Source organism: Zonotrichia leucophrys, chromosome 3, assembly GCF_028769735.1.
Source record: "Zonotrichia leucophrys gambelii isolate GWCS_2022_RI chromosome 3, RI_Zleu_2.0, whole genome shotgun sequence".
Classification (NCBI taxonomy): Eukaryota; Metazoa; Chordata; class Aves; order Passeriformes; family Passerellidae; genus Zonotrichia; species Zonotrichia leucophrys.
In genome coordinates, this window is record NC_088172.1 from 30,879,069 (window position 1) to 30,951,157 (window position 72,089).

At 39.9% G+C, this 72,089-nt stretch overlaps 1 protein-coding gene and 1 long non-coding RNA gene across 6 annotated transcripts; one reads left to right on the forward strand and one right to left on the reverse strand.

The window, feature by feature from the left end:
• Nucleotides 1-14,596: 14,596 nt before the first annotated feature.
• On the forward strand, nucleotides 14,597-20,620 carry MYCN (MYCN proto-oncogene, bHLH transcription factor). 5 transcript variants are annotated; one of them, XM_064707741.1, is made up of 4 exons: nucleotides 14,804-15,636; nucleotides 16,190-16,286; nucleotides 17,152-17,957; nucleotides 19,106-20,620. In XM_064707741.1, exons 3-4 carry the CDS (start codon nucleotides 17,258-17,260, stop codon nucleotides 19,705-19,707), a joined length of 1,302 nt encoding a protein of 433 aa, XP_064563811.1. In that variant the 5' UTR covers nucleotides 14,804-15,636; nucleotides 16,190-16,286; nucleotides 17,152-17,257; the 3' UTR covers nucleotides 19,708-20,620. The 5 variants fall into 5 exon arrangements, with proteins under 5 accessions (XP_064563814.1, XP_064563811.1, XP_064563816.1 ...); XM_064707744.1 differs by lacking the exons at nucleotides 14,804-15,636; nucleotides 16,190-16,286 and adding an exon at nucleotides 14,597-14,791; XM_064707746.1 differs by having other exon boundaries at nucleotides 14,804-16,286; nucleotides 19,109-20,620.
• Nucleotides 20,621-28,018: 7,398 nt separating this feature from the next.
• LOC135446381 (uncharacterized) lies at nucleotides 28,019-35,819 on the reverse strand. The gene is made up of 3 exons (XR_010439777.1): nucleotides 35,767-35,819; nucleotides 34,960-35,051; nucleotides 28,019-28,279 (listed from the first exon to the last, which is right to left on the reverse strand). It is a non-coding gene; the product is annotated as an uncharacterized LOC135446381 (long non-coding RNA).
• Nucleotides 35,820-72,089: the final 36,270 nt, after the last annotated feature.

Here is a 72,089-nt window from a genome sequence, read left to right on the forward strand (position 1 = left end):
CTTCAAACTATTCAAGCGGTAGTTAATGTTGCATAAACTCACATGGTCATTCTAGAAATGAAACAACCACAGACATTCTTCAGAGGAATCTCACTGGCATCCTTTCACATTTGCACTCCTCTGCTTGAGATTGCTCACCTAAGCATGTTGTTCTGCCAAAATGCACCAATGGTGCACATTCTTTCAATATTTGAAGTGATGGCTCTTCACCAGAAAACATGCTGGATAAGACCAATTAGCCAACCACCAAATAACTACTACTTCTTTGAATGGCAGTAATTTTTAGAAATTCCATCTGATACTAACATCACATTCCACTACTGCATTTTACAGACACATTGAAGTTTAGGACAGTGCTGGAGAGTCACCTGAACAGAGTGAAAGTGAGACACAGAAGGAATGAGTAACTTGGTCAAGGCTACACAACAAAGCTTTGGCAAAATTTACAGGAAAGGCCAAATATTCTAATATAAGGTTTAAACATTAGAGCATGAACTTAAACTGACTCTCATAAAAATTAAAAAAAAACCCAAAAAACAAAAAACAAACCCACAACCCCAACAAACAAAAAACTCAAAAAACTTTCAGACACAATAATTAAAGAAAAAAACCTCTTTTTAGAATAAAGATAAGTGTTTTCTTTTCCAGCGACAGAACCCAGAATCCTTTTAACTAATTTGTTGAGGAAATATGCCACAGTGGAATTTAGTATGACTGATTAAACTATGTTAATACATTTTCCAGCTTTGGGTCCCCAGGCCCATTGCCCCATCTATGACCTTTCTAACTCAGGAACTATTTTACTTGTTCTACAAACAAGCATCCATCCATGCCAAAGGATATCATGGTTGAACAGAAATTATTTGAAGTGCAAGCACAAAACAAAGAGCACATGACATTCTGTATTTGTGTGGATTTGCTGAATATACTATATATGTGTGATGGTATTTCTGCCACTACATAAAGGCTGATGGTGTAAAGTGAGTTTTAAAAGATTGAGCCCTCTCATTTTGAACAAGTACAACCTGTACATGAATCCCACACACATAACAATCCAAATACTTTTTTCTAGTAAGGTGTTCCCATGCAAAGTTGCTGTGTAGGGGAAAACAGCACTTGGGAAACTCATTTACCTTTATAACTCACTGGTATGGAAGACTCAGTGTGTTACTTCTCACTGCTGCTTCTCCTCATATATATCTCACTACCACAATACCACACACACAAAACCCAGGTAATGCCCACACATTCTGCTTGGTAGTGAATTCATTACTCTCCTTGGAACTAATGGTCTGCTCAAGATCTGTTTGTTGGAGGGTGACAGGCTGAATATCTGATCCTGACAGTATCAGCAATCCTCCAAGCCACACCTTGCTTCTTCAGGCTGACAGTTGTAAGCTCCAATTTAGTGTACAGCACAGAAATAGCAGCAATGGACTGGAAAATTAGTCTATGCATCTGCACCATGAATCTTTTACCAGATTTAAGCCTTAGCTACCAACCCAGAAAAACACTAAGCAATAAGATAGCTAAACTTGTAAATGAGAGCAGGACAAAGCAACCTTTGGATATGCATGTGATGATACAATTCTTCTTGAAAAAATAATCTAATTCCAATGGAAGTCTGCCCAATCTCCCTCAACTTTATTATTACTAATATAGTGTATTATTACTAATAATATACACCAAGATGTATTTTTCTTTTCAGTGTCCTATTAGCTCATCCCTTTGTCATCCCTTGCTCACTTCGTCCTGCCTTTCATTCACAAAAATTGTGTGAAGCTGTAGCACCACAGCAAGAAGGCTGCAAGCTGCCTTTGGTACCCAACAAAACTAAGGAAATGGAACTGTCTCATCGCCATCTCTCGAACCCCTGTGGGAGCAGTTGTGTCAATTACTAAAACTTAGAGGAAATTATTCCCATTCTTACTTGTTTTAGGGTCCCTTTAAGTCTAGAGCAGAGTGAGCTGACTCAGTGTAAATAAGGTTCATTAAGTTTCATGTTGATGATGTCTGGACAGTGTTAATGCAAGGAAGGTTTTACTTGCCCTTTCACTTCTATTTCTACTGCAGCACCTTCTGTTTCCTTCCTGAGACTAAGGCAATTTTTACCTATTTATGGGCAAACAGTGCAACCTTAACCTAGACTGGGAAGCAAGGAGTATGAAATAGCTGCTGTCCCATCCTTTCTCATTATAATTGCTAAAGGTAAATTATTTTGAAGGACAGAAAATCTGCTTTTTTTTTCCCCATCACAATATTTTACATTACATCACACAAACTGTTCTGAAAAAAAAGTGTAGAATTTCTACTGTGAAGTGTCTGTGGTAACAAGAGAGGATTTTCGTTTAAAATGTAAATGCTGGTAGTATCAACATCTGGAGGACTGCAGCCTTAGGCACCATTACAAGAAGCAAGAGATTTGGACAGGATATATTCAATCTTGCTTTAATGGTATGATGCTCTGCCAAGATAATCTTCTAAGCTTTGACATATTTTATGTTGAAAAATATCATCAGGTGCAAAGGAAATTCCTCTTCACTAAGGAGAGTTTTGTAGCAGTGTATCTGATGACATAATTACTATGTGACTACATATTTCATCAGCAACTTTCCTGACCTGAATAAACAAGCAACAAACATTCTTTTGATGACAACCTCATACACCAGTGGAATTAAATAACAACAAAAGTAAAGGACTCAGATTCTCACTAATGGCTTTGCAAGAAAATTATTTTCCATCGGCATGCTGAACTTTAAATCCATTGCTCCTAATTAAAGCAAGTCAGCCACTGAAAAGCCTCTTACTCCAAGCCTCTCTGCCTTCAGCCTTCCTAAGATTCTCAAGACCTCACAACATTCCAAAGTCTTCAGTTTTGCCACGCCTCACTTCCCACTTTGATTTAAAAAAAAACAGTTGTGGCCTCTTGCTGTGACTGCCATGATGTTGTGTGGCACCTTCCTCCAAAGTTGTCATTATGCACATTCCTATGGACTGTTCAAAACTTGCTGACACTGTTTAGGATTGTCTGTCCATCTTTGTCCTCTTGGTTCATCTGCAGCTTTGAAATGACTCCAGAAAACAGCTATATGTGAGGATGTACTCCCTTTTTACCCTGCATGAGGATCTAATGGCAGAAATAAAAAGGTCATGTCTGGGAAAAGTGAAATTATAATATAGCTTTAAATGTTTGTCTTATGAGCCTTTAATCACCAAGCAGACATTTCTATGAAGGGAGAAAAGGAGGATGCGAAATTCAGGTAGAATTACAGGGAGCATACAGCTCACCCAATGCCAAAATCTCCAAAGGCAACACATAATCACACGGGTGACCCAGGTACTGCTGGATTCAGCTCTGCAGTGCCTAACTACTAGACATCCTCAAATTAGGATGTATGCTGCTGAGCACTTCTACTTAGGGGCAAACATCTACTTCCAAAGAGACCTGAAACCATTTTTCTTAGAGCTTTGGAGCTCTCTGTCCCAGATAGTTTATAGTACAGGAGATACTTAAGTAAATAATACTGTGATGATTGTGAAGAAGGTTCTTAGCTGCTTGAAGTCCGTAGAAGTTTACCAAAATCAACCAGTAAAAGTTAACTACAAACATGTGAATTAAAATTTTAGAATCATGTTGAAGTAGCAATATTTATAATAAATCCATCAGAAACATCAACAAATCCCAATTTTCTTTCTTGGACTAAAGAAATTTAGTGCAAGAATTTTAATTGGACATTTCACTGATAAGCAAGTCCCCCCACCCCCCAGTCTCAGCAGCAGCTGTTCTTGGGATGTCATTCCAAAACCTGCTTTTCAACAACTCAGACACTCTCTTGGGTCATCTTTGCCTCCATAAACCACATGCACAACAGATGTAAAAAGTCATACCTTTTCTATCTAATTCAGTTGTACTTTTTCTCTGTAGCATTAACATACCACAAGTATTTCCCAGAAGTATTTGTCATTATAGCACAGGGCTCAGTTCATTCACTAAAGGAAAGGTTTGCAGAGCTCCTGGAAGTGGCCAGCTTCAGATAACGAGACCATTGGATTAAATATAGGTTTAGACTTCTTTTTTTAATCTTTCCCTTTATCTCTATCCAAATCCTCACTCCCTTTTGGCTGCTGTCACTACAGCACTTCAGATTCTGGCACAGAACTAGTAAAGGAGGTATTTCAAGAGATGGTAAATCAAGTTATTCAATGCTTTCCCTGGCTTCCTTTCTCAGAGGTTAAATATGTTTTCAAACCAGTAAAAGAAGCAAACGTTCTTTCAAGTCTCACATCTCACAAGGCAAGACAAGCAGAAGGGGGTTTTCCAATAGTAACTGCTAATGACATGCAAGCCTCAGAAGAGCTTTTTTTCCTTCCCTGAGCCACAGGATATGCACAAAGGCTTACTCATTATCTTTTCATGTCATCTCCAAAATGACAGATACTGGGCTATCAGCATAATGGGACATGGAACGTACACATACATCATGTTTCATTATTCACCTTTACTTTTAACTCAGATTCCTAAGCCAGCTCCAGGAAAAAATGCCAGCACTTACGTGCGTATGAGAACTCTCTTTATGTTAATTTCATGAGAACAAGCTTGCACAAATAACACAGTCTAAATATGTAGTTACACTCTGAATATAATAATAGCCCAGTTCCAAAGAGGATAAAACATATATTTTTGTAAATATATTGAAAAGCCTTGTACTCATATTACAACCATCAAGCAAATATCTGCAATGACACAACTCACAGACCAAGTAGAAATGCCACTGCATTTCAGAAGGAGCTGCAGAAACTGAGTAGTCATTTTTATAGCCTTGTTAAGCAGTGACACATCTCTCTCTATAATTATCCTGACCTCAGTTCAAAACCAAAAGCAATACAATCAAGATAATATAGCAAAATATGCATGCAACCATCCCGATAGCTGACCAAGCCAGACTAAGCTGTTTGTCAAAACACTGATCACCACTCCAGCATTTCACTGTGCATGCCAAGGGTACCCTTCACTTTCCACAGCAGTTGCTGACCAACACTCAGCACTTACTGTCAAACATGACAATACTCCACGAGAAGCAGCTTCAACTGCTGTTTATATGATTCATGAACTACTTTTGAAGGTTAATGCAAGATATGTGTGGGAAGGAAAGGGAAAAAAGTAGTATCATCACTACAAATATCAGGTTACTAGTACAAATTAGTCTTAAGGAAAGCTAATGAAAGCGGTGCTTTAGCCAGACAAAAGCAACCACAACCAATACAGACCAGCAGGAGATACCTCTACAGTAGGACATAAGATTAAATTATATAATGAGCATTATTCATATGGCATTATTCATCTCACCCTCAAGCAGACATCTAAAGAAAGTCAAGTGGATTATGGCAAGTGTTCTCCACTGACTCGAAAAGCAGCCTGTAATGACTACCATAGATGTACATCTTTGCACTGCAGCCATCCCTTAAGGTGAAATGAATTCCTCTGTCTCATTCCAACATTCATCTTTACTTTCTACATCACAGAGCAATTCCACCTTCACTGAAGAGTATTGTTCCCCCATCACATTAGTAGAAACATACTACAAAACAAAAATCTAGTCATTTTTCACTGGCTTAGTTACCAACATGCAATTTTCCTGAAGTTCTCAAAACACTTCACAGAGGTACCAACCACCACTACCCCCTTTTACAAGAGAGGAAAAATGAAAGTTAACATGAAAATTGACATGAGCTTGAGTATGATCTGCTACAGCTCTAAAGGTTAAACTAAAACTAGAATCAAAATTGCAAGACACACTCTTTCATCTTATCTTAGTATTATGATCATCTACCATGGATCCAACTCTACTGCATGCTGTTCAACACTCATAGGCTTGAAAGGTGATTATAAATATTAATATGAGAAATAAAATAGACAGTGAATGACATTAAATATGTCTTTTAACAGCTTAACACAAATACTCTCCCTGTTTACACATGGTGTATCCACACAGCACGTTCAAACATAATGCAGTTGCCCGGCTGGTTAAGTGTCAAAATGATAAAAAATGTTTCAAAATTATGCTGAGCCCAGGTGATTAGCCTTGCGAAGGGGGAAAACTTACTGTCCTGAGCAGTGGGTCAAGCAAATACAGTTTATATACCTTTGGTACTTGAGCTATCAACAATGAAATGTGCTTCACAGATTTATCACCCTAGCTCAGCCTAGGTGAACTGGGGATGGTCTTCATGCTCTGCTGCCCCAGGTAGACCTATCCTAAATCCTCTGTAGAAGCAGATAACTAATATAATACTGACATCATCCTTTAAAAAAAATTAGACAAGGATTCAACTTTTTTTTTTAATTTCTGGAAAGGAGAAACAGTTTTAAAATTTACTATAGAGTAAGTTGGAGTATAAAACCAGACCTGTGCATGCATGCACACACACACACACACACACACACATGTGTACATCAACACATACACAGACATGCTTCTGCATAAATACAGCACTCTTCTCCCACTGATGTTTACCTATACTCACTTTGCTGTACTTCTTGTAAGAACATTAAACTACCAAAGTGTGGTCTTTTTTAATTGCTTAGAAACAAAACATTTCAGTAGTATTTTTTCCAGAGGAGTCAAAAACTGAGTCCTCAACACCATGACACACTGCAAGGATGATGCCTTCCAACCTTGTATCTGTCCTGCTGGCCTGCCAAGAACAAGTCTTCACCAGCAGTCTGAAACCCTGGCACACAAATGTGATTTTCTGCACTGATTAATGCTGATCTAGCTGCCTGCACCCTGAATACAAGTCAAAGGAGCAGGAATGCCAGCACAATGCTAGTATGTTTGAGACAATGATCTGCCAAAATGTAACGTATTTAGCACTTTGGAAGTGATGCAATGAAAACTGTTCTTAGAAGACTTGGGTAATTTTGCAATAAAAACAAAACATCACAAGTTTTCACAATTATTTTCATCCTTTAATATAAATTTCATCAATTTTGAAATAATGTACTTTTCTGTATTCCTCTGCTAATGTGGCCCATCTATTCTAAACTTTGATACTAGGCAGAATTACATTTGCGGATATCAAAAACATTTCAGTTCTGTTCAATAGAAATTGTTTTCAGCAGTGAAATTATGTCACTGGAAAACAAATATCTTCATTACCAGAAAGCCTCAACACCGTAATAGTTCATAAATATTAGATTACACATGAGAAAACATTTAACATGTGATGTCTGATCACATGAACATAGCTTTGCACTACCAAAGCAGGATTACAGTTTTGGTTGTTTCAGTTAACATTAAAACAAGGAAGTCTCTCCTATGCAATGATCAAAAGAGAAATTAAATCCGAAAGATATAACAGTGAAAACAGCACTAAATATATGTTTTTCAGTTTTCTCAGCTGTAAGTCAAACACTAATGCTTTTAAACTCTTTTAATTAATGGGTGCTAGGACATTCTGACTTTGCTTCTTCTGCACTGACATTCCAAATTACCTAAATCGAAAGTATGTTACAAAATTATTAAATTACTTAAAAGTGAAGGCAAAACAAGTGAGCAGTTTTAAAGGATGTTTAAAATGATGCTTTATAATATCATTCAACCAAAATTCCATGTAACCTTTTCTTCTCTCAGTCTTGCAGCTACCCTTCTTTGGGGTAGTTACAGAACTAACATTGCTGTGCTGTCTTCTGTCTTGCATTCTTTTTTTCAGCTTCACCTTAGTTTGCCACATACAGTCTGTAACCTGTCAAACCATTTTACAAAATTATGTACAATGATCAGAACAAGACACTTCTTTCAGCCTCCTATTGATCATGGCTCCCTTCAAAACAATTTTCTGACTTACAAACTGTGCTTCATACAAAATCCTCTTGCATTTGCCTGGAAAACATATAAATTTATCAAACATATGAATAGATCACAGAAGTTGATGAAACTAATGCAAATCTGGCTCTGTTGAGTCTGGTTTCTAATCTCTAACAATCATTTGTTTCACCTCTATCAAGGCTGGGGTATCCATGATTTGTCAAGGAAACAGCACGAAAGTTTCACAGATGCCCATGGAAATTAGCTAAAGTGAATAAAGGACATAGCCAGCTCTCTCTTGGGAGATTATGAAAGACATACAGAAAAGGAGGAAATGTGTGCTTGCAGCCACAGATACATCAAGAATTTCTGACATAAATAAACAAAACTTTGACCTGCTGGTTTACTAAAGTGGGGATGGTAATAATAATAAAACCATCAAAACTCCATAAAGGCCTTTAATGTGTCTCTGAAGATATTTTCATTACTGCAATAAGTGCAAAGTGTTTCCTTTGCTGTTAACAGTTTTTACAGCAAAGCTTTGAAGAACGTCCCATAGGTTATCAGTAACGGCCCTATATGTTGCATATAAAATAGAAACCAACTAAACAATCCAGAAAACTACTTTTAAGTTGTGGCCCAGGACTAAAGCTGGAATCACAAAGGACAGATCTGTCACAGGTTTCATCTGGCAGAGTCCCAGTGGAAGAAAGCCATCTCAATTGACACCAGCTGAGAGTATAGTTTGATGCATCCCCTCATTCACTCTTAAGTCCATATTTTCCTTTTTTTCCCCTTTTATGTTCTAGTCACCAACACCATTCTGGCCAGTCACTAATAGTCCTTAAAGGCTAATCTCCCTGTTAGCTTGCATTTGAAAATGAATCTCAGATGTAGGAAATTAAAGCCTTCCTCTCAAACATAAAGCATATTCCAATTGAAAACTAAAGAATTCACATTTCAAGCCACTCTCCAAGGATGTCTTTCTCTATTGGTAACATTTGGAGATGTTTGAAAGGAGCTAATAAGGACAGGTTTATGTGACTGGTTATAATTTTACCTTCCCAACTGCACATTTCACATTTGTCTCAGTGAATTATGTGGTAAAATATCTCATTATAATGAATAGTTTAAAAAGCTTTGCAATCAGAGAAACATTTTGAGCTAAAGTTTCAAAACCAGTCAGGAAAGTGAGCTTGCATAAAAATGCCCAATTGCCTAAAACTGGTCAAAAAAAGATAAAATATTTAAGCACATATAAATATAAAATTTTGCAATGCTTCAAACAATTAAATTATTGAATATGTGATACAAAGCAGAGAGATAAGAGAGATACAGGTAGAAAAGAAACTTGGTAAGAATGAGGAACAAACTATACAAGTAGCCATTTTACAAGCTGTGTGAACAACCTCAAAGATCTTACAGTGTTTACTGAACAACTTTTCCTGCTGTGGCACGAAGAAGATTTTAGCTTAATTAAGCTTTTCAGAGAATTAAACTCATTGAGAACAACAAGTCTTCCTGATGAAGACTGGCTTTTCCACAGACCACTGTGAAGACGAAATCTTACTTGAAGCTTTGAGACCTCACCAGGCCTCTTCCCACCTGCCTATTACCTGCAGCAGGTAGAAGCAGGAACTGCTGAGAAGACGAGAAGAAGAGAAGAGAAGAGAAGAGAAGAGAAGAGAAGAGAAGAGAAGAGAAGAGAAGAGAAGAGAAGAGAAGAGAAGAGAAGAGAAGAGAAGAGAAGAGAAGAGAAGAGAAGAGAAGAGAAGAGAAGAGAAGAGAAGAGAAGAGAAGAGAAGAGAAGAGAAGAGAAGAGAAGAGAAGAGAAGAGAAGAGAAGAGAAGAGAAGAGAAGAGAAGAGAAGAGAAGAGAAGAGAAGAGGAGAAGTAGCAAACTGCCCATCAGTATAGCTCTCTCTATGCCTATAAACTGCAGAATATGAGTCTCCCAGGCTTTACTAAATTAATTTTCCAGTGGCTTTCCAGTTCTTCCGTGGCTTTAACAGGCAGTAGAGTGAATATTGACTGAAGAGACTCAAACCCTTGACTTCCAAAGAAAAACTGAAGACCTGTGATAAGATTATTTATAAAGACATCTAATCCTGCAGGAGGTCTGACATATTTGCTGTGGCTGAAGAACACAGTAAAAATCTACATCACTGATACCCTCAGAATTATTGGTAGATGACAATCAACTGTTTATTTGCAGCATGGTAGGACAGATCAGATCAGGGTCTTGGTGTGCTGATATTCACCATAATTAAAAAAAAAAAAAAGAGTGGCAAAGCAGCGACTGTAATGCACTACTTTTGTTAATTTTTTTCAGAAATTCAATTATTCTACCAAAACCCAAGTTTATCATTGCACTGGGCTAGAGTATGCCTAGTCTGACATTACCAAATTTGTAGATGACACCAAGTTGGGTGGGAGTGTTGATCTGCTGGAGGGCAGAAAGGTTCTGGGAGAAAGGGACCTGGACAGGCTGGATCAATGGGTTAAGACACACGGCATGAGGTTCAAACACGCCAAGTGCTGGGTCCTGCCCTTGGGTCACAACAACCCCAGCAGTGCTACAGGCTGGGGAAGAGTGGCTGGAAAGTGGCCAAGAGCAAGAGGATCTGGAGGTGTTGGTCAACAGCAGCTGAGCACAAGCCAGAGTGTGCCCGGGTGGCCAAGAAGGCCAGTGGCATCCTGGCCTGTACCAGAACAGTGTGGCCAGCATGGCACACTATTAGCCTGGAGAAAAGGAGACAGAGAAGATCTCGTGGCTCTCTACAACTGCCTGAAGGGAGTATGTAGCCAACCCCTTCTCCCAGCCAACCGGGGATAAGAAGGTATAATCTTAAGCTGTGCCAGGGAAGGTTGGACATCAGGAAGAAATTCTTCCTGGAAAGGATGACTGAATATTGTAATGGACTGCCCAGGAGGTGGCAGAGCCATTATCCCTAGAGGTGTTTAAGGAAAGACTGGATGTGGCACTCAGTGCCATGGTCTGGCTGGAGTGGTGGTGTTGGGTCACAGGTTGGACTTGACGACCTCAGAAGTCTCCTCCAACCTACCTGATTCTGTGATTCTAGATAAACAGCCTAGTTATGAAACATGTCACTTAGTGGTCTTACCTGCAACTTTTTGAAGTTATTTTTGTTTTGCTTTGCTTTAGAACACAACAGTAAGATAACCAATGCTTAGATGTTTATCTAGCCATATATAGGATTTGAAAATCTGTTGCAAGCAGGATGTTTTCCTGAGAAACTACTATAAGCTTCTGTCAAATATATTAAAAAAAAAAAAAAAAAAAAAAAAACCAAAAACCAAAAAAAACCATTTCTAGGCCTTCTGGTTTTAATGAAAATCTTCCAAAGCTCCCTGAGCAGCCCAATGCTCCCTGAGGAGCTAGAAAGGAAAGGAAGCTGAGGGAGAAGCTTGTACACCAACACTGGTCTGTCTGACCAATCGTTTTTAAAGAACCCAACTATACATAAAAGGCACAGAAGGTAAAAAAACCTCTTTTCACCACCTTTTGAAAGATGGTTTCTCATATATCCAGGAACACTTAAAGGTGGAGCATTAAGCCACTTTACCACTAGATAAATCCAGTATCTCCACTGTTTTCAGCTGCCACAGTACTATTCTATTATCAGACTACTTTTTATGAATCATATGGCTTCAAAATAAGTTCCAATTAAAGAGAATTAGTCCTCTGATTACTAGGTACTCCATAAAGTGCTTCTGGATACACAGGTGAGATTGGCTACAGACGTCTGTGGTGACTGTAAGTGAAATAACTCACATTTTTCAATATTTTGGTCATGTCAAACATTATATAAGCACAAGGTATTGTAGCTAGTAATTGAGATTAGTAATTGGTAATTTTTATGTCACAAGAACATCTGTATTCTTTGCAGACCTTTGTGACATCCACAGGGCTTTGTGACTTTGCACTATCTTCTCATCTTACTGGATAATGCTGATGCACTCTGCAAGAACTTAGGAGAAAGCAACTGCTACCTCAGACTGTTACAATCAGCTTACGAGGAAATCTGCTTCAGCTTCCATAAGTGACACTGGGCAAGTCCCTAAGCCTGTCTCACCTGGATGTGGGTAAATCAGCAAGAGAAATCGTTTCAATTACACACCGGCAGCAGCTACACAGCAGGGAGCAGCACAACTCCCTAGCAAATTATTGAACGTATGCAGGAATAAATCTGCTGCTCTAAATCTGGCAGCTTTTGTAACTGTTAATGCTTACCTCCAAATACTTAATCCACCTGAAAATTTTACTACTGCTATTTAACAGGAAGTGTATTAGGTCTTTTTTAAGAAAAAAAAAATAAAATCTATGAGTGTTCATACCTACATTCTTTCTAGTCCTACTGAGAGTTTCACATGTAGCTTCTGCTGGCTAATACAGAACATGGATAAATTGTCCCAATGCTGTCACACTTTTGCCAAGTGCACTCAGAACACTGGGGTATTGACCACTTTCCCCATTTCCTGATTAACAAGATAGTTTATAAAATCTTTTATGGTGTGACACAGAGAAAGAGCATACATACATTACCTCTGAAAAGAAAGCAGAAATGCACTGAAGTTTGAGCACCTCTGAGGAAGACAACTGCACACATATCAAGTAACAGTGTAATTTCTATTATCTCCTCAATAGTCGCAGGCTGTGAGGATGAATGAGAGGTGTGTGTGGCCAGAGAAACTTGCCTCACGCAGCATTTCTTAATGAATCAATGACACCAAATGGGAAGATGTACAATAGCCCTCAGCATAACTTTCCTGTGTATTATGCCAGGCATGCACCTCCCATCTCTCAGCACAGGGCTTTCCCAGGGTTCTTGCTAGGCCATGCTGTAGACCACTGGATCCACTTAGATTCTTACCACTGTACAAGTAAAAAAAAAATCCTTTAAACTTTTATATACTTTTTGTCTTTTCCAGATTACAAGTTCTTACAATGCTTCAACATACTTGCTACACAACTGGTTTTTATTGGGACCCACTTCTACCACCAGCACATCTTAATCCCCAAGTTCTTCCAGTGAAACAACATAATAATAAATTGACTACTAGTAAATTATTTCAGATTTTCATTTGCCTTGAGGCTTCTTGATATATGCCATTTCAGGGACAGAATACATCAGAGAAAGAAATGCAAGCGTTGATAAAAGAGCCCAAGGTAAGTGTCAGTCAAAATACCACAAGGATTTGTGCAGTCCTTTCAAAGTTTTCCACTTCTTTCTCAACTGCAGAAGACAAAGCAGTAGATCTGGGGTTTTAACAAGTCTTTTTACCCAAACAGAGTTACTCCTCATACACAGTAATGTTTCTCAGTATACTGTTTTCCATTTCCTGTTTGTGGGGGGTTTTGTTGCTTGTTGGTTTGATGTTTTTTGGTAATGAAAGTTACTTTAAAAGACTGCTTTTATTAATGCTCTCATTCAGGGTGCTACAAAAGATATCACACACCACAACAGCACTTCCCTAGAAGCTGATGGTTTTAATCCCATGTACATACATATGGAAAAATAAAAAAAGAGAAAACTTAAAAAGGCTGTTGAGGAAATCTAGATGAAAATTGTAATGACTTAACACTAGGTAAAGTAGCAGCCCACATCCTTTCTGGATGGGCATAACAATATTTGCATAGATAAAAACCTTATAGTCAAGATAGAAAACAAAAATAATTAAAGGAGAAAATCATATATAATTGCTCAAATGCACAAAGGCCATTGACTGATGAGAATTTTTAAATTTTTCACATATTCTGTGACCTGCATGCTAACTGTTCATGCCTCCTCACAAGCTTCAACCTGTTTAAGGTTACTAAGATGTGAGGGGCAAAAAAATCCCTACCACCCCCACTTTTTTTTGGCCAGCCAAATAATCCAAATAGAAATTCATAAATCTTTGTGCTTTCATAAGACTTTACATCTTCAAAGTACCGAGCGCACATTTGCTAATCAATGAATTCCCCTGTCTCGAATCTGAAGTGCCTTGGAGGAATGGGGGGCCAAACCACCACAGTTCAGGCAAACCTGGCCCCGAATACTTCACCAGCTTGATGCCTCAGGGGCTGGCAGCGGCCTGGGCAGCAGCAGGTCAGGCGCTGCTCTGCTTTATAGCGCCCGCTGCAGCCAAGCTGTGACTCAGAGCAGGGGATCTAAAGGTGACCTTCAGCACCCCCGCCTGAACCCTGAGCGCTCGGAAGCTGCGGCGCACAGGGTTCACCTTCCAGGTACCTTTTTGCTCTCCGCCAGACCAGCCGAAGGCTCCTGAGATCAGACTTGGTGAGGGAACGCGGGCAGGGACGCGCAGGGCCGGCCAGCAGCTCAGTGAGCAGGTGCCACCCTCGGGGAGCCAGCCCGGCCCGGGCCCGGAGCCGCCTGCTGGGCCTGGGACTCCGCGGCACCCGACGGCTCGCAAGGCCGCCTCGGGGCATCGAATGGCGGCTGCAGCCTCCAGGTTTTGGCCAGTGAAGGGTGACATGGATTCGAGGAGTGATCACCACATGGGATAGGCAGGACTTCCTGCGCAAAATTGCCTGAGGGGACCAAGCGAAGGGACACACTGTACATCCCTGCCTCACGCAGGGTTTACTTCGCTATTTCGCGAGCAGCCTCTCCCTCCTCAGCCGCTTCCATCGACGCCCAGCTCTCTCTCCCACCACCATGCCCACCGTGTTTGAACAGCCCGGGCTCGCCCCCACCGAGGCGGGACGGGGAGGCGGCCCCGCCGCCACCGCACACAAAGCGGCCGCCCGCCGCCACCGGCCTGCAGCGAGCGACGCCCCAGTCCCCGCCTCAACCTGCAGCCTATGAGCAAGGAGGCACCGCCCCGAGCGGCGGCGGGATTGCGATCGTACCCGCGCCCGCCGCCGCGCACCGCCGAGGAGAGCGCCGCGCTCCCGTCCCGTCCCGGCGCGTCCCGTCCCGTGCCGCGGCCCCGCGCCGGGAAGGAGGCGAGAGAGCGGTGGGTGCTGCCGCCGGGCAATGCGCGGGGGCGCCGGGAGCGCCGCCGCTGCGCCGCGCGGCCGCAAGGTGTCGCCGTTGGCAGCGGAACGGGGGCGCGGCGGGCGCGGTGCCGGTGCCGGCGCGGAGCGGGGAGAGCGGGGCCACCCGCACGGGGCCCTGCCGGCAGCGCGGCGGCGTGAGAGCCCCACTGGCTGCGGGGACGCGATAGCTACCGAGCGTGTACAGAGCCCCGCGTCCGAGCGGCTCCCTCGCCCGGCCGCTTCCCTTAGCCCTTGTTTGTTTATTTTCAATTGCCCCGGGGGGTTGCGCCCGAGGTCGCAGCGGCGGGAGGTGAAGAGGAACCGCTCCGGAGGCGACGTTCCTGGGGGCCGGCGTGGCGCGGGGAGGGGCGGCATAGGGGGCAGGGACAGCCCCGCGGCATCCGAACGCCCTCCCGGAGGATAAAGAGCGAACGGGGCTTTTGGCGCCAAACGCGCGGCCCCGCCCTGCGCGCGTGGAGCGGGGGCGGGGCCGGCTCTCCCGCCATCTCCCGCTGTTTCCCAGTGCTCCCTCCCAAGCGTGTCAGGGTTTTTTTTTTAATTGTTGTTTTTTATTGTTTTTCTTTAACTTGCCTTTTTTTTTTTAATGCCTTTTTGGGGGGTTAATAATATCCAGCTGCTTCAAAGGCAGGCAGTGACAGTCATCTGTCTGCGAGCAGAGGGTGGATGCGGAGGCCGGGGAGGCTGCGGGGGCCGGCGGGCGGGCGCGGAAAGTGCTACAGACACCATCAGCTGCTTTTTTTTCCCCTCTCCCCTTTCCCCATCCACTCCTCCCCCTCGCACACCCACCACCATCACCACGGAGGTAAGAAGAGGAAGCTGCAGGTTCTGGGCTGCAGGACAAAACCCCAGTCAAATAAATCCAGTTCCCCATCGCGTTTTGAGTTGCCGAAGTGGGAAGGATGGGGCGGGAAGGCGAGCGCAGGGGCAGAGCGGAGCCTGAATGGGGTTCTCAGTAAGCAGAAGAAAATCCTGGAGGATATTTGTGTTTTGGTTTGGAGCTGTCGCATTGAGATCGCCAGTGTTTTGTAGGTGCCTCTTTACTGCTTTGCATTTTAAACAGTTTAATGTATTTCCCGAGTAGAAAAATGCACAGTCCTGGAGGCGCTTAGGGGGCGGGGCGGGAGCGCAGCTGAGCCGAGCCGGGCGCGTTTCTCGGCGTTTCATCATAAGGCTTTTCATGGATTTGTTTTTCTCCCCCTTTTTGGTCTCCGTCTCAGCGTCAGCTGTTGTGAACCCAGCAGAACGATTTCCTTCGCGTTACCTTAACCGAGCTGAAGGGAGACGCTGACTCGATTTTTTGGACTTTAAGCATTTTTCTTTTTTTAATTTTTTTTTAAATGTCTGATGCAACGGAGCTCTCTCTCGGCAGAGGAATGGGGCTGTGGTTGACTGGCCGTGGGTAGTGAGTGGGGGTCCGGCCGCGGGAAGGGCAGCAGCGCGCACTCCTCGGAGGTGAGAGCTGGTGTGTGTGCAGGAGGTCTGCGTGCATGAAGTGGCCGAATGTGCGGAGTTGCTGTCCTTGCAACCTCGTTGTTGTAGGAAAAAGGGGGGAAAACTTCCCGTGCTTTCTTGGCAAATCAGGAGGCTTTGTTGGTGGCGCCGGGGTGGTTTTAATGCATTTTTGTGCGTGAGGTTATTACATAAGGTTGATAATTTCTGTTGCTGCTGGATTTCCCCTCCTCCCCCTCCCCCCCTTGTGTTGTGTGCGGATTTCGCTGGCTCGCTTTGAGTGAATGAACTGGCGATTTGCGAAGTTGCAAAGAGCCCCTCCGCCCCCTTTTTTTTTTTTTTTTTTTTTTTGCATCTTTCTCCTCTCCCCTTTGCACTGTTCCGCAGTGACAAAAGGAGTAAACTTCCTCTACTTTTGCTGGCATATTAAGAAGCCTTTCTGGAGAGATTACGGTATCAAAGCCATGCATCTGTCTGCAGTTACTGTGCTGTTTTGAGCGTTTGAAGCGGTGTGGGGAGAGCAGGCGAGGGCTATGTTCACAGGCGGTGCATCCCCGCCGGACTGTGCAGCCTGGGTCTGTGTCCCCACGGAGCGGCGGGGCAGGCTCTGCACGGGGGAGCACTACCTGAGCGCTTTGATTTCAGTATCTTGAGTCGGGAGGAGAAAGGTGTGTGAGATGTTTTTTTTTTTCCCCTCAACTTTCTAAAGGCTCCTTCTTGCTTGCTATTTATGATGGGATTATTAATTTTTTTTTTCCTTCCGTTAAGAGGAAGGGACTCACGTTCGTGTCTGCTTGTTCGTATTTTTAATTGTGATTTTGTTGTTTTGTTCTTTTTTTTTTTTTTTTTTTTTTTTTTTTTTTTTTAGTTTCAGGTCGTGGGAGAACCTCTCTTCTTCCCCTTGGTGGAAATATCGATAAAACCTGTGTTTGAAACTATTGCTTGACACAGGGATCAGCAAAAAGACACCCGCAATGCCAGGAATGGTCAGTAAAAACCCAGACCTCGAGTTTGACTCTTTGCAGCCTTGTTTCTACCCGGACGAAGATGACTTTTATTTGTGCGGGCCGGACTCCGCTCCCCCGGGCGAGGACATCTGGAAAAAGTTTGAGCTGCTGCCCACCCCTCCTCTGTCTCCCAGCCGGGCCGGGCTGCAGGAGCACCCTCCGGGAGGAGGCCCGGTGCCGTGGGGAGGAGCGGCTCTCTGGGGCTGCCGCCCCACCGACCCCGTGGACTGGGCATCGGAGCTGCTGCTGCTGCCGCCCGAGGCCGACCTGTGGGGCGGCATGGACGGAGGGGACTTCTTCGAGACGGGCCCCGGCGTGACGAACAATCTCAACTCCATCATCATCCAGGACTGCATGTGGAGCGGCTTCTCGGCGCGCGAGAAGCTGGAGCGGGCGGTCAGCGAGAAGCTGCAGAGCAAGGCGCCCGCCGCGCCGCCGCCGCCCCCGGGGGCCGCGGGCAGCCCCGCCAGCGCCCGCGCCGAGCTGGGCGGCGCCGTGCCCGAGTGCGTGGACCCGGCCGTGGTCTTCCCCTTCCCCGTCAACAAGCGGGAGGCGCCGGCGGCGGGCGGAGGGGCTGCGCGGGGCGGCCGCCCGCCGCGCCCCGCCGGGGACAGCCGGGCGAGCAGCAGCAGCAGCTCCTCGGGGGACGACACGCTCAGCGACTCGGGTAAGCGCTCCGGCCCCAGGGTGTGCGGAGGTGGGGACGGGGGTGGCGGTGCGGCCCCCGCCGGCTGCTCCGGGGGCGGGCGGGGCGCTGAGCCCGGAGCCGGGCGGGGCGCGGGGCGGCCGGCAGGCGGCAGCAGGCGCGGGCCCCGCGGGGGCGGCGGGCACGGCCCGGGGGCAGCCCCCGCCCGCCCCTCGCCCTGTGCCGGCTGCGGCGGGCCCGGAGCCTTCACCAGGCAGCGGCTCCAGCCCGGAGGGGCCGTGGGGCTGGGCTGCCTCCGGCGCCCTGACAGTCTCCTGCCCCCGGGGGGCTCGGGGGGGTGGCAGTGCGGCCGCCACCGCCGCCCTGGGTGCAGGTTTACGGGGGATGACCGTGTGCGCCTTCCCTTAGGCACCGTGCGGGCAGGCTGGAGCTGGACCCCTGAATCCTTAGAGCAGCGCTTGTACTGACTGAGCCCAAAATGCTCAAACATGCTGTGTGTGTGTACGCAGAGAAGTCCCCTTGGGCTGAACCGCGGTTTGGCGTGTGTAGATGAGCTGGTCCCTGTGACCACCGCTGCAAACTTGGTGATCCGTCCCGGGTTTCAGAGCCTGCTGTCCCTTTAATGTCTGGTTTGACAGCTTTGGGTGAGGAAGCACTTCCAACAGCTGTCTTCTTGGCAGTGCACCAAGCGCCGGCTTAAAGGGTCCCCGGCTGGAGCAGCTTCACCTTCTGCCTCAGAACAAACCCAGCGATTGTTTCGTTTTCCGGCTGCTTTTCTACCAAGCAGGGGCTATGTTGTGGCTCTGTGCTTGCCTTTTGTGCCACAACTCGACGATTCCATTCAAACTACATACATTCTGTCTAAAAATTCTTTTCTGCCTCTGTGATTGTGTGGGTGGTAGCCCCATTTTGATTGAAAATTAGATGTGTTTAAAAAAACCCATCTCATCAAACTTACTAAGCTTTCAGAAATCCCTGTTCTTTGCTGATTTCATGTGTAGTACATACTTTTACAGATCTATGCAGATGGTGGGTGCACCCCGGTTTTGCCATCACTTTCATTACTGCTTTTACTGGATATATATTTTGTCAATAAATACTGATACTAGTAATCAAGGTATTTTCAGGGAGAATAATGTCTGTTTTATTTTTTGTCCTTTTATTACCAGAAGATGATGAAGATGAGGAGGAAGAGGATGAAGAAGAAGAAATAGATGTTGTTACAGTGGAGAAAAGACGCTCCTCTACCAACAAGTCTGTTACCACCCTCACTATTACAGTGCGTCCTAAGAATACCACTTTCTCATCAGTCAGGACACAGCAGAATGGACTCATACTAAAGCGTTGTGCCCCAATTCACCAGCAGCATAATTATGCCGCTCCTTCTCCATTCGTGGAGACTGAAGAGTCTCCACCACAGAAGAAGTTAAAAGTCGAGGTGCCCCGTCCAGTAAAACCCACGATCCAACCAAAGCTTAAGAGTTCAAGTCCTCGAAACTCTGATTCAGAGGACAGTGAACGTCGACGCAACCATAATATCCTGGAGCGTCAACGACGTAATGATCTACGGTCAAGTTTCCTCACTTTAAGGGACCATGTTCCAGAACTGGTTCAAAATGAGAAAGCTGCAAAAGTTGTGATCTTGAAAAAAGCCACTGAGTATGTTCATTCTCTTCAGGCAGAGGAGCAGAAGTTACTGCTAGAAAAGGAAAAATTGCAAGCCAGACAAGAACAATTACTAAAGAAAATAGATTACAAGCGGACTTGCTAAACTTTTTTGTTTTGTTTTGGTGTTTTTTTCTGGCTGATCAGGACAGTCATTGCCACTTTGCACATTTTTGATTCTTTATAAAAAAATTGTGTTTTTTGACGTTAAGAATGTTGGTTTTAATTTCAATCCAGTCCCTGAAGTAATCGACAGACTATATTATCCGGGTACGGAGCAAATGATTTTTCTTGCAAGGAGTTTATTGCAAGACTACCAAACAACAATGGACTGCCTTTGTTTTTTCTCCTTAAGAACTGTAGATGGTGGGGATTTTTTTTTTTTAAGTGTTGTGAGCATTTGGAGCTGCTGATGACATCTAGTTGAGTTTTAAAATGTTCATTCCTAAGTTTTATGGTGCTTATGTTCTAACAGATGTTACTTTAGGGGTTGGCATTTTGTGCCCCTGTGGGAATTTCTGTAAATACCATCTACACACTTGCCTTTTGTACATGTCTTGGGTTATGAGAGGTGGCTTTTGCTGCCAGTATTAGACTGGAAGTTCATACCTAAGTACTGTAATACCTCAATGTTTGAGGAGCATGTTTTTGTATACAAATATATTGTTAATCTCTGTTATGTACTGTACTAATTCTTACATTGCCTGTATACTTTAGTATGATGCTGATACATAACTAAATTTGATACTTATATTTTCGTATGAAAATGAGTTGTGAAAGTTTTGAGTAGATATTACTTTATCACTTTTTTGAACTAAGAAACTTTTGTAAAGAAATTTACTATATATGCCTTTTCCTAGCCTGTTTCTTCCAGTTAATGTATTTGTTAATGTTTGGTGCATAGAACTGGGTAACTGCAAAGTTCTGTGTTTAATTTCTTCCAATGATGTACATTTAGTGCTGCGTCTTATAGCACTTTGAAATACCTCATGTTTATGAAATAAATAGCAATTACATGATGTGCCATTTACTATTTTTCTTTTGAATAAAATCTTTAACTGCAGTATTGATGAAATACAAAAATCATGGTCCCATACCCTTGGCACTCCAACTGTCAGACTGTAGGTGACACTACAAAGGTCAGCTGGGCAGGACATTTCTGTTTCTGGTTAAATAATAATTGTAGTAAGAAGTATGTTCCTGTTATTTCATACTTGTCTTGTCAGGATTATCCCAGGGGAACAGATTTACCACACTAATGGAATGATTCCTGTGTCTTGCAAAGACTCCTCAAATATCTACTGGGCCCAGAGAATTGTGAGAGATCACAAACATGGCTAGCAAACTTATGCTAAGGGATTGGCCTCTGTGGCACACTGGTGAAGTAAATGATGGAGGCAGACTTGCCAAGGCATAGGAAATTAAATATTGTAATAAACAAAGATCTTAACTTGGCTGCAGCTCTTTGCATTAGGAAAGCCTCAAAGCTGTCCATCATTGCACTGGAGAATTAATGTTCTTGTTTGTAGCTGAAGGTCCTGTTTGTTACTGCATTAGTTAGTAAAATTGAAAATATCAGGGAAGATGCAGAGCCATGAAGTGTATATCAGATGAAGATGGAACTTGGTTTGTCTCTGGAGCTGACTTTTGGTATGACAGGAATAAGACACTTTATGCAATCTGTTTGGTGATTGTATTAAAGACCATGAGACCAGGTGTTTTATTTTATAGTCTCTACAGGTATTTTTGACACAGGTATTTTCCTCACACTGAATCTGAAAAAGAAAAGGTAGGAATTAATGACCAAATGGCTAGAACTTTCCAGATCCACTTGCAAGAAGCTCACCTGTCACATCTGCCCCTGCTTTAGCCAGGAAGGAAGTAGCTTGTCTGTTGATGGAGGTACAGAAATCCTGTATTTCCTATGAGGTAACAGGAAGAGCAGTGTGGGGGCAAACACCCCCCACTTAATGGATGTGCCATATGTCTGTCCCTACAGATTGTTGATGCACTCATAACCTATGTGCTCTTGGGGCCCAGGCAGCTTCTGTACCATGACCACCAAGAACTGTACATGATCAGTGCAGTAAATCCAGATCTTCAACAGGGGTAAATTGGTGTAACACTGTGGATTCAGCTAGGCCTACACAAGCATTTGAAGAGCTGGGCTGAGTAAAGATCTAAATTCAGACCCAACCATAGTTGTTCCATATATAGAATCTTTAGAATCTTTGTTTTGATTCCCTTGACACGCTTCTTCCACTTTCCAGCTGCAGCGATAAAACAGTAGACAGAGACAATTGGTGTGAACAATTACAGCGTACATTTAGTTTTACTAAAACAATTTTTAGCCCTCTTTTTTTAGCAATTTCTGTTGAACTCCTGTTGCACTGTTTTCAAACAAGCTATGCATCAAATGAGTATTCTTGAGGACATAAAGTCCCTTCCCATTCTCCTTCTCCTTTCCTTTCTTCACACTCGTGGAGAACTTTGGTCCAAATCCTCCACTCAGAGTGAACTCTGGGTCAGATCAGGTTGCTCAGGGTCATGCAACCAAGGCTTGAATATCTTAAAGGATTGAGATTCCACAGCCTCTTTGGACAACACGTGTTTTTTGCCTACCACGACTGATTCAAATTTTTGTACTACCTGAAATTTTCCTGGTTGCAATCCTTGTCCATTGCCTCTTGTTGAACCTCCTGGAAGGGTCTAGTTGCACCTTGTCTGTAACCTCCCAGTAGGGAGTTGAAGACAGCAATTACTTCCTTCTCTTCTTGGGATAACCCAGTTCTGTCTTGTCTTGTGGTAACCAAGCATTTAGAGTATAATAAAGGTATCAAATACTCAGATTTGTTTGGCTATTCAACACAAATCCCAGCTGAAAGCCTCTATTTCTCACTATATAATGTGGGAGTTTTGGTCTGATTCTTTAGAATTCAGTGATAAACGTCCAGCTGATGTCTGTGAAGACAGAATCTAGTGCCATAATGTTCCCAAACACTGTACCATTTGCCTGCTTCTCTGTGCTGCACTAGCAGTACTTTAGCATTGTCTTTTTTTTTTTTTTTTTTTTTGCTTTTTCTTTTTTAAAATAAGGAGTTGATAGTTTGTTTTCATATCATCACTGTAGGGATTAAGTTGTCAAGGTCAAATATTTCTGGTAAAAAAAAAAATCTCAGTTGTAGGATGTTAATAAAGTTACAGTTGATAACTAGAAGGTTTCTTTTGTAGTTACATGATAAAAAGAATTGAGAGTTGAAGGAGAGACAGCTTTTGGAAAGAAGTGAGCAATTAATTGTGTAATATTTTCTGGAGAATCAGTACAGTATCCAGAAGGCTGCATAGAGAAGGACATAGGATCATAGCTGCAGCCATTACAAAAGATCCTTTTGCAAGTGTATCTAGAGTGGGGAGTCCATAAGGACTCAGTCAAATAATTAATTGAGACATTATTGCCTTTTGGTTTTTTTTAAATACATACCTATATTTGCATAACAAATGCAAAAATATCTGTCTGGAGAATCATATGTGGCAAGTACCTAACAGCTGCTTATTACAAAGCAGATATTGCTGATTCCTGAAAGGAGAACTGAATTAAGTTGATCTCAGCCTTATTGGATCTGCTATAAAATTCCCAAGTTCCTTTTCATACAAGAGAGAATTTGCTGATAGTTTTCTCCAAAATCACATATCCCAGAGGATGCTCTCCTTCCCTCCTTCTGTTTATTTTCTTAAAAATACCACTAAGAACACAAGGGACTTGTAACACTGAAATGAAATGATTCCTCCATAAATTAGTAGAAGTGAAACACCAGTGGGAGACCTTAAAAAGGTGAAATGTGTTAATGGTGTCATTACCACTCGGTCACCTGTTGCCATGAGTGCTAAGGAAAGTGCATTTCTCAAACCCTGAGCTGCTGTTATAGCAACTTATCACCAGGTCTTGGCAGGACTCCTTGAGAGATCCTGAAATATATAATTTACAGTTTACTCCTGGGAAGTATACTGATAAACCAAGCTAGAATAAAATTACTTCAAATGGGTGACATTCTTAAGCTTGAATTTCCTGGCTTCTGGCTGGTTTATATCAGAAGATGTAATTTGATTTAGAATATTAATTTTGAGATAATTAGTGAATTTTTAATGTACAACTGCCAAATGCTATATGATCTGTACCTGGGTTACTTTCTTCTCCTTGTGTCAATCTCCCATTTCCCATTTCCCTTTTCCCTTCCCTGTCTCTTTTTCTCAGGAACACAAAGCCATCAAACTTAAAGGGACTTGAGCACAGCACACAAAGCTTTTGAATTAAGCAGGGATGTTAGCAGAAACAGGAGATACACAACACTTCCAGAAATCTCAGAGGAAAGCAGTGGTGCAAAACGCGGAACAGAAGCTGATTGTGGAGCCAGCATGGTGAGTTTTGCCTCAGCACTTCTGGCTGCTCCTGGAGCACTGACAAGCCTGAATTCAGAGCCCTTGGTCTGTTCCAAGACAAGCTTTCACTTCTGCTGAACTACCTGTCTAATTTGCTGCCCTACAGTAGTTTTTTGCTGCCTATCTGCCTTTACTGACCCTGCAATGAAGCTTGGCCACCGTAAACCAGATGTTTTGCTGCTGGGTTGTTTGACGTGATAATTCCTGCTGCCTGCAGATCTTTGGTTCTCATCCAGCTTTGTGCCCTTACTGGCCAGATCCTTCTCTTGATGAGATTTTGATATTTTTGCACAACAGTCAACTTGGAGAAGGTAAAATGACCTTTTGATGTCTGAACCATGGAGGTTCCTTATATATGTGCTGGATGAATAGATTAACATACATGCTGTGTGCACACAAGGGATTCCATAAGTGTTGATCCATGAGCCCTGCTAAATAAAGCCTAGTGTATATTTTAACTGAGTAAGTTACAAGGCTGTCCACTTGGCCCTTTGAAGAAAAAGCAAACAAAGACATTTTGTTTCCTGTATTTATGATCACAGTATGACACACCTAAATAATGCAGAAATTAAAAATAAGCATCTACAGTGTAATCATAAATAATGGCAAGTATTTTTAACTCCATGGTGAAATGGAGGGGTGTGTAGACTTATCAGACTTAAAATTTATCAAACTTCTAACGGAATTATGACCTATTTGTTGCTGATCTCTGAATTGTTGCATTTTGTATGCATGATCATTTTTAGGCTCCATATATGCTATTATGGCTGCTCTGTTTGTGAGCTATGTCATTTGCCATCATATAGTATTTCCATCTGACATTATTTAGATAAGTGGGGACATTTTCATTTTATGATAAAATAAGATTATTTAATTTTTCTTATTCTGTGCTCCCAATTTCTCAAAGTTATTTGTCTGCTTTAAGTGTTTACTGCTTTCTCTTTGCTTTCTGTCTTCTGTACTGCACGCATTTAGGGAGAGGAACTCTCTTCCATGTTATCTATCTGAAGCCAAGTTAGATTGTCCTGTGAGTGGCTGTATCAATCATAAAACTATAGCAAGAGTCCTGTTGTCTAACAGCTACATAGAGCTTAGTTTTATATTAGGGGTAGGATGAGTCATGCTGTCTACATCTGTCTAGTTTCACCCTCTAATCTACGAGCTTTACAAGCATTACAGAGTTTTAAGCAACTAGCTGCTTAGCTTCCTAATTCTCCTTATGTAGTCAGCAGAGAGATGCAGGCTCTTCCCAGAGCACAGTCTAGAGCATCTGCATTGGACTTTACCTGGAACAGGCCCAAGCACTGCTCTGTACCTTGAGGAAAGAGTGATTACAGCATGCAAGGGGTGATTACGGGAACTGGGCTAAGGGCTGCTTCATTGCTGCTGGGTAACCAGGTTACTTGATCTCTAGCTGATCTTACTTACCATATGAAATTTAAAGCAATGATTTGGAGAAAACTGCAGGCTAACAGATGCTTTATTTAGAATAAAACATTGCATGAATGTAGGATAGTTAATTTAATCGGCATAGTTGGTTTATTTGCAATTAAATAAAATATTTCAATGGCACTTATCTCCATTTCACTTCCTAACACCATCAAAAATAAATACATAGTGTTTTAGTGTTCAATGATTTCACTTCCTCACAGAACAAATCAGTGTAATTAGAATATTATTTGGATGGATATTTTTAGTATCTGTATACAAATAGATTTTTCTTCTGCAATACATGGCAATTACATTTAGGCAAAATCTTGCTTCTTCAGTATGATATAGACTTAATAAAAAGTACATTGCAATTAATATTGTAATAAATTTAATTCCAACATCTAATTAATATTGCAGTTCATGGTGTAGGAGATGAAGGAACTATCTAATATCATACACAGATTCAATGTTGTCTGGTACCTCAGAATCCTCAGAAAATATTTTTAAAACCACTTAGAAAATTTCTTCTTTCAAATTCCTAAGATCAATGTTAAAACATCCCTGAAATATTGTTATGAATTTGCTTTTTAATATAGAAATTATTTGTGTCTTATAATATTGTCATTAGATTTGACACTATTCTTTTTGAAACAATTTGGCACTTTATTTCTTTTGAAGCAAATGTTCAAAAGGAACAATGTCACAGAAAGGAAATCACACTATTTCAGTGCTCAGTCACCCTCAGAATTTGGTCCTATAGAGCTAGAAGATAGTATTTAGATACTAAATCATGTGCTGAAATGAGAGTGGTGACATTTAACAACCTCTCCCTGGAAATGATTTTTTTTCTTTTTAAATAGATAATTAGATAGCATGCTTCATATTTCTCTTCTACAAGAAATCTGGAGGAAGTTTGGTTGATACTCTTAGAATTGCATATACTCTTAATTAAGAGTTGGATAATTCTTCGTAAGAGAAAATCTAAAAGGAAAGCAAACATACTTCATTTTATCTCAAAACCTGGTCATCAAAAATGTACTGTAAACTGTGGTTCTGAGGGCTTCTTATTTCTCATTTTCTCCTACAATTGTTAGTTTTGGTCATGGTTCCAAGGCAACATTTGTGAGTCACATCCTCAACAATTATGATTACAAATATTTCTCATTTCATTTGCTTCAGGCCAGACAAGCCTGGGTCAACCACAGTCCCAATGTATTATTTCTCAGGTGTACAAGAGAAATAACACAATCTTCAGGTTGTGAAGTGCTGTGTTGTGAAGCCATATCTTGATGAACACTTCCTTCAAACATGTGCTGCTAATAAAGCTATGTTATGATTTCAATAATTTCAATATTTTTTATTATCTTCAGCCTTTAAACATTCTTATGCTGATCTGATGCACTACTTCACTTTTCTTTTTAGCTAAATAGCCCTGCAGGAGGCAAGGGAGATTCATCTGACCAGATATCAACTCCTTTTAGCCAATAAAGAAAACAGGTCTTTTTAGTGCACAATTAATTTTACTGTTAAGTGGCTATTTAAAATGACACAAATTAATCTCCTCCTGGAAGTGCTTATTTTGGTATGGACTGTGGAGAGACCTTGGAGGACCAGATACAGGAACCAACATTGCAGATGTCTAATGTGGGGTTTGGTTAAAAATACCTAAATTTTGATGTCTGTAGATATCTAACTGAAATCTTGATATCTAGGTGCCGTTACAGTCAGTGAAGTCTGGATAAGGATTCAGTGTGGATGTTTGCTTTAGGGTGAATTGGATTAATTTTTGAGGTTCATTTCTCTGTAGTGATCAGCTCTCCAATACCTATAAAAGGCACTCCAGGCACAGAGTGAAATATAAACACCTATACATTAACACCTAATTTCAGTGCCTTAAACTACAAGCTGAGTCCAAATTCTCCTGTCTTTCTTTCATTTCATTTACACATTTTAAAAGTTTTGCTTGAACTAGTCGAGTAATCTTAAACCCAGTTCTGTCTAGTTCATTTTTTCTGCAACACTGAATATCCTTTTTGCTTTGGTTGTCTATAATAGTATCTCCATATCTTCAGCATATTTGGATTTCTTTCATCCTCTCACAAGCCCTGTTTATCACCAATATATAGCAATATTCATCAGTGCCATAAAATTGCTTGCATTACTGATAAAATTCCCTAAAACAGCTCTCACGTTACCATATTGCATGGTGGGCAGGACCTTATTTTCTCCTTCTCACACCTACACAAAGCTCATTTACAGGGCATGTTGATACATTTCAGATGGTGATATACTGACAACATTTTAAATTAAATTAAATGATAGCACATATCACTTTTTTTTTCTTTAATTAAAAAAACCAAACAAACATGACAGGAGAAAAACCAGAAAGTACATGAACATTTAGAAAAATCACTAGTAACTTTTATATGTACATTTTTTTATTGGATCTCTGATAGTTTGAACTATTTCTGTGTTTCCCTTTTCTTGTTTCTACAACCTTACTCCAGTAGTTTTTATATTTCTTTGCTCCTTTAAAAAAATAATTTCTTTTCACAGCTTCTGTGGTCTTCAATAACTATTCCATATTGCTCTATGCCTATTCCTCTTTTCATTCAAACACTTAAATGAGTCACACCTTTTTTCATGCTTTACAGTCTCACCTCTCCTACTAGTCCCAAATATGTCTCAATGTAATTTTTTTATTTAACTCTAAAATACAGATTACCATTCTGTGAACACTTGCTGGATGGCTGTAAGTCTGTTGACTTCAGTAGGAGTTTATAAATTAAGAAGTCGAGACCTTCCAAGACCTGTAAATGAAAATTGTAGGTATGCCAAGTTAAATTGTGCTGTATTTTAAATTCTTTCTTAAATGCCATTGACTCCCAAGGTGCTACCCTGCTTTTCCCATTCTCTACTAACCTAGAAGGAGTAAAGTTACCATGAACTGCTTTGATATAGAAAATCATAGATTTCTTTTCTGCTTCTGGTGTTGACAATATGCAATAAGCTGGAAGCCTCAGTTATGTGAGCATGAGTGAAAATAAATATCTATTAGAAGAAGTGAAGAGGAAGGCATTTGGCCATCTATCCTACTAGAAATGTAAAAAATCCACATTTAAAAACCCCCTTTAATGGTTTTTTTCACTGTTCATAAAAAAATTGTATTAAAAGAAAACAAATATTGGATGGTTAGTTTATTTCTTATCAGAACTCCTTAATTTTGAAATTTCAGGAATCAGTCTAGTAGCAAGTGTCAGTGAGTAAATGAATACTTTCTATACCGATCTGTGCCAGTGTACAGCTGTGTAAGAATGCCTTTGGTCTAGAGTGTGTGCATTATCATTTCCACTCCAGACAGGAGACCCAAGCTCACTTCACAAGAAAAGTCCTTTCTTTTTTGTTCATTGGCTGGGGAATAATGGCCCAAGGGATTTTATTTGTGCATTTGTTCTGGTTGCCCAGAAAACTGTGTGCTCTAAAACAGGGCAGCACCTTGGGAGTCAGTGGCATTTAGGACAGATTATGTCAGCTGAGGAGCTGTATTTGAAATAAATTGAGAAACTTGATTGCAGCTGTGCCACTGTATATCTGTAAAAGTATTAGAAGACCATCAATGTTTTATTGTGACTGCATGTAGATATGATTTTAAGGCCTTAAACTGCCTTAGTCAAGATCTTAGTTTAAAAAATTGTTGTTAAACATCTTTGCCCAAAATATTTTTGTATTTGATATACCAAAAGTGTCACCTACATTTCAGCAAATATGCACTGTGATTAAAGGGTATAATCTCTCAAGAGAGTTTTATAATAATTTTAATTACCCTGGTCTTAATAAAAAGACTTAAGGGATTTAATAAAAGGGCATTAAGAGATTGCCAAAGGGTTAAACATATATATTTTTATAAGAAAAATTGTAAAGCTTCTGTGACTTTGAGGTGGGAAGGTGGAAAGACTTAGTGGGAAAAGAGGACGAGGTGAGCAAAAGTCAAGATGAGGATTAGTGTCAATTAAACTTTCCTTTGAACCTCCTAACTTGCATATGCAGAACCTGACACAGCTGAAAATATTTGCAATTTCCTGGGCCACACAGACCATAGAGATTGCTGTACAGCTCACTGACCCACTGAAAGGAGGGGAAAGAAAGGTATAAACTCAGCCAATTTCTTCTAGCTCAGTGCTAAGACATTTTAGGTCTCGTCCAGGGGAGAAGATCTGAGTGAATAAGGGAATTTTGAGAGACAGTACATTAATTTCTCAGGCCCCAAATATTTTGTTTGGTTTTGATCAACCTTAGATCAAAACTAAACAAATTCTCTGCTCTAATCATCTTCTCTGCTCTTAAGTTTCAGGTTAGCATAGAATTCAGTGTTTTTCTAATCTTCTAGGGTATAATAAACGTAATAAGAGATGAGAAGATGAAAGTGAACCAACAACCTCCAGACAGGAAATTCTATAGCTCTTACAAAACAAGGCAAAATCCAACATGCAGACACCTAGAACATCACTTCACTTATACTGAATTAAACCTCAAGCCTTATCCAGAGAGATAAGGTGGTGATCTAAATGTAGATACCTGAACATAAACCAGCACAAGCTCTCCTAAGGTTTTGTTGGCTGGAAATAAAATGAGTTGCTTAGATTTTCCAGTTGGGGTTAGCACACATTTCTAATGTGTTTTCCATTTCCTAACACTACAGTCTTTCAGTGCTGGGATAAATCTTTTCTCCTGGTTGCAGGCATTCCTGTAAGCCTCGGGGATAGACATTCTGCACAAGGAAGCACAGAGGAGTGCCTTGGGGCTTATAAAGCCTATTTTCCTCTGTATGGAATTCTGGAAAGGAACAGACTTTTTGAACAATTTCATACAGTCATGTACACAGTCCACATCCAGTAACCCTTCTCCCTCTGTCCCCAGAGACTACACCTCTCATGTGCAGAGAAACCTTGGTGCCAGCATTCAGAAATGAAGATTAAAACACAAGAATGCAAGAGAAGCAAATCTATGCCCACCTTTATCAATGAAAGTACTACTAAAGCTTCAGATAATTGTGGCAGTGTAACATTATTCAAAAAAACCCTAACAATTCCACCATCTGTTCTATACCTGTGTATATCTCTGCTTTCTTACTTCCCACCTCTTTATTTGTGAGTGAAAGCTACAGAAATGTGACCAGAGGCACTCAGCTCCTTCTATATTCTGTAAAATGCATTGGGATGTTCTTTAAGTCTACACTAAACAAATAATAAGTTTGAGAAAGACATTATCTCTAGCATGAAGGCATGAGAAGAGCTGAAAAAGTATGTATGTTTAGCTCATGCTCTGTTCATTATTTAAAGCATAATTGTTTCCTTATTTTTTTGAGATGTGCTAAAAATGCAAAGCAATAGCCATTTTAAAATTATTTTTGGCAAGCAGTGACTTGAGATGGCAAGAAAAATGGAACAGCAGAAAAACTTGTATATTTTAGATAAGTGGTATGCCTAACTACCTCTTGTAGCAGAAATGATATAAAATGGAATTTTGAGAATTTTGAGCAGGTCCATGCAACCACACTAGGTTTGTTCTGAATTCCACAAGGTTGTAATTCAAACAAACACTACCAAGCAAAATGTATGTATTACTCTGTTAATGAATGAAACCTAGAGGGTTTTAATGCTTCTGTGGAAAGAAATTGATTCACTGCAGGCTAATTTGAGATGTTTCTGCTCTTGGCAGAAACAAACAAATAAATTCCTAGGCATCTAACCTGCAAAACAAAGCAGTTTGTTTGTTTGCTTGCTTGCTTGCCTTTTATGCTGGGAGCTTCTCATAAATAGTAAAGCCAGATTTTGATTTTTCTTTTCCTTTGGCTAAGAGTCAAGAGCCTTTACAGTGGAAATATAACATATGAATTGTAAACCTTCTGAGGAAGGAACTGTGTTTCCCTTTATTGTGGACAGCAGTCAGCTCTACTTAGTTTGCATGTCTCTGAAAAGGTCCTCCATGTCTGTATAAATTGCAAAAACACATTAAAAATTCAGTCATATCCACACATGGACAGGTTAAAGCAGTGGGGGCCTTCTGCACTGTTAGCATTTCATATGGGCTATCTCCAGTCCCCTTGTCTGTCCTTGGCTGCTGACTGAAGACAGGGCTGTGCCCTGTGCCAGTGCCCATCTAACTGTTGGCTGGTGTGGTTCCACCCTCCCTGGCAGTCAGGAGTCAGATTGGTTTAAATTGCTGTGCAACCACAGCTTAAATTATCCTACCTGGGTTAGGTAACTCAGGTTGAGAACATACCTTCCTTTGTGGTGTGTTCCAGCATGACTTTCATGTTGGTTTTATGTTTCCCACTAAACCAGAGATTGGTATGGAAAGTGAATGTACTCAGAGGAACACTACTAAGTTCCACCAGAGATTTAGCCTTTGGCTACAACAGGCACAACCCTAAGTCCTGAGAAAATTCCATATACTCCCTGTGACTCATTTCTGCATACCTTGCCCAGGCAAAGCTTCCACTTAATAGGATATTTCTAAAAAGGGCCAGACTAGCAGTTACACAGGATATAGCCGTCAGATTGTCAGATCAAGTAAAGTCATTTGGCTTTGGGGGTGAGTCAGGGGGTACTACACAGTGTTTTCATAGTATATGCAGTGGAAAATGTCCCTTGTAACAGTATTAGGGTTTAAAAAAGAGGTGTGCAAAAATGCATGGGACTTATTTTTAAGGTTTTTCACCATTCTTGTCCTGTTTTGTATAAAGCATTTAAGCTCATGCTGTTTGTTAAATACCTAGGCATTACTATGAACTTAAATTTCATTTCATTACATTTAAGCACACGCTTAAATGATTTGCTGGACCTAATCCAAAATGCTTGCTGAATCAAACTGAAATACAGCTATGTCTGTTCTTCCTCCTTAAACAAACAAGCACTAAATGAAATACAATAAAATAACATTCCCAGAGAAATCCTTTGCCACAGAAAGAACTGCTGCATTGTTGTGTCAGTAATTTGCCTAATTTTAGTATCTGCACTGTTCATGCAAGTGTAATGCAGCAGTTATTAGGTAAACATTATAATTTTATCCTCATGTTATACTGGGCATAGTTTTGTAGAGGAAGAAAGTAAATGTAAAAGGAAAGGGAAAAAGTAAGAAAACAAAAGCGGGAAATGTCATTCCAAATTGCTTGAGTCAAGCTAATGAATGATATTGCAATTTTAACAGCAGCAGTGGAATATGGAAAAAAATCTGGATTCACTTCCTTCAGTGCACGATGTGCAATCCAGGACATGCTAAGCAAGACTCAGCTCACAGAGGTACAGATGCTCCATCAGGGCTAGTGACTTAATGTCTATGTCTAGCATAAACTGAAACGAGAATAATGTTTGTTATTAGACACTACAAGAGAAATGTGTTTTTTTCAAACATGCTGAAAAAAGTCCCATTTCCTATTCTAAGTAGAACTTAGTATATTTGGGGGTTTTTTGTGCTTTGTTACTAGGAACAGTACATGTAAAGTATTGATGAATGAACCAAGGTAAGAGAGTAGAAAGACTGTAGAAGGAATAACAATTGAACAATAAAAAAAACAAAACAAAAACAAATACCTGTGAACTGTCCAGTGAAACAGCAAGAATATATTCTACTTTACTGGACTGTGAATAAGGACCTAAATTGTAGTGAGCTCTTTCTTTGGGGAAGGCAGTTTTACTTTCTTTCTCTACCTAAATGAACAATGCAGTGCAGGGTTTACCAAAAATTTTTATGTGTACATGGCCCCACCCAAGCAGAGCAACATTTTTAGAGTCTTTCACATTAGGCTTTAGTAAATCTGTGATGTTCTACTGTCTGCATGAGAGTCATAAGTATTTTCCATGGATAAGCTTCCTTGCTGTTTTGGATTGCCAAATGCTCCGTATGATCTGCTCCCTGCTGCACTGAGATGGACAGGTAAGGTAGAAGGACCAAGTGATTTGTGGAGAGCTATTGAAAAATAAAATATCATGGCTTCAAAGCAGAAGCTTTTTCTTCCCAATCCTGTGCCCAAACTTTCTCTCCTCCTATGTAGTTTTCCTACCCAATTTTCTTTCAAGGAAACAAAATAGCTTTAGAAACCTTCCTCAGACTATGACCTATCCTGAATTTTCTGCACTACATTTGTGAGCTTCCCAGTAGTCTCTTGAGTTGCTTAGCAGAGATGTGAAACCCAAATGTAATTCCATGGACTCAGTCCTGGACACAACATTCTTGTCTAGGTGCAGAGATATATGATTGGGCCTTGACAGAATGGTTTGGTTTATACATTTTCAGAAATGCAAGATTTTTTGTTTGCTTTGAAATTCTTAATCCTATTTCTTTTTTCTTGGTGTTATTGTTATTGTACTATAAATAATTAGACCTACAGAAATCAAGAATGTGATTAGAAAAATTAAACAGGGAAAGACCAGCTGAGCCTGTCCCAGTTCCCACCAAAGGCCTATTGATTTATGCTTTGGATCTGTCAGATTATGTATGAGCTAGCAAGGGAAAGAGGCCCAGGGCACTGGTGGTACCAGCAGCCTGTGATTGTCCCCTCAGTTACATGGACAGCATGTATCCTGGCAGGGCTTTGATGGGACAGTGGTCTGGGACAGCTGGGGGTCAGCATGGCACGGAGAGCACTCCCAGGAAGGAGGCTGGATGTGGCCACCCTGTGCTGGAAGGTAAGGGGATGTAGCTGCATCAGTGCAACCAGCTGTGCATAACCACACAGGAAACACCATGCCAGGCTAGTTTTGGACTTACATCCAGAGATGGCCCCTGAAATTACTGTAATAAATATTACAAATAAATTTTCATGCCCTAATGGACAAAGAGTCTTTCAATTTCAGTTTTTAAGATACTTTTACAGCAACCAGATTTAGAAGTCTTCTAACAGAGCTTTTGTTTTTATAACAACTTAATTAATTGCAGCCCATACTCATACACGATGCCAATAAAAGTTTTTCCAAAGTCAAAGGATGTTTCCTGTGGTCCTGGCATTTGGACATTTACTAGTTCCAACTGATATAAAGAGCTAGGTATGAAATCCAGCATCCAGTTTTGCCTTTCAGCTCTGTCTCTCATACCTACACTGCTCTGGAACTGTCTTCCTCATTACTTTTGGTTCTTCTATGCAAAGGGAATGCAGGCAGAGAAGGCTGTAACAGTTTACCCACTTCCTTTCCTTTTTCTTAGAATTAGGTCTGGGATACAAAATGCACATATAGGCAATGAATTACTTGCTGAATTGAAAGATTCTCTGAGGTGACATGGTATGTGTATGGTATGTCTTATTTAGAACCTCTTTCTGCACATAGTGAACTTAATTCAGTTCAGAACATTCCAAAGAGCTTCACTATATTTTATAAATAATGATCATAATAAATATTAATTGCACATATATTACATCAAACTCAAAGGCTCTAGCTCTCATTTGTATCTCCATAGGACCACATATAACATATTACCAATACAGATGACATACCTGGCACTTAGAGATATTTTTCTTAATTACTTCCTCCCATGCCTTTGGGTATGCTCATGTCATTCTGCATACATACATACATACACACACTCCTGCAGAAAAAGAGTAGACAATTCCATATGGTCCTTTATCATCAGACAAGGGCATTTGTACTTCATGACACACAATTCCTTTAGAGACACTTGGTAAGTCAATATAATTATACAAGGACACAGATTTCTGCTGGGGAACCAATTCCTGAGAGGTTTTGAGGAAAGCATGAATGTTTCTTGGTTGTGTAATAAGAACCAATTGCTCCTAAAAATTGTGAGATATTCAACAGAGACCTTGTACAAGAAGAGACATTGGTCCCAAAGGGATAATTTTGCATGGAGAAAGGGCTGTGTTGTAAGAATCTGTGTTTTCTGAAGATTCTGTAGCTGATAGGGGGCAGAAGACATGACTGTATTCCAAGGAAGCACTGCTTTTCTCTATAAAGTTTCCCCAAATCTGGACCTGCTGTTTGAATGGCAAGTGGAGTTTGTCACCAGGGTGAAATGGCATAGGAAAATATTTCAGCTTGGTGGGAAAATGCTTCAGTAAATTAGTGTTGGACTTAATAGGAGAGGATGGGGTTTTTTATTTGTGTATAGAGATTGCTGCTGTATTTTTTCAAGTTTATGACTGTGTCCACTCCTCTTATAAAGATTTCCTTGTTTGTGCACAGCTGTAAAGGTCTTACAAGTGGGAGAAATTCTTCCAGCTGAACATGTGAGAGAGGCTGCCTTTGCTTTCCCCAGGTGAGCTACCGCAGGACAGCTCAGTTACCTGTCAAGACAGTTTTGAGGTGTGTTGTATCCATGCCTTCTTTTTTGGTAGCCTGTGGGGAGAATGGTTACATTTGAGAGCAGAATCAAGCTCCAGGGTATAAAATTGAGAGGTGTAAAACTGAGAGGACTGTCCTCAGAGAGGGATGGAACCCACTCCATCTCCTAGAGTGATGAGGCATAAACTGACACACAGACCCAGGGAAGTGTTGGAAACACCATCTCTGGAAGTGTTCAAAAAACTTGTGGCACTTGGGGATGTGGTTTAGTGGTGATCACGTTGATGTTTACTGTTGGATTTGACGCTCTCAGAGGTCTTCTCCAACCATAAAGATCCTACGGTTCTGTGGTGATGGAGCTCTAAAATTGTGGCAGGAGAGACTCAAAAAATGCCTATTTACATTCAGCTCCCATTTTTTTAGGCAAACCTTTACTGTCAAGCCTGCCTCTCTGCCGGGGGAGGCAGGACCAAAATGGAGCCCGGCCACCTGGACGGCGAGAGCGGGCGGTGCCGGGACGGTCGCTGTGGGATATAACACACCTTTCTGTGCCTTCCCGTGTGTTTTAGGGTGCACCCTTTTAGCGGGGGGAGGTGAGGGGGCGGGCAGGGAGCGCGGCAAGCCCCTCACTGCAGGCCGGCCGCCGCCTGCGCTCGCAGCCCATTGTGGCGCCGTTGCCGCGGCGACGGGAGCAGCTGCCGGCGGCCTTGGCTGCGGCCCCGGGCAGCGCCCGTGGCTCGGCCGCGGCTGCGGGCCGTGTTTGCCAACACCGGGCACACGGCCCCGGCCCGAGCCTGCCCGGGGCCGGCCGGCGTATCCAGGGACGCTGTCCCCGGGAAGCCGCCAGTGGACAAGCCGAGTGACTCTTGCCTTCATCGCTCCTGGCACTCGGGGCTGCCCCGGCCGGGTCCCGCCCGGAGCGGCCCGCTGCCCCGCAGTGCTCAGTGCGCTCTCCCAGGCAGGTTGTTTCTGTCCCAAATTTACGGCAGCAGATTTGCTGCTGGGGCTGACCTTTCTTCTCCGTCCGGGGTAATGAATGTTGCTATTTAAACGCTCTGCCTCCACAGGCCCAGTGCTTCAGGTTTTCAAAGAGTAGCAGAGTACCCAGGGGAAGCCCTTTGTTGCCTGGCTGTGAAACCTGAATATGGGCTCTCCTCTTGGAAGCTTGAAAGGCAGAAAATAACAGCTGGCAATAGATTTATAGAGTGTAACTTTGCCTAAATCATGTCACAGATATAGAAAATATAGAAAACATGACAATCAGTAAAATGCCATGGAGCAAAATGCAAGCCAGCACCCAAGAGCAAGGAGTGGGCAAAATGCCAGAGAAGTTTCCTGATAGACAGCATGTAATAACTTCAATTAAAATACCCTAAACACAGGAATATTACTGAAAATGCCTAGGAATCTTTAAATATACATGATCACTTTAGGATCAATATATTCCTTATTCCTTTATATGTATATATGTTCCATCACAATTCTAGTTTTAAATGGATTAACACCTAATTATCAGTACCACATCATGCAGCTAGTCCCTAGAAAGCCTACTTTTCAAAAATAGTATGTTGTAAATGGGTCAAAAAATATGAAATAAGGAATTATACAGTTAAATACATATCCTATTGAATTTCAGCCTTCAGTAATATGTCTCATGAAAAATTCATATTCATGTTATTAATCCCATTTCTCTATTCCAAATTGATAGAGAAGTATAGTAATTTTTTTGTAACTAATCAGTTATACCAAGAAACATTCCAAGAAAGAATCAAAAGGTTGGACTAACATTTTTTAAAAGTTTTAAGGTTTCAAGTAAAAAGTTATTCAACATTTTTGAAATGTGACAAGAATAATAATAAGAAATAGTTAGAAAACTGAAAACCTGGATTAATTTCCACTCTTTATTCTGTATCTCCATTCCTCTCTCTCTTGTTACAGGGAAATGTGTATTGGTTTAGTTGTGGCTGTGAATTCAGATGAATGTAGAATTCAATGATCACTTGTTTTTCACCTTCGTCTGGTGGTACACCCAGTAATAGTCAGGCCCATTAGACACACTATATTTCTAATACAATTAATCAATTAAAATTTGCTTGACTATAACAAACTCACTGTACAGAAATACCTCAACAGGCTCCAAGTGTGGGAAGATTTTGATGTCACTATGAGGGCTTAATTATCCCACTAAAAATCCAAATCCCATCTTTATTTTGCAGTGCAGTAAAACAAAGCAATATGTGTACCTTTTGCAGATGGGGTCATAAATACCTACGAGATAAATTACATCAATTTTAGCAGAAGGTTGATTTTCTATGATTGCTCCAAAATCACACAGTCATTGTAGAATAATTAATTATTTAGGTTAGAAAGAACATTTGAGATCAATGGGACCAACCATTAACCCAGCACTGCCAAGTCCATCACCAGACCGTGTCACCAAGTGCCACATTGACCCCATATTTTAAATACCTCTGGGGATAGTGACTCAACCACTTCCCTGGGCTGCCTGTTCCAATGCTTGACAAGACTTTCTTTTCTTAAAGAAATTTTCCCTAAGCTTCCCCTGGCACATCTTGAGACTGTTTCCTCTTGTACTATTGCTTCTTACCTGGAAGAAGAAATTGACCTTCACCTCCTTTCAGGTGGTTGTAGAGAGTGAAAGGGTATTCCCTGAGCCTCATTTTCTCCAGGCTAAAGACCCTCAACTCCCTCAGCTGCTCCTCATAAGAATTATGCTCCAGACCCTCCCCCAGCTCTATTGCCCTTCTCTGGACCTGCTCCAGCTCCTCAATGTCTTTCTTTTCGTGAAGGGTCTAAAACTGAACACAGAGTTTGAGGCTCAGCCTCACCAGTGGTGAGTACAGGGGGATGATCCCTTTCCTAATCCTGCCAGCCGTGCTATTTCTAATAGAAATAGCTAATTGAATTTTGTTTGCCTACGAACTCTCACTGTGGAGAAATATCCCAGCAGGCTCCTGGTGAGCCAGTGCACTGAGCAGCACAGGGCAGTGCTGGATAAGGATAGATCTAAACAGCAGAAAGCTTTTGATGTGGGTCTCCAGCCTTTCTAGAGCTCCAGTGTACATTTAGGCACTCAGAAGACAAAAACTGAAGCAAAAATAAAGCAAAAGAAAACAACCAACCCAAAAGTTTCATGCCTAAAAGAGTTCATGATCTTCTAAAATTTCAATTATTTTAAAAGCAGAACTGTTGGTGGATACAGAGGAGATGTTATCTGCTCAGTATCTTAAGAAATCTCTGCATTACTTCTAAGAAATTACACAGAAGAAAATAGACACTTTTAGGGAAATGAGGCCTTAGCCTGAAATTTTCTTATTCTGTTTGCTTTTTGTTCTTTTGTTTAATACACTTTATCCCAGAAGAAGATGGACAAGTGGTGGTGGATGTATATGTTAAAGGAGCAGCTTGGAAGCTCTCAATAAAATGTGCATGCCAGGAATATTGTCATGCCCCCATTGACAAGAGGCTTTGATTCAGGGCATTTACAAGCTAAATAACAGAGGACCTGTGTCATTTAACAACTTAAAAGGATTGGTGTTGAACTGCTCATGTACAAGAAAATGAAGAAGCTGATAAAATTTCAGTCAGGTGACAAAACTCAGAAAACATCTGTCAAATTGAAAAAAATAGAAATACATTGCTTGCTTTTGTTTTTTCCACTTTTTTTTTTTTTTGAATGCTCTGAATGCTCAAATTAGAAGTTTTAAGCAACATAAAGAAAAGGGAAAGGTTATTTTATTTATATATTGTATTTTATCTTTCCTGTAGTTCTGTTTTTTAAATTGAACATTTTCAATAAAAATCTTTGTTACAGTAAAAACAATTCATATTTTCCTACTCATCATCTTGTGTGAATGTCACCAGCAGGCCTGAAACCTGTGTATGTGTTCATTAGCCAAATGTGAAGCCAGGCTGGCTGCTGCTAACACACAGTGCCTCTAATTCCAGCATATTGCCTATTGCTTTCTCTGTTTCTGATGCATGCACTCAACATCTCAGCTAGCACAGTGCCACAGGAGCTGTTCTAGCTGCCTTTGCCAGAGCCCTTCTGATTGTGCTTTGCCACTGTCCCCTTATATTCCTTGTCCTCTTCTCTCCCACAGCAAAGCTTCTTGAAGAGCTGGAGGGGAAAGTAGCCCGAAGTTCCTTGTGAAGCAAAGAGGGGCATGGCCATGTACTGGGGTACTATGCATAGCCTTGCAACTTTTCAGCTGGCCATTGCATATAAAGATTTTCACAAAGAATTAGATATGTCTGCAGTTGTATTTAGCATGGAATAAAACCAGCTTTTTTAATTCTACTGTATGTCATCCTTCATTTTTCAAAGGAAACCTTTAACTGTAGGATGAACTTGAGAAACTGCTACTGGAAAATTCAATTTCAAGCTTAAATCTACAGTTTCATTGTATTAGCAATGATTTGTGATGAAACAGGAAATCTGCATGTAGCACCTCTTAAAATAATCAAGAAATGGGGTTTTGAAGAAATGTTAATCTCATTAGATTAAAATATGGAAACTCACTGTTTCCTCTTCTTAATTACTTCCTTCTCATCAAAACCAAAATAGTGAAGAAGAAAAGCATTCACTTTAACATTACTAATAAATGCCTCAAGTTTTAATTTTCAAATTTTCTATGCTAAATGTAATTAGATTTTTAAAATAAGAAAATAAATCAAACACAAGTGTATAACAGTTTTGATAACAAAATGAAAGATTTCATATAACCAAGGCTGAATTTGGGAGGGAAGGGGATTCTTTTTTGTTTGTTCTAAGAGGAAAATGTACACACAGCACTCCGTTCACAAGTTGAATACTGTACAGGATCCATTTCACACTTTTTCTACTTAGGATTTTGTGCTGGAACTGATCTCTCCAGTAGAGATTTGGATTCCCTGTGAGTTCTATGAAATGTGTGAGTGACTTTGTGCAAGTGTCAATACTGGAGTGGAGTTTGAGGCCAAATTTGCTATCCCTCTGCATTGCTTGTTTACATAAACTCTTTCCGTTTAGTGGTGGAACAAGCCAGCTAACACTCCTGGCAGGCTGGTGGACTTCCACCACTCTGAGCCCCTTTTTCCTGCCCACACTTCTTGATGTTTCTGGGACTGTCTGTGATTTGGTACAGACACGGTCACAGTGTTTTAGATATCTCTGTAACAAAATGTTCATAAAACTTTTCCTATGCACTTTTGACTTTCTTGAGGGGGCTGTGCAGACAAGATGCAGATTGTGGGATTATAGACCATGTTTTCATAGACATGGTGGTTTTAATCTCAGATAATCCTAGATAAAAGATGAAAAGGAGCAGTATGGGCTCTGTCATACTAACAAGAATACCAAGTGTAAGTTGCTTGGTGGCCATCAGTTGGCATGGTTGGAGTGGATCCTGGAAGACTGAAGAAAATAGGAATCCTCTCCTAGTCTGTTACCAGCTTTCACTCCTCTTCTTCTGCCATTTTCCTTGCCAGAAACCTGAGTTTCATAAGCAGCATTCTCTGTTAAAGCTTAGAGCAACAACTCTCTCTGGCTGCTAGCACTAAAGTGGAAATTGTGCCATGGTATCTTCATGGCTACTCTTTACTGTAGAAGATAGTCCAAAATTGTTCATGAAATATAATCAGGCTTCCTCTATTTATTATCCTGCTATATCCTTGAAACTGGAGCTCCCCATGATAGACTGTTGAATGCACAGTAACATCTCAGCTAAGGCTGTCAAGGTATTACCATTCTGAACAAATTTCAGCACCCAACCAAAGTCCATCTGCAGAGTTAGGAAAGCTGCTTCAAAACTGGACTGATTTAACCATGAATTAATTGGATCTTTAACTTCGTAAAGAAGGAAACTTGTATAGCTTCAGATACTAACTTGCACTTGGATATAAAAATGCTTCCACAGTGAAGTGAAAGAAACTTAGAGCTATTAAACAGATGCTGAGAAAAGAAGAATAGCTTGATTTAAAAAAAATTGAATAAAATATTATTCCTAACAGAGACCAATATAATCTGTAAAACTGGATACATTGTATTCTTTGTGTTAATAGAAAGAAACCAGCATGGGGAAAAAGCTTTCATGGTAATTTGTGAAAACATGTGGGTTAACTGACCTTGAAGCAGAACCTTTTAAAATCTTCTCTAAAGCAACTCCTTGAGCAAATACTCCTTTCTGAAAATAAAGCAAAACAAACAAAAAGACCAAAAAAAAATGACCAGAGATGGGTTCATAATGTATTCGTTTTGAAAGGAGCCTAGACCTGCATAGCTACTTTTTACAACATCAGAGTAAACAATTAACACATTAAATATTTTTAATATGCATTTGGAGCTAGAACAGTTGATCTGTGCTGCTTAAAGGAGTTCAGCTGTAAAGTGAACTTTTCCAGCAGTCATTAGAAAATAAATTGCTGCATGTTTTTTGTTCTGTGCTAGAGAATAAACTGGAGAATGAAAATATTTTTTTTTCTTTTCTTTTCTGATACATATTTTGCATGTTGGGTAGAAGAATGCTACAATACCAAAATTCCTTCTTTGTAGATGCTGGATAGCCATGTAGTAATTTACCCTTGGAAAGCATAATAATGGAGTGAGGCTGCTGCTGGAGCAGAGCAGGCACAAGATGTGAGCCCTGTTTCACATTCTGTTTTGTGTCCTTGCTCTAGAAGGATTTATCTGCAATGGGCTTTTCTCCCACACCTGCAGCAGCTCCGGGAGGCAAGCTGATGCTGCAGGATGGCAGCCAAAGAGGCTTTAGTTCCATGCATCTTCTCTGCTACCAGAGCAGCAGGGCATGCAGACATTAGTACACTCCAGGCTTGTCAGGCAGTTGTGGAACAGAGCTTGGTAGTCCTTGATGTGCCTTTTATGGTCACATTGCACAACCACTACCAAGATCTGGTAACAATCCAAGATAAAATTGAGTGTCCCTGCATGGATCTTGTTAAAAGGCATATGTAGTTTCTATTCTATTCTATTCTATTCTATTCTATTCTATTCTATTCTATTCTATTCTACTCTACTCTACTCTACTCTACTCTATTCATCATTTTTTTACACCACGGCAATCAGTGGTGTCTATTGCTTATTTTGCTGTCACAGTTTTCCTTCACAAAACAAAAAAACTGTTCTCCCTCAAAAATCTCACCTTGTGAAAAAAAATGAAAGGAATAGAAAAAACTGTCGAAGGTAGTCTCCCCAAGACTGCAAGAGCCCTGGATATGACTGAGCTCCCAAATTCATCTTGTAAGAGACTTCAGATTTAGTCTTGACACATGGATGAAGGTGTATTTGATAACAGCTACAACAGTAATTAAAGTTTGTATTATAATGTGATCTAGTATTATTTTTAATTTGGAACATAGACTGCTTCTGTGAAACCAATTTTTCTCCTCTTCCCTTTGCACTGCACTACTAAAACTACCAAATGTGGAGTGGTTGTTGATCAATCAATTATGTTGATTTGAGGTGGGGTTTTTTTTTGTTTGTGTGGGGATTTTCTTTTTTGTGCTTCTAGAATAAACCTTCCTACAGAAACTTCTGAAGGGCTAATTCTCCCTTGAAGCCAAGCATTTGAAACCCTCTTGTAAGCCTAACAGGTGAGCCAGTGCTTGTAAGCCCTGGGTCTTTTAAGAGAAGCTTCTTCTTCAGTGTTTGAGTCGCTGGTGAATAGCTCACTGCAGCTCTGTTTATATAGACATATGGTGAGAAGAACACTAATACAGTTGTCTGTGCACAACTGTAACAAACAATCTGCTTATTGTGTATTTTTTTAGGCAACACTTCATGCTGTCTAACAGGTGGCCCCAAGTTACAATGGGCACACTGTCGGGATAGAACAAACCCCATTTACACAAGAGCCTTGACTGGAGATAGTGACTAAGACAGCCTGCAAAATCAACCTTAGAACATGATTGTTTAAAACACTGTCAATGCCACGAGCCTCCAGTGAATGTGAGCCCTGCCTTTTACATCCTCCTGTTGCCCTCAATCTATCTCAAGGCCAGCAGTTAATTCCTCCCAATGAATGAATGTCAAGCAACATTTAAAAATCTCTCACATATTATTAATCTCAAGTTTATGTACATAATGCAGTATAACGATGTATTATGTATCATAATAATTTATGTAAAAATGGAAGTTATTTTTGTTTTAACTTGTATTGCAGGTTTTCAGTTTGTTAGGAGCATAGTTTCACCTGTAATCTGAGTCTGTAAATGTTGTACACTAACCTATTTCAGAGCATATTGAAGCACAAGGTTTGTCCATATTCACTGCAGAGGGGATAAGGTCAATAATTCAGCTCTTTCTCTAAAGATATACTTGTATTATGTTGCTCATTTAATTCTCTTTTGTGATCTTTTTCTCAGAAATTTCCTCCCCAGTTACTGTTTTTAATTACTAAAATTTTCTTCTTTGGATGTGCAGTCCTGGAACATTATAATTTCACTAGCTCTGCAGGAATTTGATGTTTATGGTTGTGGTTTGTCTTCTTTTTAAAATATATTATGTTTATTTTTATTTTTTATTCTGTATAATTCTCTTGTGAACAGAGAGATTGTCAGGACAGGATTTCTTTGAAGTTTCTTTAGCTCTGGTTTTGACATGATATTTGATTCAGCTGTCATTGCTTTTATAGAAGTGGGTCAAGTCCCATGTGGAAATCATGGATGAAAGTGGGATGGTAAATGGGCAGTCCCATCAACCCTGTAAAGCTGGCACAAATATCTGCATAGTAAAGTGGGCAATAATTTATGTAACATGCAAAATAGTACAAATGTTCCCAGATTTTGCTATATCTCAATTTACCTCGGTTATATGTATATTCCAAAAAAATCTTCTAGGGAGTTCTGGCTGCCCATGATGAGACATAGGCACCCCTAAAAGGGAATTCACCTCATACCAAAGCATGCCATCTCTGCCTTGACAAAAAGGACTTCCAAGTAACTTGTAGTGGCTACAGTAAGATAAGACCAATGTCATTCATTTCAAATGCATGTCTGAAAATAATCAACTTTTTTTTGGCCAGTGGGACTAGTCAAGGGATTATTCCCCTGTGCTTACCAGTCGTAACACTTCATCTGAAATCCTGGGTTGAGTTTTGAGCTCCTCAGTACAAGAAGGACATTGAGGGGCTGGAGTGTGTCCAGAGAAGGGCAGTGGAGCTGGTGAAGGGTCTGGAGTACAAGTTGATGAGAAGCAGCTGAGGGAGCTGGGGATCTTCAGCCTGGAGAAAAGGAGGCTCAGGGGAGGCCTTATCATTCTTTACAGCTGCCTGAAAGGAGGCTATAGCCTGGTGGGGTTCAGGCTCTTCTCTCAGGTAGTAAGTAATAGGACAAGAAGAAATAGCCTCAGCACATGTCAGGGGAGATTTAGATTGCATAATCAGAGAAACTTAATAATGGAAAGGGTTGTCAAGCACTGAGAAGGGCTGCCCAGGGAAGCCATGGTTGTCTCCATCCCTGGACTTAGTTCTAAGAGATGTATAGATAGAACCCTTGGGGACATGGTTTACTGGTGGACTTGACAGTGGTAGGTTAATTGTTGGACTTGATGATGTTAAAACTTCTTCCCTCCCCATAAGCATATTTGTGAGATGATGTCTTCCCTCAAAAAGTGTTTTCCTTCAATTTTGTGAGGTGCTGAGTGCTTTCTGAATTGCTTGACTTCAGCAAGACTTCACCATGCTGACTTTCATGACTTTTTCTTTGAAGGAATGAAGCACCTTAATAGCTTGGATCAAGAATTATTTAATCAAGATTTGGATGTGTTTCACCCTTCTGGGGAGATACTGGCTTTCATCTTATGGTGATCAGTTTCAAAGGTTACTTGCAGAAAGTATTTCTATTTTTTTTTTCCTTCAACTTCTTCATCCCACTCCCATCCCTTTTGCAAAATGTGGGAGAATTTTGGTGCCCATGTTTTTTTCATCAGACAATATCTGGATGGGATTGTATAGAGCCTGAACCAAACCTCACAAAGTCAATGGAAAAATTCCAGTGGTTTCAGTGGTATTTGAGTGAAGCTGGTAATTAATGAGGATACCTTGCTTAATTTAAAAGAAGAGTTACCTACACATCCTGTCTGGAGCACTTGAAATAATTTGCTGGGGAAAACTGAAGTAACCTAACTCTATTGAACAGCACTGTACACATGCACATCTTGCAGAGTTAGGGCACAGGGAAAGCTAAAACTTCATTAATGATCAGGTTTTGAACTCTTACAGAATATATATAATTTAGGAATCGAATTCCTCAGCCAAACCCAAGGGACAAGACTTCATTTGCCTTCTTATACTGACTCAGTTTTTTGAGATGCTCACCATAAAGGGTGACTGAGATGGTGGATTGAAATGAAAATAAAACATAAAAATGAATATTCTCACATTAGGTGTTTGTGTTTTTATGCTTGGATGACTGAAAAAGTGCATTTCCTTGAACCTGAACAGACTTACTAAACACCACTCTGGTTGCATGGAATAAGATCTAAAGTTCATCAAGTCTAGGATCCTGTCTTTACCAATAGACAATATCATAAAAAGACACTCTGCCCCAATATTATGTCTTTTTCCAGCCTCTGGAGGTTAAGATTGTCTGCCAAGTCTGAAATTAAATGGCTCCTAGATAGATAGATAGATATGGCTATACTGTTATCTAAAACAGTTGTATTCAGACTTTTCTGGTTACCACTGATCTCTAATGCATGAAATATTGTTCTTTAATTTCCTTACATCATGAAAGAGAACAAAATAAATGCATATAAAGATCAATCCTTATTCCATCTGTGTTGGCTATATCTGTTCTGGTGAGCTTACAGATGCCAGAGCCATTAAAGGAGCTAAGTAATTTATTCTGACAAACATTCCCTGGCACAACTTTGATCAAGGCCAATCAATAGTCGACTCCCAGGCAAAGTTCATGAATCTGAATAGGCCAGGGACATCTCCCAAAATGCAGTTTGGATTTGACTATCTTGTTTTGGACATTGGAAAAGTTTAATGGCATAATCCTGACCAGAGCACACCAGTTGGCCTCTGGGCCAAGGAATGAGCCTTGCCAAGGTTTAATTTATCAGTAGGGATGTTCCCAGTCATTTCCTGTGTCAGCATGTGCTGTAATCTGAGTTTGTGTGATCTGAAAAAATGTTTCCTTGGCTTCAGAGTATAACTACTACAAGAATCATAACTGAGGATTTTGAGTTTTTTTATTTCTTCTGGTGCCATTATAATTTTTTTTTTTCCTTCCCAGGAACAGTAAAAATACAATCATGGCAAATAGATGAGAAGTTTATTTAGGACAGTTTATATAAATTTTCATATTTTCACTAAACAAAAAAAGGGTACTTCTCTGTGTAGTGATCTATTTGATATGATGTAATGATTTGATATGATGTAATGAACAGATACTGATTCAAACTGATTAAATAACTGATTATTTAAACTGTACTGATTTAAACCTCAATCCAGCATTTAAAATCTAATTTCTCTAGTACCAGCAACTTCCAATGACTAAATGAGAAAAATGAATGTGCTTTTCAGTATGGCCTTACGCATTTCAGCACAGGGGGCAAGACTGCAAAGCTGACAGGTGACTTTTTGCACAGGCGAGAATGTTTAGCTTAGGTGCCTCTACCAGCTGATACACAAAGGAGATGAGAGGTGAGCAGGGAGAAAGCAGAGCCTTTGGATGGGTCTGTGTGGGACATCAAACATTGTGTATGCTTACAAATGGTAATTTTAATGAGTGCCATGTGGCTTTGGTACCTTGCAAAACGATACCTTTCCTTCTGTAATTACAAGTTACAAAGCCCATGGTTTCATCAGCTAATCAAAGAAGAGGAGAATGCAGCCATGCAGCAGAACTGGAGGCATCTTGTGAAAGATACCAAAGTGATGTCAACCAACATTGAACAGTCTCCCAAGAGAACAAGCAGGATTTCAGTTTCTGTATTGCTGGATAAACAAAAATCTGAAGTCAATGTGACATTTTAGCATTCACTGAATGCCTTAGAGATTGCTCTGAATTTGCACCTTACTTGAACTTACAGTTTAAATGCTTGGTAAGCTCAAGTAAGTGCCGAGGTGCCCTGTTATCCACTGGAGAGAAACAAATGCTTTTGAGCTTTCCAAAGGAGAATGTCTGTCTGCTTTTTTTTAAATTCTAGAGCATCACACTCAGATAACAATGGTGAGCACTGGTCCTTAGTGAATACAGTTCTGTGCTCTGTAAAATCACTTCAACCTCTTAGCACTGAAAAGAAAATAAATGGAAACAGAAATAAAACTCTTCTTCCTTTCAGTCTTGCTGTAATTTCTGACAGCTGCATATGGCAGCTGTTCTTGGGAGGAAGAATTAATGCTAAATTCAAAAAGTTCAGATGGTGTAAGCTCAATGTCTTTGCTGTATGTTTGAGGAAGAATGATGCACCTGAGGCACTTCTGAGTGCAGGCATCTGCTTTACAGTATGTTACATTCATAATAACTCACTCTAGCACAGGTCACAAGCTCCTCAATTTCTGCTAGTGCCCTAGGGCTGTCATTTTTAAAGTTCTTCAACTAAAATTCTTTTAAATGTGACACCAGAAGGCCTTTTATAAACATCTGTGTGTGTCTGTATGTGTACATATATATATATATCTACACATATGTATACTTACTTAATCTTCTATTTCCTACTTCCAAGATAGAACCAAAATAACTTTTATTCCAAAAGAATAATTATAAGTCATTCTAGGAATTAAGGAAAGTCAGTGTCAGCAGTTACTGTCCTGTCTGCCCTGGAGGGGATTCTCTCTTTAAGAATGAACTGAGGTGCAATAAAGCCAGCACTTTCTTTCTGCAGGATGGATAGTTTCCTTTTATGGGTTTACACTAGCACCTCATGTACTTAAAATAAATGTTGTGTTTTAAAATATGTGCTTTAATTTAGCTTCTGGAAAATGTTTTATTGCCTGTACATGGGAAATCAAAGTAATTTTTCAAGTTCTGTAAAATATATCGCTCTGTAGCAGGAAGGCTGAGTCTCAGTATCTCTCTTCTTTTAGTGTAATTGAAAAATACCTACATTTTTTTCCTCACTTCTCAGCCTTTCCTGTAATTAACATAGCTGGAATACTGCCCCAGTGTTTTCAAGACTATGTCATCTTCCATAGCCAGACAGAAATTTTTGAAAGACAAATGAGCAGGTTTAACCTGAACCTTGTGTAGGGATGGATGTAGCAGAAGGATGGGTGTTGTGCTGTGCAGTGGCTCTGTCCCAGCATTTGCTAGACTGCCTGTGTCTTCAGAAAGGTAACAGGAAATGTACACCAACAACATTAACCACATTAGTCATGAGTAACATAGTCATGGAACAAGGTTGAATGTGTTCTTGGGGGGGTTGAAGTCATTTGCACAGCCACTGTGTGTGCCATGCAGGAGTGTGCTCTGTACTGGCCAAGCCTGGTAGCTACTGCACTCCCCTGTCCTTTCCAAGGGTCAGCCCAGTTCAGAGTTACTGTGTCTACATCAAGTGGCTTTTGCAAGGCCAGGCTCTACCTGTATTCCATCAGTTGTCCCCTTTTTGGGGGAGAATATCATTATTCTTTTCCTTTTTTGAGTACAACATTATCAGTCTATGTTTCACTCTGCCTCTGTTTTCCTTCAAGTCTTTTTCTCTCTCTACATATTCTGGTACGTCTTGGGGTATGGTGATTTTTTTTTGTTTTATTTTTTGGGGGGTTTTTTGGGGTGTTTTTTTTTTTTGGTTTTTTTTTTTGTTTAGTTGGTTTGGTTTTTGTGGTATGGGGTTTTTTGAATATGTATGTGCTTTCTTTGATTGTTTTTACTATTTTTGTCACTTAATATTTTTATACTTTTATTTTTATTTTCCTTCCTCATTTCTCTGCCCCCTATTTTTTCTCCCCATCCTGTTTCCTGCTTTATGTGCCTTACTCCCTTTCCATCTATTTTTCCTATACTTTTGCTCTAAAAAGGCCACCTAAGGTTGCCCTGCTGTGGTACAGCCTCCCTGGCTTACCTTGGAGTGGAACAACAATATTTTCCCTGTGCTCTGAGGTTTGTGGTTCAAACACTCTCTCTTTTGCCTACCAAATGGGGTGAGACCAGCTCTATCCATAGCAGACTATTTGTCCCTTGAGTATTATGCTTCTGTGTGATCTTCTGAGAAGTCTAACACTGGATGTTGTCTGAGAGAATGATAGCATTTATTAAAATTGGTCTAAAAGGCAGAAATCATGAACCACGGAAACATGCTATAAAAATGAAACACACAGAAAAAGGCTCTTTTAAGATGCTGTTTGTAGTCCTGGAAATGTGGTTACTGAAAAAAGTTGATGTAAGTCATAGAAACATCCATTCTTAGAAATCATAGCTCACCTTCTACCTCAGGAGCTGACAGAGCTAGAAAGTGACCAAGAACAACTTCCCAGATCCTTGTCCTTCAACTATTTGTATCCATAAGAATCATTCTCCTTCCTATTTTGCTGGGCCCACCATTCCTAGCTCATACTCTTCAATAATGTATATCCTGTTTTAGCATCTAGAAGCTTTATATCCACTTCATTCATCTCTTGATTTCTTTTACATCTGATTTGAGGCAGAAGCCATTCCTGCCTTTAATTAGGAGGGGCAGCCCTGACTGTGTGCACAGACTGGGCAATGAGATGCTGGAGAGCAGTGCTGGGGAAAGGCCCTGGGGGTCCTGGTTGATACAAAGCAGAACCTGAGCCAGCAGTGCCCTGGCAGCCAGGAGGGCCAGACCTGTCCTGGGGGCATCAGGGACATCATGGCCAGCTGGGCAAGGGAGGGGATTGTCCTGCTCTGCTCTGCACTGGGGCAGCCTCACCTCCAGGGCTAGGGGCGGCTTTGGGTGCCAGAAGTGGGCAACAAGACTTTAATTTGTTAGAGAGCATCCAAAAGGGGGCCACAAAGATGGTGACAGGGCTTGAGGGGAAGCTGTGTGAGGAGTGGCTGAGGTCACTTGTTCTGTTCAGCCTGGAGGGCAGAGCTCACTGCAGTTACACCTTCCTTTGGAGGGGGAGAGGAGGGGCAGACACTGATCTCTGCTCCCTGGTGACAGTGACAGGACCTGAAGCTGAATCAGGGGAAGTTTAAGTTGGATATCAGGAAAACATTTTTCACCCAAAGCGGGGGTGGGCACTGCAATAGGCTCCCCAGGGAAGTGGTGACAGAGTTCAAGAATTGTTTGGGCAATGCCCTCAGATACATGGTGTGATTCTTGGGGTGTCCTGGCAGGGCTAGAAGCTGGACTTGATCATGATGAGCTACCTCCAACTCCCCACATCCTATTACACTAAGTAGGTGTTATGAGCCAACACTTCTTTTTTGCACCCAGAGCTGCAGTGGTTGATTTAGTGGCTCCACAGATCCCAGCACCAGCTGCATTTTGATTGCTTTGTGTGTTATATGATTGTAGGACACCTTGTGATCCTTTATAATCACAGGTGCTTTATCAATAACATAGCAGTCATGTTAAACCTCTACAGAAGTACACAGGGGCAAAACATAGGAAGTATTCCAGAGACAGGAATTTAGCAGCAAGGTATCCATTTTTCACCCATGTGGGAAAGGTAAAACTGCAACCTGTGTGTAAGAGGCTGAATTAATACATAATTATTTTTTGGCAGTTTTAATGTAAGTTATTGCTGAACAGTCTCCTCTTTCCCCCCTCTTTTCTTTTTTTTCTTTTTCAAAACATGGACTAGATTTCCCCCTCCTCACTCTTTTATTATTTTTTTTTTGTTAAATACCTTGATAGACTACTGGTAATCTACCACTAATCCTTTCTCCTCAGTACATGCATAAAGAAATAAAAGATGCCAGTTTGTGGCTTAGCTGCATTCAGGAAAACTTCCGTATTGCTGCCAAGAACTGCCATCTGCCACCTACAAGCGCAGGTGCCAGGGAGTCTCCTCTGCACACAAAGCATAATAATATAACACAAAGGACCAATGTGCACTAATAATTGCTAAACACACAGAAAGAGGGGCCAGAACATTTTTATGAAAGTTTACTTAGTCTGTGGAGATTTGCATACAGATGGCTGGGTCAGGGTGCTGTGTATGCCGCCTGGGCCACTGTGGGGTAGGGCTGCCTTCAAGCAGCCTTTATAAGCACACACGGCTTTTACTATAGCATAGTGTTGTGGAGAGACCTCATTCTGCACACACTGAATAGTCATTCAAGTAGCTTGCTTTGAAATGAGAAAAGACCTTGGATGGGGGGAAAAAAAGCAAATTCTTTTCTTTGTGAGACAGAGGAGGAGTGTTGGGAAAGAGGCCAGAGGACTTAAAGAATGTGGGTTAGCAACCAGGAATTAGAGGAAAGTTTCTGTGGAGACACACAATTAGATATGTGGCATTCACCCCTCTCCTTCTAGTGGGCAACAAGAGCAAGCACATTTCAAAGGGTTCATCATCTGCATGAAACAAGGATAGGGGGAAGAAAAAACACCCTAATTTTTAAAGTATAAAGCAAAGTGTAACTGTCTTAAAATAAAACAAACCCAAAGGTTAAGCAGCAAGAAATTTCCCTTCAACTAAGAGCATGAAGACACAAACCCTGAATTTAGTGGGTGTCCTTTGTGTATGTGTAAATCTGAAGCTGTACATACGTGTGCATACACACACATGGAGATGCCTTCTGATATATTTACATATTTTAAATTTGAAATCATTGCCATAAGAATTAATTTGTCAAAAAATTTATGGAACACCTTTTTTTCTTTCTCCAAAATATATGGGACTTACTGACCACAAAATCCAGAAAGATGATACCTTGTGTAGAATACTTATGGCAGGTGTCAGTATTTAGTTACCAGCATAATAGGTACCTTTACAAACATTGTATGTGAATAGAGGGTGATTTTCAAAGGTGCTCATCTCTTATGGATTTTGAAGTATAACTAATTACCAATTTTGCCTTTGAAACAGTTCACTACCCCAGGTGTGTGGTTCAGTTTCTTCCTTGCTTTTTTGCAGGCTGATGATTTCATCACAGGATCAGTTCCTGATTTTGAAAAAAAGAGGGAATTTGTTGTCTTGCCTGCCCACTTGTCTCAGTGGAAAAAAAAAAATCTAGTAATTTTCTTCCTGTTCCTTACCAGAGATCCATGGAAAAAAACCTCCATAAATTATTGCACGTTATATTTCTCCATATACTTAATTTTTTAATAGGTCATTTCAAAAACTAGTAATATAGCTTCAAAAGGTGCTGCAATTAGATCAGTGTGTCTGGAGGTGAATATCACATAATCTTACATTTTCAAAACTCTGTATAGATTCATGACATAGAATTTAAGTACTTTGCAATCAATAGATTAAAAAAACCTTGCTAAAGCTCAGTGAGGTAAAAATATAAAAACATGCTTTAGAGGAAAAGAGCAACAGATAGGCTTGCCCAAGGTCACAGAGGAAGTCTAAGAGAGGTAAGAATTGAATCCCAGTCCCCTGAGTACCAAGGCAATTCTGTATCCATTATCATTCATCCTACTTTGAGAGTGCTAATTGATTTTGACTGCTTAGCATGAGCTCTTTAAAGGGGCCTGGTTTTCAGGGCCGTTTGTCTCCTGCAGAATGTGGGGCTGAGGTCTGGGCCACGATGAAAAGGGCAGCAGCAGAGAGGCTTTTCCAGAGTTTTGATTAGTGCAGGGGTGGGTGCTTCCTCCCTGCCTCCCTCGTGCTCATCTTGTGGCTGCAGTGTTTCCTTCAGCCTCTGCTCTGCCCCAGCTTCTCCGGGCAGAGCCAAGAATTTGGGGGCTCATTGCCTCTGCTGAGCTTTTGGTAGCCTGAGATTTGCAGCTCTGCCCTTAGAACTGGTTCTGCCACAAGCATTGCTTCCTGTGGGCTTGCAGAAGTCAGCAGCAGTGGAAACTGCAGTCATACATGAACTGCAGGGAGAGAGATTTTTCTGTCCCAAACACTTCATCTCAGATTTTGTGTGTCGTGGCAAGGAAACTCAGAGTCCATGCTTGGTTACTGTGTTAGCATGTCCATCCTTTGACATAAATAAATCACCTGTTATTTACATAAAATTGCAGCCTTAAAAGGCAAAATAAACCTCAAATATTTGCATGCACTAAACCCACCAATAATTTAATTTTCTTATTTGGCCAATGTAAGAGATTTTCATTTGACCTGCACTCTTGACATTGTGCTTTCTTAAGGCATTGTAGCTGCCCAGCAAGTCATATTGTCCTTTCCCAGAGCAAACCTCCACCTCTTCCCTCAGCACAGGAATTCCCCTTTCATGACAGTTCATGTACAATTAGGGTGTAGAGGTAGATCCAGCAGGCAAAGAGCAACCAAGTGGGAGGTCTCCAATAACTCAGCAGCTGTCTGCAGCTGCTCACCAGGTATGTTCTAGCAGCTGATTTAGGATCTAACACAGTGGATGCCAAGCTGGAGCCTTAGTTACACATTTAACTTGATCTTTTCTTTGAACATGGTTTTCCTTTTGTGTAGGGCTACCACATAAAGCCTGGCTAGAACAAGGATGGGTACAAGAGCAGAGATCTTTTTGGGAGTCATATACTTAAGAGATAGCATGACTATGGTGGAGCAAAACAGTATCTCTTTTCTTAAATGTAGGATTTATAATGCATTTCATAAGCCTTCTGGGCAAATTAGGAAAAAAATAATAAGTTAGCAATGGATAGAAGCCAGGTTCCTAAATACCAAACACTGCAAAATTTCCATATAAATTATCCCTTCAGGAGCTGAGTTTTGCTTTGAATGCCTTCTTGGTCTGTGAGGTCTGAAATTATGCCAGTCTGAGGGAGTTCCAGATATTTTCCATAAAGGTTGCTTTCCAAAATCTTTGGAAGCAATCACAGAATGTCCAAGAATGTCCTAACCACCGTCCTTCTGAGTAGGAGGACAGTGTTAGGAGGATTGTCCATGAGGAGTGTCCTCCTGGTTGCTCCCCCGTAGTGGTAGGTCTGAGTTGGTTTGGTCCCGTGAAATTACTTTAGCAAGTGTCAGAGAGCTAATGTGGGAATTTAAAGCAAATGTTTATTGCAAGTAATTAAAAACCATAAAAATTTTAAGATTCAGCTCCCCAAGAAGTTTTATATCATTGGTAAAATCCAGAATCATTAGCTAAACTTTGAGACTTAGAGCTGAGGAATTAAATTACTGAAATTGAAATTAAATTAAATTGAAGCTCCTATTCAATGCCTTTAAGTGAAACCCTGACCTCACTCAAATCAGTAAGGTGGCCACTGACAGCTACAGAATTAGAATTTCTACTTCTGTGCTCAGTTCTCTTTCTCTAAAGCTGAAATAACATAACTTTCTTGCTTCAGGACAGATGCATTCGCATTTATGAGCTACTTCTATACAGCTCTGTGCTTGCTTTCCTATCTTCTTTGGAAAAGTGCCTGCTTTCTTCTTACTTGTTACATCCACATTTTCTCTTTTGGTTAGATGCAGAAAGGCTACACTGATTCTTAGTGTGTATATACACTTCCCAGTGCAGAGCATGTTTTGATGTCATCTGTTGATGCTGAATTTGTTAAAATCCTACCAATTGTAAAACCAAATTTTCTTTAAGATGACTTGTGCTGCGTTCACAAGATAGTCTAGAATTCATGGACAGATATTTGAAGTATGGTTGCCTGTTTCTTAAGATGCAGCTAGTAGGAATGTTTAACAAAGAGAGAAGAAAGCTCTATTTCTCTCATTTTTCTTGCAATCTAAGAAAACTGCGTTACAGATAAATAATTTTCTTGGACAAATAATAGGACATACCTAAAATGCATTTGATATATGAGTCCAGATTTATTACATTTTCACTTCTCTATTCCTATATTCTCTATTTATATAGCTTGCCTCCAGACTTCCATTTTGATCTATAACTATTCTCTCAAAGAGAAATTACTTGAAAAAATGCCAGTTTGAAATAGATTCTTAGAATAAGTTGGCCCCTCCAACTGTAAATTTGGAAGATATATCTAATAAGGAATCTTTAGAAAGTACCCTACACGTGACCAAAAAATAGGCACTACTTGTGTGAGAGCATGTGTAGGTCTGAAACAATGGGTTGGGAGAATGGATCAGTCTTTTGAATTAAGTGTCCAGTCTTATAACAAACATTTCCAGGTGGAAGACTGGTATGTGGGGTTCTAGCAATGCAGTTTCAAGGATAGTTTGAATGCATTATTACTCTCTTGTTAATCATGCTCCTTTTCTATTATGAAAAATTTATGCTCTGCTACTTTAAAATTACCACTAGGACTTGGAAAATACCTTTCTTGCAGTAGGTGAGTGTAGATGCAGTTGTCTACAAAGTGTGCACAAAATATGTGAATTAACATCTGGGAGATATGAAGATACAGTCATTGACTTTGGCAGATGTTCTTTCCAACTGTCTTAAAAATACAAAATTGAGTTTATCAACCAAACAATAAAAGCATGTTAATTTTTTTTTAGCATGTAAATTTGTTTAAATGTCAAAGGGCTGATTTTTAATTAGAAAGACAAGGATCCAGAATCAATTCCCTTGGACCTAGATGTTTAACTGATAGACTGGTAGACAGGTTTTTCTGATGGAGAATGGGTCGTTTGGAGAGGTAAAGAGGATGAGGTCATCATTCACAGAAATATTAAGAAATTATGTGAGATTTTAGGATAACAAGTTACCAAAAAAAAAAAAAAAGAAAGCAGTGGAGGAAGGACTGCAGAGTTTCCAGTATTTTCCTTAGTGGTATCTGTGTTTTTGCATCTAAATGTGCTCCCTCTTCTTGGCCAATTGTCCTAATTTGAAACAACTTCCAAGTAACAAAGGAGGCAATGCAATACTCAGAGGTAACTAAGTATTATTTTAAATGCCTTCATTGTACTAATTGTCCTTTGCTTTGGGAGTGAGAAGGAATGCAAAAATTTATATTGGGGCAATTCCTTCATGTAATACAATTAAAACAACTGTGAAGAGACAGAGAAACATGGAAGGTTTTCATGGCCAGGTCATGTTGTTATTGCCACACTTTTAAATCCATTTACTTAAAAACAAACTGAGATGCCTAAGTCTAGTAAGTTTAGGTTTTAAATCTACCTTCTCATTACCTCACAAGAGGAGTAGACCACAACGTGGGTCTGCCTCTAATGCCTTGGAAGCAAAAAAGAACCACAGAAATATGAGCTACTGATACAGAAGAACGCTGCATTTATTTGTAAAAATGCACCTTCTCATTCCTATTGTTATGACCCCATATTTGCAATCCAAACAATGACTTCACTTTCTCATACATTCAAAACACAGAGTGAAAATAGTAAAAGAAACCTAGTTTATTGATAAAATAAGCTATGTAACTTTTTTTTTAAGGCTAAGACAAAATTCTCTGAAGCCTTTAAGCAGCTTTTCCATTGACTGTAGTGGGCACTTGATCAGCCATTTATGTTTTAAGAGGAATTAGTACCCTCCTTAAGAAAACAATGTTTTCCCATAGTGGATGCACCTTCTCTTCTCAAATTACAAAGAGCTTGTCATGAATTATTTTTTCTGCTTCATATAGACAAGATCTACCTGCAAAGGTAACTAAAAGAATAACCATGGAGATGCCAATTTTACGGTAATTAAAAAAAGAAAAAAAGCAACTTTGCTAATCAGCAAACCCTTTGATCTGGTTAACCCTAAAGGTCAAACTACCCTGACCCCATCAATGTTCTTGCTCTAATGTTGCCCCGCTTGGATCATTTCTCCCATTGTTTTATTCATCCCATATTAACTTCAAAACGAAGCTGCACTGTTCCTGTGTACCTAGCAAATCTTCCTGATCTTGCATTGAGGTGAAGGCCCATTGTTTCACACCAAATCAGTTGCCATTGTGCCCATTCAGCAAAATCGTTCATTTCCCCAGCCTAATGACTATATCCTATTCGAGGCTGTAAGCATTTTGTCATTGTGACCCCAAAGGCTATTTAAACCCTTTGATCTTACCTGTTATTGCCCCACTCTTCAGCTGCTGAGCTGACAGAATAGGCACTGTTTTAGCTACGACCATAAGTGACTGTATTGCCATTTGTTATACATATGTGTGAATGGAAGAGTATGAATGCGTTGAAGGAATTGCCTCAAATCCTTAATTTTACAGTAATGTGTGCAACTTGTGGGGAGCTGGATTTTTCAAACCCACTGCATGTTAGCCCCTGCTGAGAGGTTGTTGTTTTCCCTTGATGTCAATGAGAGTTTTAGCTTTCATTCCAGTGGGAGCAGGACTGAACTAAATCCTTCAGTGCTTTCAGAAATTACAGCCTCATTTTCCCATAAGCGTTCATGCCTTTTAAGCAATGTTTTCCAGGGGGAAGAAGGATGAGATGGGCCAGAGGCAGTATCTCCAGCAGCCTTCAGAAACTAGAGAATTTGAAATAGAACTGGGCAGCTCTGGGCTTCTCCCCCCTTCTGCTTGTGGCCTCTACAGGTTAGCTGAAAGAGTGATGGCTTACAGCAGATTTTTCTGGTGGTAGTGGATTAAAGCAAGAGAGCAAGGACCTGTTGCTTGTAGCTCTTGGATGTAAAAGGTAGGGAAAGAGTGATAAAGGACAACAAAAATCTAATAGAAGGTCATCTCCCCAAGCCAAACACCGTTTCTCCTTCTAGATGTTTTCTGTTTGGAAAAATTCTTCCTCTTTGGAAACATACCTTTAAAAAGTGGCATCATAGGAACTAAGCAGTGCATTTCAGAATTGTCAAACACTTTTGGCTTTTAGCACAGCAAAAACTGAGCCCAAGAAAAAGTAATTTTATCCCAATAAAGTGACAGATATATGTTTCTAGCCCCCATCCTATTTTTGTTTTAACAGGACAGGATAATGTTAAAAAAATTAAATCCATATTTTGGTCAGAATAAGATTCAACTGCTAAATTTTATGTGCGAGAGGAACTGGAACATCTTGTCCAGATATCTAAAGTGCATGATTCAAAAAGTAATCAAGTGAAATAAAGGAGCAGAAATTACAATTTCTGTGAAGCTCGTTGGTAGCTCATAAAAATTCATAAATTAATGCTGGCTCAATTTAAAATTAAATCTATATTTCCAGATAATAACTAATGCCACTGGAGAAAGGACAGCCTGAAATTATGAACCACCTTTTGCAAATTATAATGCAGGTGTTATAAACAGGTTTTGTTTTTCAGAAGAAATCTTCAGAAATTAGTAATATAAGAGCTATCCATGTGTTTTGAGGTTTTGTAAGGTACCTTGTTTCCTGATTTGTGATCAAAAGTTATACTCACATACACTAACTTCCACAGGAAAAGGCTTTGCTCAGTTATTACACTTTTGAAAGGGAAAATTTTATAACAGATACAAATTGTAATAATAAGAAAAAGCTGATATGACCTGTTTATGCTAGACAGTTAAATAATTCATGGCTTTAATTAGTCTCAGAAAATATTACCAAAACTGTCAGTATAACCTACATTGCTACTATGACTAAGATCTCAAGAACTGGTAAATAAATCTATGTTTTATACTAAAAATTTCTTTAATTCATAGTGCTTCTATAAGAAGTCATTAATTTATGCTGGGAGACTACGCAGAGGGGTTCAGAGGATTTATGACCTGAGGGTGCTCAGTTTCCTGTTCAAAATACATTTTTAAAAGAGATCAATTTTTAAATTTTTAATATTTGTTGGCCAATAATCCTGTACAACCATTTACCTTAAAGCTTGAATTAATAAAAATGAGTTCAGGTCTTAACCCTTAGCTGTGTCTGCTAATAGTAAATCAGATGGACTTAAATAAAAACTGTTACATATTCTTCTTTGTATGCTAAGTACCTCAACAAGGAATAACAGCCTTAAATACAGGGGAGCCAAATAATGCATGAAGTGCCTGAGAACATGGAAGAACAAGTTTTTTAAGTCATTTCAGTAAGAAAATAATACAGTTGCTGTTCACTAAAATTGTAATTTCACTATGACCTTTGCTTCCATTTGGAAGCAGCAGCTTGCCATTAATTTCTAAGATCTTCTCAATGGCCTTTGTCTACTGTTAGATATAGAAAGGGACCAAAGCTTGTTATTTGAAAGCTCATTTGGTGCTGTTTGCTTATTTCACTAATAAATTACCATTGTAATTTCACATTTGCATTGTGGTATGCCTGTGTCCTCAGATGCACCTACATCTGCTATATAATCTGGAAAACTATAGATAAACAGAACTTCTTTCCCCAAGTGACTGTGCTTTGGTTTTGTCATTAATATCTTAGCAGTGTTTGACATTTTCAAACACAATAATGAATTAATATGCCAATGATTTTATATGCCAGAGAATTTAAAGTGTCATTTGAATTTAAAAGGATGCATCTACCAAATTTGTAGAGAGGAGGTGAGATCACAGAATCATAGAATGGTTTGCATTGAAAGGTACCTTAAAGATGATCTGGTTGCAACCTCCCTGCCATGGGGTGTTGTCCTCACTGATAACTCATAAAGCAGTTTGTGAAAGCTTGTGAGGTTTTGAAGTGGTCTGTCCACACTGGGGAGTCCAGCATAGCCCCTGGCTGACAGGATGGTAGGAAGCTGTGATTGGATTTTGCAGGTACAGCTCCGGAACGAGCTCCCATGACATGGACAGCCACTTATTGTCTCAAAGAAAAAGGAATGCATTTCTTTTGATGGCCATAGAATGTAAGTTAGAAAGGGTGTAAAAATGTACTATACTGGTATATGCTCAGGATTACTTATACTTGGGAGAAACTAAAAGCTTGCATTGCCCTCAACTGTGGTGCTGCTAAAAGAGAGCAGAAATTGTGACTCATTGGATTACTTCAATTTAAACTGGAAAAAGATCATATTGTATTAAAGAAGATTGGTATAATCTTCTCTAAAATGAAAATGTCTTTTTGATTTGATACTAGAAAATTTTAAAACAGAAGGTTTCGTTACTAGGGCTGTCTTGCACAAGATAAGTGCTCAGAACTTGAGAACTTTTAGCAGTATCTTCCCTAATAACAGACCCTTACCAACTCTTTTTAAGATCTGCATTATGAATATACTTAAATTTATGCAAAAAGTTAATCCATATACCATGGTTCTAAAGTTTAATGCTGTTTCCCAGATGAAGTGATTCTGTAAGACACTGCAGAGGGAAACTCAAATATTCTGGACTCGTATATCACAAATTCTGCAGGAAAGAGCGGGAGTTCTCTAGGGACTTATAGGTAGCAGTTTCTCACTCTCACCCTTCCCAATAGTTAGAAAATAATGGGGCATTGACTGAAATAATGCTAAAGAGTTTAGGATGGGCTTTAGTTTGATTTGGTGTCTGGATATATCTGATAAAAAGTGATTTTCTGTATACATGTGCAATTAAACTTTGTGTTGTGTGTGAAAGAGACTTTGAGAGATGATTATTTGGAATTTCAGTGTTGTTGAAAATGGTGGACTTGTGTCAAGGGGCTAGGCACCCTAGAAATGTGTGGGCATAATGTCTAAGTGCTGTGAAGGAACAAGCAAATAGATTATTGATAACAGAAGTCTGGTCTAGCTATTATGTCCTCAGCAAAACCTGCGTGGCAGAGCTGAGTGGAAGACAAGGTAGTGACAGAGATAGAAAGTGTATAGCTAAACAATATTTCTTAGGAAGAGGGAGGTAGCAGGGGGAAAAATGCCAGCAATCTGAAGCAGAAGACCTTTGAGCACATGTCTAGATTTATTCTAAATAGTGAAACAGTCCGTGAATTATTCTGGTCCTGAGGTTAATCTTGGCATGGCATAGTTCTTACTCATACAGCTAAATGCTCATACCTGCCCAAAATATATTGACTATATATTGAATATATCCAAGTTCTCTATTGGGAATGGTCCCTGGGCCATGCTGACTGCTGAAATAACCTTGGTGTTGGCTGGAACAGCTTTTAGTTGCCACAACCTGAACTGTAGGGATGATGAATGAGCAAGAACCTCTTTCCTGTGAGGGTGAGTGACCACAGGAGTGGTGGAGTCTCCTTCCCTGGAGAACACTGGATATAACCCTGAGGAAGGTGCTCAGGGGACTCTGCTTCAGCCAGAAGGCTGGGCCAGCTGGCCTTCCACTGTCCCTTCCAATCTCAACCATTCCATGATTTTGTGGTGTTATGGCTGCGATATGGAGCACTGCAGATCTGCAGCCTGGGCTGGTTAAGTTTGCTAGTGTAAGCACAGCTGGTGAGCACAGCCAATGGCCTACAGAAAATTTTAGTACTCCTCAAAAACGTGCTGGCCTCAAAATGGTCTGTGAAGTTTGGTGAGGGATTTGTTAATTTGATTCCTTGTTGCTCAAGGAAAGAGGGTTCTGTGTGTCAGTGCTGAGAAACAGGACTGCCTTAAAAACACTTCACAGGCTCCCCAGTTTCCTTTTGTTGGTGAAACACCCAACAGAGCTCAGGTTTTCATTAGATATGGAGGGATGAGGATATAATAATGATGTGTATGGATGGTTGGACAGGAGCCATGTGGAAGTGTTGTATTCTGTGATCAGAATGTCTGCACACTGTTCCAAACTTCAGCATATTCACAACTTTTGTAATGAAATTTTCCATATAATTGTTGTTTACTAGCTTGTTGACAGCATTTATTTTCCAGATTTCTGTTCCCACTGAATATTTTATATTTCTGATTCTTTTCCCTGAGAAGTGCTAACATTAATTTATCAAAGTCACTCGTGTTTTTTTAATCTCTGTAGGTTTTGTGCATCATTCCTCTGTGCTAACATGTACCTCCTAATGTGAAATGAATCATGAGTTGATCAACATGCTGTTTTCATTTTGTTTTAGAGCATTAATGAAGATTTTTAAGATCAGTACTTGCCAGGTATCATTAAAAATCTTCTTCCAATTGGCTGTCATTTTTTTCTTTCAGTTGCACTCATGAATCATCTTATGCATTGCACTGTTTTATTTCAAAAGCACAAGGAAATATCTTCTATTTTTTTAAAATTTCTACATAGATGTATACTTCCGTCTCCTGTAGCAAGTGAATATTTGTATATTTATTCTTTGAAAGAGCATCACTGAAAGATTGTTTTGTCTATTCTGAAAACCAAATTAATCATAGTAGAAAAAACCTATATTAACTACAAAAATATTTTTAGCACCTTTTCCTAATAAATATCTCTTGATTCTTTGTAATACTTTTGTCTCCAAATTAATCATAGTAGAAAAAAAACTATATTAACTACAAAACTATTTATAGCACCTTTTCCTAATAAATATCTCTTGATTCTTTGTAATACTTTTGTCTCCCCTGTACATTCAAGTCAGTTGTCATTTTTAACACAGTTTTTTCTTTCAATAAAATACCACTTTAAGCAAGAACATACACAATACAAATCACTGATCCTACTATGATTTAGAGAACAAGGCATTACTCAGTGTGAACATATGTCATAAGATCCAGCTCTACTCTCAGACTAAGATTGCTGTAAGGAAAACTGCTCTAAAATATGCTGGTATCAATTACTTGCTTCCCCAAGTAAATGCACTCAGACAGACAGGCAGGCACTGCTTGCACATGGTTATGACAGAAACTTCTATGAATATTTGTCAAATTAACTTTTTAAAAAATCTAAAATATGTCTATAACATATACATGGTACTAAAACATTGTGTAAAACAGTGCAGGGTCTTTGATTTTTTCACCTCTATACTTGTGTGAAACAAAATCAATCATTTTGTCAATGACATGGCATTGCTTGAGAACACTGCTGATCTGCCATACAAATATAGAAATTCATTAAACCCTTCCTTCCTTCCTTCCTTCCTTCCTTCCTTCCTTCCTTCCTTCCTTCCTTCCTTCCTTCCTTCCTTCCTTCCTTCCTTCCTTCCTTCCTTCCTTCCTTCCTTCCTTCCTTCCTTCCTTCCTTCCTTCCTTCCTTCCTTCCTTCCTTCCTTCCTTCCTTCCTTCCTTCCTCCCTCCCTCCCTCCCTCCCTCCCTCCCTCCCTTTCTCCCTTTCTCCATTTTTTCATTCATCTGTTTGGTTTTCAATTGCTTGCTGGCTTTACTTTTTGTTTGAAGCAAACATCCTCATCCACAGTGATTCCATACAACTTCATTAAAAACATATTTTGAAATGGAGGCATCTGACATCACTATACAGTGTTTTAACCTTCACCTTGGTCTGGTTGACTGCTATGAAACCTCTTACTGCAGTTTTTCTGACACAGTGTTATAGTGTCATAGCTGCAGGACCTGATTTTTGCCAGTGAAATGGCAAGAGTAATCTCAGTAAGGTGAAAGTGTAGAAAAATTTCATGCTTTAATGGTCAATTACAGACTAATGAAATCTTATTTCCAGATTTGTGAGTCATGTTGTAGGGTTCACATGTACCAAGCTTTGTCACTAATTACCATTTCACTGTTTTACATAATTGCACTGAATAGTATAGGCTGGGCCTAACAGAAATAGTTTAATGGTTGAGTATCCCTTGGCATAATTAGCATCACAGGTTCTTATTTCTGTGGTGCTTGCAGGCAAACACTGTCTGCTGGAACTGTGACAGTGAGGCAGAATGGCCATTTCTACAGGGCCCACAATATGCTACAATGACTGAGTGTATTTAGTCAGAGGGGTTTGTGAACAGATGCAGGTATCATGCATTGTGTGTGTACTCTGAAATAAACAACTTCAATTCTAATTCTTGAACTGTATGGTTACATCTTGCACAATTTCTCTATTTCAGATAAGTTTAACTCAGTCATTCCCCCAGTGGTTTACAAAGTCTTTAGCATATCTCTCCTTCCCTTACTGGGTGCTGTCAGTGCAATATCTGATAGCAGTGATGTTTGGTAGAGCTAAAAGGTATAAAACATTCTTCATCTAGTCATAGCCTAAAGGATATGGAAGTAGTCACTGTAACCATGACCTTTGAGGAAGAGCTGTCTTTCCTGACTTAGAAATACAAATCTGATTCACTCATTACAGATAATTCAAGGAAGCTGCTGGGAGGCAAGAGATTAGGATCTTCTGAACACTAAGAGCATACAAAAAGATCAGGACTTGCCTAAGAGCTTTTCTAGCCAAAGAGGTGGATAAGTAATTACCTTGTGGTGAAAGGGACTAACTGAGGACTGCTTACCAGGTGCTTCTCTACTTTCAGGCTGCCACTTTCAACCTTTGTGTCTGAATAGCTATAATAATTAATACATAGCCTTCAGAATTTGCCCTGAACAGGACCAAAATACTCAAAATCTGATATGGCAAATTCCTTGCAGAATCAGGCTAACTGGCTGAAATAAATAATTTTCTGGCAGTCATATCTTGTAAATACTGTCAGAAGTATTTGAATATAGGATTTCCTATCCCAAGATATTGCCATCTGAACACAGACATCTACTTCCCTTGTCACACAAATTCCAAGTGATTCAAATATCACCAAGTGCACTCATAGCTTGTGTATTTTGGGTTCAAGCACGCAGGATGGGAGGAAGCAGAACTCAGCATACCTGTTTTGTAAGATTTGTGTTTTTCTGTCCAAAGTCTGAATTCTTGAGTGTGTCTGAGAGTTTTGGAGACTGTAGTTCGCCAATATGTCAGGCAGCTATGAAAGTTTATTATTGCAAAATTTGCAATAAGATAGTGGTGACTTTCATGTTTACAAATAACAACCAGCCATTTCATTCCCAGAAACTTCAATATGAAGATAGATACTATTTGTGCCTGTGAAGGATCTGCTGAAAGTTTTGTCAGATCACACAAAAATGTGTAAGAGAGCCGGATATTGGTACTTACAGCTGGTTTATCATGCTGCAGTGCACTTTCACAAACGTTAGAAATTCTAGATCAGTCTAAAGCCTTCTTCTCTTCTACAATGACAAAAATTTAAAACACAGAATAAGCACATAGAATATTTCCTCAGAATAATCATAGACCCTCTATCACATTGATAGTCATGACCTTCTGAGGGCAAAAATGTGGGGATTGTCTGTGAGAGTGTATTTGTATGTTTATGTGTATGTGTGTGTGTGTGTGTATATATGTGTGTGTGTGTGTGTAGTGATCATCCCTGAGTGCTTTTTTTTCATTCCATTTTACTCTAAAATATCATGTGATTGATTTAACATCCATTACAACCTATTAAAGGGAAATAAAAACTTATTTATAAAACACTTTATAAAGTATTCCGGTTTGGTTGTTGGGACTCTTTGTTCTTATTTTAGAAGGAACACAACAGAAAATCTCTGACCTGCAACTACTTTGGACTTTCAGGTCTTCATCATGTTCCCTGTTTAGTTCTCTCTTTTTCAGGTGGAAGGGTTCTAGGCCACTTAATCATTCTTTTATGTACTGTGGTTTTTCTTCCTTTTCCCTTTTCTGCCTCATGAAAAAGGTATCATTTAGGTCAGAATGAAATCATACAAAGACTCCAATACATCTTATTTTTCTCACTAGAGTTTTTGGGAAGAGACTAGATGGAGGCAGCAACACTGAAACAAGCTTTGCCGGAAGATACATTATGGAGGAAGAGCTGTCTTTTAAAATCCTGCTCAGACTCAGATACATGGCCTTGCTGGCTGATTTTGGGGCAAATTTATCAGAATTTTATCTTTTTTCTGTACAGGAAATGTTTATCTTGCCAGTTCCATGAAAGTTTCCAGTTCTGGCTAACTGACTGCTGCACTGATGTTGTTGGCTGTTGATTTCAAGCCTGGTGTACCCAGGACATGTTCTTGTTGCCTAGAGATAAGAGACTCATTCCCACATGTTGTGCAGCAGAAGTGCCCATATTTCCCAGCTGATAAAAGAAATCTCCAGGTGATGATCCTTGCCTGTGTCCAGTTTTCAGTGGAAATGTACGTTTGTACCTTGGTTTTGAACCAGTGGGCTTACATTTGTTTCTATTGCAGCACAGTCTTGTTTTGAGAGGGTCAAATTATTTTCTCTAGGGTCAGTTATTTTTGTAAGATATACTATCTTAATTCAAAAGTGAGCTATAGTCATAAAAGCCATAAAAATCATCCAAATACTATGCTATGTTATATAACAACAGGCAAAGTGTAGAAGTCAGTCTTATTAAATCTTACTTGAAGAATTATGAATTTTTCAGAAAAAAACTTTAAAAAATCTATCCAAATTGTTTTTGTATTCACAAACCTGAAAAAGAATGAAACTTGCAACTTTGTCAAGTGTGCTTGATAGACTTAACACTGAAAGTTCTAGGAACAATTTCATTTTGCAGGTCTGACTCTAGAAGGTTCTTATGAATTTTCGGTCTCCGGGATTTTGGAACTGTTTTTATTTTATATGAATGAAAGAGTGAACATGTCCTTTCTTTATGGAATTAACATAACTTCTAAACTTAAATTTCCTACAAATTCTTGTGCTTAAAAATACAATTTCCTTAAATTCTTGGTATTATTGCCTGTCAAGATACTAATGTCAGTGTTCGCAGAAACAAAACATGTGCATGAAATCACTGAAAATGAATGTCTTTAAACTTCAAATGAATTTTAAAAGTCATCTTTTGCAATACTTGCTTTGAACTAAAATCCCTGAGATTAAGAAAGTTAAATCACTTACTACCTACATGCCTAAATTTAGTAACTGGCAGAGAGAGTGAGCATGATTTTATCATAAATGAAAAGTCAAAATAATTTTTTAGTTACATCACTAGAAGCACAGTGGTACAATTTTAACATTGATTCTTGAGTATCAAACCAATCTTTTAAATAATTTGTCCTTTTCCAGACAGGGATAGATGTATTGTGGCTGTACAGAACAGTGGATTCTGCATGTAGTTTTAGCTGAACATTGTCTTGGCTGAATGTCTAGCATTGTTATTATTACTACTGTAAATGACCTTAAGGCATGGCAAAAGGGCCATAAAGGCTGTATTGAATGTTAATGTGATGATGAGAATGCTTAGGTTTTCAGCATGGCATTTCAAGTTTCAGAATGAAAGCATAAGCCATCTCTTAATTGATGTGGCAGGTCTCTGAAGTGGGAATTAGCCTGTGCAGCTCCATCTAAGTTGGTGTATTGCTGTGAATTGTTACACATGTTAACAGTAAACAAAAGACTTTTTACCAGGAATACTGAAGTGGGGTACAAGACTGCTGCAACAAGCTCCAGTCTTCCTTCTGGCAGAGTCTGTGTCTCTTTTTTTCTCTAATAAATTCATTATTTTAAGGAAAAGGAAAGTTTATCTGCAGTGGTAACTTGTGCTCAACTTCCACATATTTCTTCAAACAGATGGTCTCACTGTTTTCAGAACAGGCTAAGAACTGTAGTTATTTCCTTGGTCTATTGCTAGTGGGTGGTTTGAGGCTGTATGTTATATTCTGTGGTGGAAAAAACAGTGTGATGTTTTGATTTGATTAAGTATGAGAGCTGATAGACTAATTCATGTTGTGGTTCAGAACTGGGCTAGTCATCTTACTACTGTGATTAGCTGGATATTTTAATGTGTGCCTGAGGCCATGTTCTCTCAGTTACACATCTACATCTAAAATGCTACAGCAGTTTAAGTTAAATTATAATTTTCAGCTAGTTTGGTCAATCCAATGTGAAAAGACACCATTTAAATTCCTTTCGCTTAGGCTAAGCTTATAATGTTTCAACCTGAATCAGTTTGGAACAGGACTAAGCTAGACCAAAATTAGAAATTCTTGGAAAAATGTTAAAAATGTGTGATTTTACCCAGAAAAGCTTAATAAAATCAGGGGCTGTGTTTAGGCAAAGTACTTGCCTCCTTCCTTCCTATGTCAATATGTAAATGATAATGCCCTGAGCCATACCTGTGCCTAATACTTGACTTTGTAACCTCCTTGCAAGCTGCAGCCTCACAATTTTGGTGTTCGGGCGTCAAGTCTCAAAGAACCATTAAACCACAGATGGTTGGGAGATTTTGCTGTAGGAAATTAGATATATTTTTCACTACTGTGTCTTTCTATGGCATTGCTGTTGGCCACTGATGGGAATGGGGTACTGGGCAAGATGAACTTTTGATTTTCCATGACATGGCCACTCATACTCTGCATTGAAAATATGACCTTTAGTCTCCACTTCCTAGGGCACAGGAGAATGTGTAGGAAGAATATTTTTCTTGAAATGAGCCCTCCCTTAACAAAAATTGTCTAAGCTCTGTTATAATTAAAGGAGAAGACTGGGGGAGCACATTTCCTGAAGGGAGGTGGAAGGAGTTTCAGAACCCTTATTCCATAGATGTAGCACTTCTTTTGGAGCCCATGTTATGCACCTGCAGTCCTTGCACACCAGCATTTCTCCTGCACACACTCTGTGCTGCTCAGGGTCTTGGGAGGAGCTCAGGGCTGGGCACTGCACAGGGGTCATGGTGCCCTCCCTCATCAGGGGTCGGTGAGTTGGTGTCCCCAGGAGCAGCTGTCTCCTGTCCTTGGCACTCTCACAGTCACAGTGAGGGATGATATGATCAATCATGGCTTTAGTGCAGAGTATCAGCCAGCTCACAAACAAAACTGGGGGTGTGGGGAGAGCTCATGACCTATCAGAGCTCTGATAGGTTACAGGTTACTGCCTAAGGAGAGAGGTGTGCTTATTTCTGGGACATTAGAGGGGCACTCTGAATCATGGAAAAATATTAAGACAATGCATACAATTAAACAGAAAGCAAAGTACATTTTTGTGTCTCTAGACAGCCAAATCTCAGTGCTTCTTGGAGATTTTTCACTCTGGAGAATGTGCTTGTTTCCTGGAAGTAGCAGGCACACAAATAATTAGACATTCTTTAGGTCTAAGACTCTTTAAACTTTTGGGTGCCAAAATATACCTGCCGGTTTTGTGTCTTTTTCTTGTAGGTCCCATGGATGCACATGAGCTAAGTCTATATGAACAAATTAACCTCTGCCAGTGCTCAGGCCTGAGCACTGGGATGTGCTAAGCTCTGCTGTCCTGTCAGCTGAGCCATCAATGGCACAAACTCAGAAAACAATCTCGGGATCAGCAGAGGCAGAGACCACTGCTGCTGCAGTGCAGGGCTGCCGGGGTCCTCCCCAGCATCTGCTCCTCAGCACCTGATAAAGTTAGTGTCTGTCCACAGTTGTCTTCTTTGAGTCTTGACTCCACAGAGTACTTGGCATGGCTTCAACTTGGGTTGTTAATTAGGGGTAGGATTTAACTCTGAGCGCTCCATTGAACTAGAACAGCAGTATAGTTAAATTTCTGCTTCCTCTCAACAGTTTGGCTTCTAGAAGAGAACCACAAAATCCTAGTAGTCCAAAATACTTGGAGCAATAAAGAAGAAAATAAACAAGCCAGACTGCTTTATCTTTGTAGATTAAAATACGGCGCTGTTAGAAAAGTGTTTTTTTAAACTATGACATTCTAAAATAGCCTCAAAAATTATAAACTTTTTAACTGAGCATGTCCCTGCATATATTGTTGATTATATTATAAACATCCCATTTTCACAGACAAATAGCTATTCCTTTTAATAAGTCCTAAAAATGTATATACATGTGCAGAGAAAAAGTCTTAACACTCCAGCTCAGAAAAGGTGTGATAGCTGCATGTTCAGAACTCTAGATTCTGGCTTGTATACATCACTTATTTTTGTTGGTCTATGCTTCCTCTGAATTTTGATATAGTTGAAACAAATGCATCTTCTGTTAGTGAACTATCCACAGTGAGTCTTTTTACCCAGATGTTTATGTGACACTGTTCACAGAGCAATGGTATATCTGTGTTTAAATAGCCAGAGCACCAATGGTTGATCAGGGGAGTTATTGTGGAATTCATTCTAGCCTCTGGCTTGTGGCTTCATCTATTTTTAAGTTTAATTCAAGTTACCCATCTGATGCAAATGGCTCCAAGTTATGTGTTCTATAAATGTGAGAGGCTGTCATCTGAACTCAAATCTTTTCTTAATGCTATAAAAGATAGCTGCATTTTACCAGCTTCTGTTATTTAAATGAGCTGAACATGTTTTGCTGATCACTTGACTGAAACTAAAGCATTGTGAGTATGCGTGCTTTGTTGTCAGCTACTAGTGAAAGATCAAAGAGATGGTACTGAACACTGTCACAGACTCTAATTAATTGGCACTTATTTGCTTACATCTCAAGTAAGCCCATAAGCAGCTCCCTAAATCTGAAATAATTGGTGGCTTGCTATGCTTTTTAAATAATGCCATTTTATTTTCTAATTCTTTATATATGAATGCTATTGTGATTGCAAGGAGTACTGATTCTAAATCTTCTGATCTAATGAAGTGTATTCCTGATCTTAAGAAACACCCTGTAAATGAGATGTGAACACATTTTGTGATTACATTGTCCGTAAAAGAAATATTCCAACAATAGCCCTTAACTCATAAGACATATCACATTTATTCTAATGTTGAAACAGAATTATTCTAAACATAAAGCAACACCTCTCTTCTGTAACTTCATATTCCGTCCCTTTTCAAAATTCTCAAAGCAGCAAGAGAAGCTCAGATTTTAAAACTCAGTATAAATCTGTATATTTCCTTTAGAAACTTTTCAAGCTTCACAATTCAACAATTCCAGCTTTAGTCATTGCCAATTAAAATTGTGGCTAATTAGCAGGCAAATAGAGATGAGTTTGGACTTTTTCATTAATACCAAAAGACAAGTATCCCAATAAAATACAGAAAGTACCACTGTGCTCAATATTAATTGTTTTCTATATTTTTTTGGTGAGACATTCCAGGGTTGAGTGAGGCAAAAGATGGAACTATAGCTTCACCTTTGCTGAAGAAAGTTATTGATATAATTATGACAAGTTTGAAAAGCAACTGTGGCCTTATTGTTTTTCTGGGTTTTGATTTTTTTTGTTTTGTTTGTGTGTTTGTTTGTTTGTTTGTTTTTAAATTTGCTTCTGGATATCCACTAGGCAACTTCTTATTAAGTTTTGTATAAAATCTTTTTGTTCAATGCAATGAAATTTCTTTGACCACCTTCCTGAAAGTAAGGTTAAGTGTGAAAATTGTGACATTTTAAACTGTTTGAATCCTTTGTATGAATGTGTTTTTAAAATATGTTTGTAGAAAGACAGATTCCATGCATTTTCTATCTAATTAGTCATATATTTTCAAATACAAGAAGGTTCAGAGTTCATTGAATGGACATTCAAACCATAGCAACAAAAAGCAACAAAAAAATTGTGACTTATTTCCCATCAGTCCTCTTAGATATAACTGAAAGTAATTGCCTCTCAGGCCAAAGTTCATTACTGCAAAACCCAAATAGAATAGCATAAAAAATTTGTTCCCACAAAGCTTTCTGAATACCAAAACAAATTTTCATATATCCTATTCCATTTCCTGATAGAAGAGCTATAGACCAGAGCCTTGTACAATAACTAAGCTGGTGTGAG

Excerpts from the sequence above, each read along its gene's own strand:
- MYCN (XM_064707744.1), top strand. The coding sequence starts at position 17,258 with ATGCCAGGAATGGTCAGTAAAAACCCAGACCTCGAGTTTGACTCTTTG. Across the intron at positions 17,958-19,105 it reads CGACACGCTCAGCGACTCGG|AAGATGATGAAGATGAGGAG; the intron begins GTAAGCGCTCCG and ends TTTTATTACCAG.